Here is a 72089-nt window from a genome sequence, read left to right as displayed (position 1 = left end):
AATGGACTACACTGTATGACAGGCAAGTGGATCCCAGTGGAACCATCCACTAGTTTAAGTAGGTCTTATCCAAAGATTGGAAAAGTATTTAAGAATTTCTCTTATCAGATCCCATGACATTTCAGTGTTTAACATTAAGGTTACTCTTCCTACTTTTACTTCAGCTTCGATGTATGTGTAGGGTGACACATCTTTATAGTTAGTGTTCCTATTACTTCCATATTCATGGGGAAGTGGAATAAGAATCTTTCCTTCATAAGCCTTGCAGAAGCAAACCAAAATTATGGGCTAGTAACCTTCCTGCATAGCTTACCAAAAATAAGAAAACTGTCAAAGTGGGAAGTTTGAATGAAAGATTATGGATGAAAATCTGAACAAGGGGGAGGGAGATCTGGTAGTTTGTGGGGAGAAAAGTGATTAGGCAAGGGGGTTTCTAAGACCTAAGGAAGTAATAATTGTAATCATGGGGGATGGGGAGCACTAAACCCATAGGATTATACAGTGCCTGTAAAGGGGAGGGGGGGGATGGAAGGTATTAATATTCCATTTAGTGAACTGGAGTGCAGATACAATTCCCGAGCTCAAGAGCCCCTCGCTGGCATCAAATGAACCTACAGGAAGTAGTAATAATGTTGAAAGCATCTGTTATGGTAGGAAAAGGCATAAATTTAAAATTTCAAGGATTGTGTAGCAAGAAGGGTTGGATGCGAGGAGTTATACGAAGTATTAATGTATCAGAAGAGATGTGTAGGATAAATTTTGGAGGAGTACATGGGGGAGTTTTGAACGAAGCCAGGTACTTGGGACCTAAATGGTTGTGGATAAAAACAGAGCCAAGTAAATCTGGTGGGCCAGAGGTAAATTAAAATGTTGGGCCTTTATGTATGGAAGGGGGTTTGATAATAGTGCATTATGAAGATGTAATACAGCACATGAATGTAGATTATAATAGGTTGATGGGGGTAGTCTTCAAGATGTGCACATTTAGGAAGGGTCAGATATTTTATCAGTTTTAGGTACAAAGAAGGGTAGAGAGCAAACTTTAAATGCTACAGAAAGTAAGAGGGCAAATGTTATAAAGGGCAAAGTGTTGTAGAGTATTGGTAGTGATGTGGGCTAGTGCAAATCTAGGTAGAGATGGGGGCATTCAGTAGTGGGCTGGAGTTTGAAAAATGCAGCATTAGAAGGCAGAGCAGAAATTTGTGGCAGGAGAAAAGTAATTGGCAAAATGATTAGGTAAAGGGTGCGAGAAGACGACACTTTCACAAGCAAGTGATGAAATTATAGTGGGTGAGGTGCTAAAATTTGTTTGAAAAAAAAGTTAAGAGTAGGGAATTAATGGATTAAACTGTAGGGGCACTAGTAGATGGGGAGTCGAGGTATTGGGAATATTTAGGAACAGTGTTAATGAAGAGTAAGTAATTTGATGCACTGGCCAGGGAGGTACATATCTTGGTGTGTAAGAGGCAGCCAAGTGGGGGGGGGGGGAAGAGGTAAGAGGCATTGTAGAATGAATTTGGGTAAAGTAGCTGGATATGACTTAGGAGAGATGTTAAGGGATCTTGATACAAGTAATTAAACACTAAACCTTTGGAGACTTGCTAGTCGATGGTTCCACTATGATTGCTGCCTCCTGCTTTGACTACAGTATAGAAGCCACTTCTAATGGCCCCATCCTCTCAAGGAAGGTTCCTTGATGTTGGTGAGGGGCTCTTGATTTAGGGAATTGGATCTCTGCTCCAGTTCCCCAAATTAAGCTGGAATGCCTTCTACACCTCCCCCCCCCCGGGCACTGTATAATCCTCCGTGTTTAGCGCTTTCCCTTTGATTATAATCTTAATCATGGCCCCATGCTGTACTTCCCACAAAAATTAATGTACTTAACAGTCCATGCTGAGGGACCAATTGCCTCAAACTTTTCTTTGCACCTTTCTGCTTTGTATTTTATGAAGCCACTGGCAAATTCAATGAAAATTCTCACGTGTTGTAGAAGCGAGAATCTTCTGCTAAGATTAGCGAGAGTGGTTTGTATTTTAAAGTAATTTATATGGTAAGGTACCTAGGGATTGGCAAAATAGGTGCTATAAAGGCAAGGTGACATTAAAACATTTAGAGGAAAAGGAAAGTTTCCCGAGTCAGCCAGGTAAAGTATGGGAGAGTTAAGAGTAAGACAACAGGACTGCAGGTAAGTTGCCTGCAAAGTAGAGGATGTGTAGATGAAGTGTTAAGTTTAAGAACATAGGAGGTAGATATAGATTTAGACAAGGCAAAAGATATGGTGGATAGGGGAGCAATGTGAAAAATATTTTAAATATGGAAAAGGCACCAAGTTATTAAATGCTGTAAAGTTTGAGTATAGGAATGCTTGGGGGAGGGGGGTAGAAGAACAGATTAAGTAGGCTTTAGGCATGTGCAAGGTTTCCAATGGAGAATATACACGGGGTAAAAAATTAAGAAATTAACACTAGGGTATGAAACAATAAATTGGGCATCACATTAGAGGAAGTTGGGAAGAAAATGTGTAGAGGTATTTGAATGTTAAGTGTCAGCAGATGGGTTTATGAAGGAAAGTACAGCAGTGCTTTGAGATAGCTTGAGACCTCTGCCTCCATGGATATTGCATCACATGCACATGGGGTCAAGCAAGAGTTTTAAATGCTGCAGGAAGGAGGCAGTGGGGTTGTCTCAGGGTAACGTGTTGTGTAATTTATACGAGTGATATATAGAAAGAATTTTTTGGAATTTCTATTGTGGGAATTAGGAGGTATAAATTACTAAGTGTTTATCAAGAGTGGTTGAGGTTTTGTCAGAGGATGGAACAGTGACAAATTGAAGTAATGCAGGTACGTGTACTAGGAAGTATTTTTTTTTTTTTTTCTGAATTAGAGTGTAAGGAAAGTAATTTTGAGAAGGTACCATGATAGCTGGATTTTAGCCTTGGAGGTGGGAGGTACAGGATTTTTTTTTTTTTTTTTTTAGAATGGAGTTAGAGATGCAAGACTGAGTGAAGAGTACTTTTTAAACTTTGTGAAAGTAAAAGTCATTACTTTCCACTTTGGGCCATCATACCTGTGGGTAAACTGCCGACATGAAGGGGTAGTTGTATGCAAGTTACTGGAGTTAAATTAGGAAGTTGTATTCCATGGTAGTTAAAGTATATTGTCGAAGCAGTGAAAGGCTTGTCAAACTAATTTTTGAAATTAATTTTAGCCCGAAAAGTTAACTGTTAATACTTAAAGTGTATGGCTTGTTAATAAAATTAACTAGGGTTTGACTCCCATTAGTTTTGTAATTTAACGGAACATAGTGGTTACAGAGTAAGATTTGCCCAAAAGATAAGACAGTTTAGTGAAAGTGGTTATACGAAGTAACTTCAAAAAGAAAGTTTGTACAGGCGAATGTAAAGGTGCACCTCCATATTTTATTTATTTTAATTCGTAGAGATTGGAAGACGCAAGCCAGTGGAAGGCCTTTGTCATTGGCCTAAAAGGTTTGGGTTTTGTTTGAAGCTGCAATTTCTAATGACTGTATAAATAAGTCACTGAAATAAAGACTGAACAGGAGTATGTATTTAATGAGTATTTTAATTAAAGATTATTTTTGATTCTAGTGTGATTAGAAGACGAGAGAAATATCCAGGAGAGGCGATTTTGAAGAGTTGATCATCCTGGGCAGGTGGTGGTTGTCTGATGTCTAGGAATATCTCACTCCAGATACCAAAGGAAAGGAGTTACAATGTCTGACTGGGTTCCCACTCCAAGTCCATTTATGCATGACCAAACCAACACCACAGCTGAGGAGAAAACAAAAATTATTACAAGATAATTAAGTATTAGGCTATTAACACTGACGAAAGACAAAGGATGTTAAATTTACTTTACCATCACTGGTAACAACTTATAAAATGACAAAGAAAGGAAATATTATTGGTAAATCACCTTACCTGCTGAGAAGAGTGGAGGTCAAGTGATCACCCACACTTCAACCCACAACAGGTAAGGTCAGTACTACCAGGAGTAGAAACTAGAGTCCCAGACATGTGGAAATTGACGTTTTGGCAGCTGCCCGCTAGATGGCAGTGTTGATGGTGACACTAGAGGCTCCTAAGAGTCTCTACCTCCATACCTCCATTTCACCGACTTTTTCCTCACAAGGAAACTGGACAAGTATCCTTACCAGGAGCCAGATCAACCAGACTGTGATGGATGTGGGTCAGCAGGCAACCAGCCCGGACATGTACCATACAAGGAGTAGGAAAAATCTTGAAACGCATCATAGGTACAGTATAACAAAGGCCTTAATGCCAATGAGGGGCTCTTGGTCCAAGGAACTGGACGTACACCTCCCATTCCTCGGATCAAACCTGAACGCCTCTGATTCCTTAGGCAATATATGATCCTTATGGGTTTAATGCTAAGCTAAGAAAACCACATTTCATGTCTGCTAATTTTTTTTTTATTATTTAAGGACACAGTATACAATCTACATGTTGTTATACATAAAACTTAACAAAAAAAGGCTCAACACTGAGAATAAAGAAGCCTAACTAGGAACGACACAGAAGAACCTACACATGAACATTCCTTAACAACAAAAGCTACAAAACAAAACCTGTTACACTTATGCATATTTTGTATAAAAACTTTATATACAAAACATTAAGTATACACCAAATCATTTCTCATACAATTGTTTTGTATAGTAACATATTACGTACATAGATTCTCGAAAACTAAAACCCCCTGACAATGTTTTCGAGGAGACTAAATCGTACTCTCCACACCCCATATAACCCAAATACACATCATATGGAACTTTGCATACTCTAGAATAAATGATAAATTATAAGAAATTTTTTGTTAAGATGTGTGCCTCCTCCCATCACCCACAAGGTACACAGTATGAACAGGTGAAATATACTCTTAATCCGTGTGTATATACGTTCCTACCTCATTAACTTCCAAACAGGAAGGAATACTGAATAGGGCAATGTACAATGCCCACTCTCTTACACAGAACATCTAACATTGACAAAGTTAAATATACAGGAAATACATGAGCCTGGTGCACGCAGGCACCTCGCCCGTACTACAGTTGTTAAATAGGATAGGAATCATAACATTAGTCTCTGGGGCAACAAAAACAAACCCCGCAGCTTTTACAACACAAATAATTCTTAGCTCATTATTTCCTAAATATTTTCAGTTTGGTCCTTCTTTGAAAAGTATCGAAAGGACGCCTTGGCGAACCCACAGAAGCCCCATTTCAATAACAGAACACCCCACACTCTCACACAGACACACACCCAGACACACACCACACGCAACAACACACACATTCAACACACACACACACACAAAGGCCCTCACACAGACAGGCCTTACATCATGTTATCTCACATACACCACTGGAGCATCCACCATCACCTCTCTTCCTTACTACAATCATCTCCAAGTACTTATCACTCACCTCCGGAAACCAACCCCTTGCTGCCTTTCCCCGGCACCAACTGTAGCAGTCGTGCCACAGTCAGTCCCCGATAACTCCGGAAAAAGAGCAACCCACTGACCCCCATATAAGCTCCTATTCTTACCCACCGACCTATAAAAACTCGCCGCTAAGGCCTTGATCCTGACATTACCCCCCACCTCCCTCATTCCCCAAGAAACATACAAAAAATCAACCATTATATACCTTAACGCCCTTGCTACCTCATTAGACACTCCTCCCACATCTAAAAGTAAAGCCCTAAGGACCCCCCCTCCCCCCCCCCCAATAATCCAAAAACACCCCTCAACCACACCCTTACATTTTCCAAAAAAGGACAAAAGTACACCACATGGAAAGCATTTTCCACGTCACCACAATGCGCACATGAAGCATCACTCACATATCCCATCTGCCTCAACACCTCTTTTGATGCCAATGTCCCCATGAGGAATCTGTAAAACACTTCTCTCACCCTTGCAGGCATTCTTAGCTTTCGAAATTCCTCCCGTATTACCCTCCAATCATATGTGGGGAAGACAGCCACCCCTTGCAGCGTCTCCCGACGATACTCGACTCCCACCAGCCTCCCTATTCGCAAATGACGCACATCTCGCACTCTTAACATATACCTCAACATATCCTCACACACCTCCAGGTCCCTCCCACTCCACCAACAACGTAAGTCCCTCATCACCTCCCCCACACGCCGCCCCCAGACCCCCCCCTCACTGAGGTATCTCACCTTGACGTATATTGCCCTCACCCTGGGCCCCAATGCCAACAAACCCAATCCCCCCTGATGCACCCCAGTCATTACTACGTCACGTCCCAACCACGCCCTCCCATAACCCCATATATACCTTAATGCCCTCCTCTGGATGTCTGTTACATCACAATTTCTCAAGGGATATACTGCCGCCACTCCCCAAACCTTACTGTATACCAACGAATTCACAATCACAGCCCTTTGGTGCAACGTAACATCTCTGGCCCGAAGGCCACATAGCCTACCCACTGCCCTGTCCCTAACTGCCTCTGAATTAATCTTTCTACTGTCCTGCCTGTCCACTGTGTACCAAATCCCACAAATCTTAATCCGTTCCACGACATTCCATCCAAACCCCTGACCCAATCTCCCGCCTACCCAGGTGCCCACCTCTAACAACCTCGACTTGCTTTTGTTTACCCTCATTCCTGTTATGGCCCCAAACTTCTCGATGACTCTACCCACCCTTGAAAAATCCTCCCTTCCACTAAGTAAGATCGTCATATCATCAACGTAACCCACAACCCCCCGTCATTCCCCTCAACCCCCTCCCCACACAACTCTCGGTCTACAAGCTCATAAAATGGGTTCTGAACACAAGCAAATAATAGCTGTGAAAGCGGGCAACCCTGCCGCAAACCCCTCTCCATACGAATCCCAGAACCCAACCTACCATTCACCTGCACACGCATGATCGCCCCCGCATATAATGCATCCACCCACCCTACCACTTTGGCACCAAAACCCAGATCACACAAACTCTCACGCAAAAACACCCTGTCCACACAATCATACGCATTCTCCCAATCTACCCCTAGAACCCCCCTCCACAGCCCTCTAAGAAATCCCTTATGCGCCCATGTCCATCCCGCATACTCCGCCCTGGAATCTCAAACTGACCTCCGTGTAAAAGCGATCTGAGAACCGCCTTCATTCTATTCCCTAAAATCTTTGTGAACACCTTATAGTCTGTGCATATTAAGGAAATTGCCCGGAAAGCACTCAGCGCCCGCGCCCCATCCTTCTTTGGTACTAATACTACTATGCCTGTACGTTGTGACTCACCCATTCTCTGTCCATCTAGCATATTTTTCAAAACCCCAACTAAACAATGCCTCATGCACCCCCAATGAGCCCTATAAAAATCAATAGGCAAACCGTCAATGCCTGGCGCATTACCCGTGTGCATGCTGAAGACCGCATCTGCCACCTCAGCCTCACTAATATCAGCCTCCAACCCCACCCTATCCTTTTCTCCTATAGCATTATGAACCCCCCTACCGAAAGACGCCTGACAGGTGCCCCGCCTCCCACACACTCTCCATTTTCTCCTGAACCATTCACCTGCATAAATGCTCATACTCTCAGTGGAGATGAGGACCGCACCTTCCGGGTAATCCCCCACCCCCGCACTAGTCTCTAACTGCAATAATGTGGTCACTCTCCTATGCTCCCTAAACTTACGCAACACATACCCAGTCGGTTTATCCCCCCACAACACATCGTCCAACCCTGAACGAAAACGTATTGCATCAAAACATTCATTATGAATCTCCTCAATCCTACCTCGAATCAGTGCTATATCTTCCCCCTCTCCACCCTCTTTCCCATAACATGCCTGTAACTGTCCCTCCAAATAATTCTGCAACCCATATCTCCATCTTGCTTCCTCACGGCCCTTGACCCTATAAAAATTTGCGATCCCAGGTTTCGCCCGCAACTCCCACCATTCTACAAGCTCCATAGCCCGATCCCTAGCTCCCCAAAATCCATGCCACCACTCCGCAAACCCCCCCCCCCTTCCCCCTGAGCAGCCGCACATTCAACTTCCAATAGCCGGGGTAAATATGCACGGCACCTTCCCACGACAGATCCACTATCACTGCCCTATGGTCCGAGAAACCCACATCAAAAGTCTGCACCCTCCCGACCTCCAATCCCTGCATGACGTAAATCCTGTCTAGTCTTGCAGCATACCCCCTGCGAATGAACGTGTGCTCCACCATATAACCTCCTCCCCCTGCAACATCTACGACACCCATGTCCCTCAACACATCCCTCAGAACACTTAATATACAACCCGCCCCCCTCGGTTCAACATCCTGGCCCCAAATTACACAGTTCCAATCCCCACCAATAATCGTGATGGCAGGCAATCCCCGCAGATGGTACAATAAGTCTTCCCTCACAAAATCCGCTTTTACCCGTGTGTTGCTCGACGCCGGCACATACACTCCTATGAAACATGCCCTTCTATCACCCCATACACCATCTACCCGCACAACCCTCCCCCCTGCCTCCTCCCAGCCCGTGACACGCAAGGGGCTGGTCTCCTTTATCGCTATCGCCACCCCCCCCCCCTTTCAACTGCCAAGCACAACTAATGTACAACTTATACCCATGCAACAACAACTCACTACCAATCTTATGATTATGTTCCTGCAAGAAACACACATCCACCTGGAACCTACGTAAGAACCATACTAACCACACAGTTTTGATCTCAGCCTTGAGACCGTTCACATTTAGAGTGACACACCTGAAATTTATAAGAACGGCGGCTTCCCTCTATGCCTCTGTGGCTTGCCTACCATACCTTTTCCTGTGCGTCGACCCGACGCCTCACCAGACTTTCCCCTGGCTCCCTCCCCACCTTTTACCCTTTCACTACATAAATCAGGATCCACCAGATCCTTTTGGTCCAGCAACTCCTCATCCTTTGCCCAAGCTTTTTTGCCCGGCCTCTGCCCCGGCGTGAGTACCTCCTCGGCCTCAACCGTGCCAGCCGGCCTTTTCCTAGAACCACTACCCACACACATGTCTTCATCCGACAAATGCTCCTGATGGACCTCCACCTCCACCACTTGCTCTAAGCGAGTTCCACACAATGTTTGTACCACAGACTGCTGTTCCTCCCTCACATCAGCCTCGGCAACACTTAAGGTGGAGGTCCCCGACCCGTCCAAAAAACCTCTCAACACGTCTTCCAGTAAATCTTCCTGAGGAACATCGTTCCTTCCTGATGGAGCCCCCGACGGTCCTGTCTGCTCCCCCGAGCCTACCCAGAGTGTAACACAGGTACCGACCGTCGGTACTTCCCGATCAACCTCTTCACTCCAATGACCACTCGTCCCTGCTTCCTCCTCTCCCAACTCCGGCATCAACTCACAAGGCCGCTGCTCCACTTCCAACGTACCAGGAGCCCTGGTAGGTTGCCTTATAGGACACTGTGCTGCCATATGGTCGTAGGAGCTACATAATCGACAGGTCCTTCTCTGGCCGGCATAGTGCACAAAGACCTGCATCCTGTAACCCACTAGCATGACGTAGGATGGTATAGGCCTAGCTAACGTCATTTTGAGGGTATAAGAACCCTCAGGTCGTCCCTCGTATGGCCCATCTTTCCATACTCCCATCGTATCTGAATGAACTTTACCATAACTGTTGAAGACCTCCTGTATACTATATGCAGTCGCCTCGAAAGGGACGTTTCTCACCTTCACCCACGTATAGTACCTAGATACGTCGTGCAAGACGACGTCCACTGCCGAGTTCACAGTCACCTTCCTCTCCTGGTACTCGTCAACAAGTCTGTCGTAGACGCCGGTACGATTCAGTTTCAGGAATACTCTGGTCATCCCATTTAAGGCTACACCATATACTTCATCGTTGGGGACACCAAAGACGTCTCTGATGATGGCGGGTAGCAATGTATTCATCGTTTCTCCAGTGAGCGTGCCACGTACCAGCTGTATACAAACAGTGTTGATCCGCTGACCCACTAGATACGCCATTTTGCCTTCCAGTTGCTAAAGGTCACCACCATCAGAGTACAAAACAAATTCTGGCCACAAAATAGAGCGAAACACCGGGCCGCGGGGGCGTTGACCCCCGAAACTCTCTCCAGGTAAAACCAGAGGGCAGGTGTTTACCTGGAGTTTACCTGGAGAGAGTTCCGGGGGTCAACGCCCCCGCGGCCCGGTCTATGACCAGGCCCCCTGGTGGATCAGAGCCTGATCAACCAGGCTGTTACTGCTGGCTGCACGCAAACCAACGTACGAGCCACAGCCCGGCTGGTCAGGAACCGACTTTAGGTGCTTGTCCAGTGCCAGCTTGAAGACTGCCAGGGGTCTGTTGGTAATCCCCCTTATGTATGCTGGGAGGCAGTTGAACAGTCTCGGGCCCCTGACACTTATTGTATGGTCTCTTAATGTGCTAGTGGCACCCCTGCTTTTCATTGGGGGGATGTTCCATCGTCTGCCAAGTCTTTTGCTTTTGTAGTGAGTGATTTTCGTGTGGAAGTTCGGTACTAGTCCCTCTAGGATTTTCCAGGTGTATATAATCATGTATCTCTCCCGCCTGCGTTCCAGGGAATACAGGTTTAGGAACCTCAAGCGCTCCCAGTAATTGAGGTGTTTTATCTCCGTTATGCGCGCCGTGAAGGTTCTCTGTACATTTTCTAGGTCAGCAATTTCACCTGCCTTGAAAGGTGCTGTTAGTGTGCAGCAATATTCCAGCCTAGATAGAACAAGTGACCTGAAGATTGTCATCATGGGCTTGGCCTCCCTAGTTTTGAAGGTTCTCATTATCCATCCTGTCATTTTTCTAGCAGATGCGATTGATACAATGTTATGGTCCTTGAAGGTGAGATCCTCCGACATGATCACTCCCAGGTCTTTGACGTTGGTGTTTCGCTCTATTTTGTGGCCAGAATTTGTTTTGTACTCTGATGAAGATTTAATTTCCTCGTGTTTACCATATCTGAGTAATTGAAATTTCTCATCTTTGAACTTTATATTGTTTTCTGCAGCCTACTGAAAGATTTGGTTGATGTCCGCTTGGAGCCTTGCAGTGTCTGCAATGGAGGACACTGTCATGCAGATTCGGGTGTCATCTGCAAAGGAAGACACGGTGCTGTGGCTGACATCCTTGTCTATGTCGGATATGAGGATGAGGAACAAGATGGGAGCGAGTACTGTGCCTTGTGGAACAGAGCTTTTCACCGTAGCTGCCTCGGACTTTACTCTGTTGACTACTACTCTCTGTGTTCTGTTAGTGAGGAAATTATAGATCCATCGACCAACTTTTCCTGTTATTCCTTTAGCATGCATTTTGTGCGCTATTACGCCATGGTCACACTTGTTGAAGGCTTTTGCAAAGTCTGTATATATTACATCTGCATTCTTTTTGTCTTCTAGTGCATCTAGGACCTTGTCGTAGTGATCCAATAGTTGAGACAGACAGGAGCGACCTGTTCTAAACCCATGTTGCCCTGGGTTGTGTAACTGATGGGTTTCTAGATGGGTGGTGATCTTGCTTCTTAGGACCCTTTCAAAGATTTTTATGATATGGGATGTTAGTGCTATCGGTGTAGCTACTAGGTGTGCGTCCTCTTTCCCCGGAGGTCGAGACACGAATGACGAACTGCTAATTGGATTCCTTGATGTTGGTGAGGGGATCTTGATCTTAGGAACTGCACCTATGTTTCCCTTCCTCGGATCAAACCTGTATGCTTCCCATATTCCACAGGAACTGTATAACACCTACGAGTCTAGCGCTCCCCCATGACTGTATATACTGTTGCATATATATAATGTATGTAACAGTTACATATATGGTGGTCCGGTGGCCTGGTGGCTAAAGCTCCCGCTTCACACACGGAGGGCCCGGGTTCGATTCCCGGCGGGTGGAAACATTTCGACACGTTTCCTTACACCTGTTGTCCTGTTCACCTAGCAGCAAATAGGTACCTGGGTGTTAGTCGACTGGTATGGGTCGCATCCTGGGGGACAAGATTAAGGACCACAATGGAAATAAGTTAGACAGTCCTCGATGACGCACTGACTTTCATGGGTTATCCTGGGTGGCTAACCCTCCGGGGTTAAAAATCCGAACGAAAAATCCGAACGAAATACAATGTATATAGCAGTTACATATATATAATGTATATAACAGTTACATATATATAATTTATATAAGTTACATATATAATGTATATAACTATTTGTGTTAAGTTTAATAAACTTACCCAAATAAACTTATTAAATATATTTAAGTTTTAAAGGGAAAGAGGGCAAGAGTTGCTATGTATTAATTTTGGTTTATTAAGTGCTCTTGATCCAGGGAATCTGAAACTACTTTTCAGGCCCATATACGACAGCTGATTAATGACCATTACCCCCCCCCCCTTCCATGGAGATGCATGGCCCCTACAGGTTTAGCACCTGACAATAAATAACAATAATTACAGAAGTTGGTAACCGGGGGTTAGAGGGTGGCGCGCGCGCGCGTGCGCACACGAGGCAGAAAAACCTCAGTAGTGGAGAAAATTTTGTGGCGGTGAGACGGAAGTGTTGTTTATAGTGAATAATATACATAAATAATGTCCAGAAGACTTATAATAGTGACGTGTCTTTGTTAATGGTGTCCTGGACATTTGGAAAATGTTTTTATTATAGACCAGACAAGACTCAACCTCGATTTATTAGACTTATTATCAAGGTTCTGCAACATTCAAGGTTGTGACCTTGATCTTTTCTGCCTTAAATTTTTACTCCATGTATCAGTGTCTGGTATAATAACTTTATTTGCTACGCCTGCATAATAATACGGGTTTAGCGCTCCACCTTTATTATAATTTATTTAGTACAGGTACACATAATTATCCACCAGGATAATGATCCACCAGGATAATGATCCACCAGGATAATGATCCACTCTGTCTGACTTTTTTGGGTTATCCTAGGTTCTCTACACATATGCTGCTATGTATGATAATTCTATGTAACTGTATTGTGTATACCTGAATAAATTTACTTACTTACTTACCAGGATAATTATGCACCAGGATAATTATGCACCAGGATAATTATGCACCAGGATAATTATGCACCAGGATAATTATGCACCAGGATAATTATCCACCATGATAATTATGCACCAGGATAATTATGCACCAGGATAATTATCCACCAGGATAATTATGCACCAGGATAATTATCCACCAGGATAATTATCCACCAGGATAATTATCCACCAGGATAATTATCCACCAGGATAATTATCCACCAGGATAATTATCCACCAGGATAATTATCCACCAGGATAATTATGCACCAGGATAATTATGCACCAGGATAATTATCCACCAGGATAATTATCCACCAGGATAATTATCCACCAGGATAATTATCCACCAGGATAATTATCCACCAGGATAATTATCCACCAGGATAATTATGCACCAGGATAATTATGCACCAGGATAATTATCCACCAGGATAATTATGCACCAGGATAATTATACACCAGGATAATTATCCACCAGGATAATTATACACCAGGATAATTATCCACCAGGATAATTATGCATAAGGATAATTATGCACCAGGATAATTATCCACCAGGATAATTATGCACCAGGATAATTATGCACCAGGATAATTATCCACCAGGATAATTATCCACCAGGATAATTATCCACCAGGATAATTATGCACCAGGATAATTATGCACCAGGATAATTATGCACCAGGATAATTATGCACCAGGATAATTATCCACCAGGATAATTATGCACCAGGATAATTATCCACCAGGATAATTATCCACCAGGATAATTATGCACCAGGATAATTATCCACCAGGATAATTATGCACCAGGATAATCCAAAAAAGTCAGTGCATCATCAAGGGTCTGTTTCCATTGTAGTTCTTAGTCTCGTCCCCCAGGATGTGACCCACACCAGTCCACTAACACCCAAGATGTGACCCACACCAGTCCACTAACACCCAAGATGTGACCCACACCAGTCCACTAACACCCAGGATGTGACACACACCAGTCCACTAACACCCAGGATGTGACCCACACCAGTCCACTAACACCCAAGATGTGACCCACACCAGTCCACTAACACCCAGGATGTGACCCACACCAGTCCACTAACACCCAGGATGTGACCCACACCAGTCCACTAACACCCAGGATGTGACCCACACCAGTCCACTAACACCCAGGATGTGACCCACACCAGTCCACTAACACCCAGGATGTGACCCACACCAGTCCACTAACACCCAGGATGTGACCCACACCAGTCCACTAACACCCAGGATGTGACCCACACCAGTCCACTAACACCCAGGATGTGACCCACACCAGTCCACTAACACCCAGGATGTGACCCACACCAGTCCACTAACACCCAGGATGTGACCCACACCAGTCCACTAACACCCAGGATGTGACCCACACCAGTCCACTAACACCCAGGATGTGACCCACACCAGTCCACTAACACCCAGGATGTGACCCACACCAGTCCACTAACACCCAGGATGTGACCCACACCAGTCCACTAACACCCAGGATGTGACCCACACCAGTCCACTAACACCCAGGATGTGACCCACACCAGTCCACTAACACCCAGGATGTGACCCACACCAGTCCACTAACACCCAGGATGTGACCCACACCAGTCCACTAACACCCAGGATGTGACCCACACCAGTCCACTAACACCCAGGATGTGACCCACACCAGTCCACTAACACCCAGGATGTGACCCACACCAGTCCACTAACACCCAGGATGTGACCCACACCAGTCCACTAACACCCAGGATGCGACCCACACCAGTCCACTAACACCCAGGATGCGACCCACACCAGTCACCTAACACCCAGCATGTGACCCACACCAGTCACCTAACACCCAGCATGCAACCCACACCAGTCACCTAACACCCAGGATGCAACCCACACAATCGACTAACGCCCAGGTACCTACTTGCTTGCTGGGTGAACGGGATAACTGGTGTAAGGAAATACGTCCAGTGTTTCCAGCCATGCAGGGGATTGAACCATGAACACTGAGGCGAGTGTTGCTTGCTAGGCAATGACCCCAGTGGAAATAGATCAGCCAGACAGTTAATGCTCTCGCCTTACACACATTTTGGTTCAATCTCTGAAAACATTGTTCGTATCGCTCTTGGGCTGTGCGGACAGGCTGCGCAGTAGCTCCTAATTCCCCTGGTTTCTGCGCAGTTTACAGTGTTCCAAGATGGCGGATCGTGCCGGCAGGAGGGTTAACACTGTGTGCATCGAGCTGAGACGGGGATCATTGAGCACTGCTACGATGAATGTGCTCCTTCCAGCTATTATTAGGGATCTCTACGGCATCCCTAATGAGGAGCTGTATGGTGTTGCCCTCAATGTGTTGAGAAGAGTCTTCGTGAAGTTTACGAGGGCCAGTTTCTACAGTAGTGTGGTGGCTGAGTACCAGGAATGACGGATGTGCCTTAACTCGACGGTGGAGGTGTGTATGCATGATGTGTCTACATACTACACATGGGTTCGGGTAAGGAATGTACCGTTTGAGGCGACGAAGTTTGGAATAGAGGACGTCTTCAGCAACTGCGTTCATGAGGCTCGAGGAGGGGTATGGAGGGATGGCCCATATGAAGGCTTCCGGGAAGGTTCCTATACCTTCAAGATGACATTGAAGAGGCCTATACCTTCATATGTTCTGTTGACTGGAAACAGAACTCAGGTCTATGTGCATTACGCGGGGCAAAGGAGGACGTGCCGTCTTTGTGACTCGTACGAGCACATGGCGGAGCAATGTGTACCTAGAGCTGCCCCAGGTGTGCCAACCCTTTTGGAGGAGGACCGACAGTTGAGTACGGTGGTGACGGAGAGGAATGGAACGGCTCTCTGGAGTGAGGAGGTGGAGAAGGAGGGGGACCTGTTGGGGACGTGTGTCACACTCCCGGAGGAGGCTAGTGAGGCTCCACCAAGGCCTGTGGCGGTGGAGGAAGGGGCACCGTCGACGCAGGTGTTATTGGAGTTTGTGCTACAGGATTTCTTGGAGGACGCTTTGGCCGGAGAGGACCTGGAGGGAAGGTCCAGTGATTTGCAGCAGACGGAAGGGCTGCGTGAGAAGGTGGAAGTATTGGATGAGCGAGGCCAGGAAACAGTTGTGGTAGCTGAGGTACATCGGGAGGATGTACCTGAGGAAGAGATGATTTTGGGTGGTAGCTCTAGGAAGCGGCCTGCGGGGTCATCTGGATTGGATAAAGTATTGACACCTGGGCAGAGACCAGGTAAGAAGGCATGGGCAGATGTGGTACGGACCACTACAGGGGGGGGGGTGCACAGGAAATCGGGTGGGGAGGGGTGGGGAGTAGGATTAAGAAGAATGGTAAGGAGAGTGTGAGCAGCTTAAAAGGGAGTGTGAGCAAGCCACAGCGGCACAGAGGTAAGCCACCTTTCCTTGAACATTCAGGTGTGTGACTCTAAACGTTAATGGTCTAAAGAAATGAAGTCAAAAGGGTATGGTTGGAGTGGTTCTTGAGAAGGTATGATGTGGACGTTTGTTTCTTGCAAGAGCATAACCGTAGGTCAGGTTGTGAGTTGCAATTGAGGGGATATAAGATGTTTGTAAGTTTGGCTTTGCATTTTAAGGGAGGAGTGGCTGTTTTGGTAAAGGAGACCAGCCCATTGCGCGTCATGAGGTGGGAGGAGGGGGGAGGGTTGTTCGGGTGGATGGGTATTGGGGGGAGAGTAGGGTATGTTTTGTGGGGGTTTATATGCCTGCAATTAGTAATATGAGGGTAAAAGCAGACTTTTTTAGGGAAGTTTTGTTCTACTATCTCAGGGGTTTACCTGCTATTTCGATAGTTGGAGGAGATTGGAATTGTGTGATTAGGCATGGAGATGTGATACCTAGGGGTGTGGGGTGTGTGTTGAGTGTTTTAAGGGAGGCTTTACGGGATGTGGGGGTGGTTGATGTGGTCGGCAGGGGGAGGTATCAGGTGGACCACACCTAAGTGCAGGGGAGTTATGAAGCAAGGTTGGATAGGATTTATGTTAGGCAGGGGATAGGTGTGGAGAGGGTTAGAACTATTGACGTGGGTTTGTCTGATCACAGAGCAGTGATGGCTGACCTTAGGGTAGATGGTATTCCGCGTATATTTCCGAGTTATTGGAAATTGAATGTGCGGCTTTTACAGGAGGAGGATCTAGGTTTGTCCTTTCAGGACTGGTGGAAAGGTTTTTGGGAGGCTAGGGATGAGGATGTGAATTTGCTAGATTGGTGGGAGTTGTATGCAAAGGTGGAGATTGCAGGTTTTTTCAAGGCGCGTGGCAGGGAATGGGCACGCTGGCGGTTTGGATTGCAGAATTACTTAGAGGGGAAGTTGAATGATTGTTATGGGGGGGGGGGTAGGGAAGGTGTGAGTGGTATTATGGGGGAACTTAGAAGTCGTTTAGTGGAGATTCATAACGAACGGTTTGATGCACTCAGGGTCAGGGCAGGCTTGGAGGACGTCTTAAAAGGTGATAGGCCATCCGGGTATGTACTAAGGAAATTCAAGGACAGACAGTTGAGGACTACTGTGGCACATTTGGTGATGGGGGAGGGGGGGTTATGTGCAAGGTCAGGGTCTTTCTGATACAGACAGTATCAGTAGGTATGCAGATTATTGGTTTCAGGAGAAATGGAAGAGGAGGGAAGGGGTTGTTGGGTTGGATTCATTTGGAGTTATCGGGGCTCATGTGGGCTTGGGGCATGGGGACTGGGACATGTTGGAGGGCAGCATTAAGGAGGCAGAGGTGGAGGAGGTGGTGAATGGGTTGAGTCAGGGGAAGGCACCGGGAATAGATGGTTTATCTAATGATTTTTATAGAGCACATTGGGAGAGTCTGAGGGAGTGCCTAGTGGCAGCTCTGAATTATATGTTGAGCAGTGGTAGGATGGGGCGAACACAGAGAACTGGGGTTGTTGTCTTGGTGCCGAAGGGAAGGGAGGGGAAGGATTTGAGTGATTATCGTCCGTTGTCATTAATGTGTTCAGATTATAAAATTTTTGCAAAGATATTGGGTAACAGATTAAAGAAGGTAATTGGGGATGTCATACATAGGGGTCAGTATGGGATACCGGGACGAAGCATGAAGAATGGACACAGTGGGATAAGGGATTTTATAGAGAATTGCCCGGGAGGGGGCGTCCTTGGTTTGGATTGGGCTCAAGCTTATGACTGTGTGAAGAGGGAATTTTTATGGGTCTGTTTGGAGAAGTTGGGTTTTGGAGGGGGGGTAGTGAGATGGGTGCGTACTCTATATGAGGGGGCAGTCATGAGGGTGCAGGTTAATGGAAGGCTGGGGGAGCCGGTGCTGATGGAACAGGGATTAAGGCAGGGTTGCCCGCTCTCACAGTTGCTCTTTGCATGTGTGCAGCATCCTTTCTTTGAGGCTGTGGAGGAGGAATTGCAGGGGGTAGAGGGGGGAAGCATGGGGGGAATTGTAGGTTATGTTGACGACACAACTGTTCTAGTAATGAGTGGGGGGGGCTTTAAAAAGGGTGGGTGAGGTGATTAAGAGTTTTGGGGAGGTTTCGGGCATGGAAGTTAATCTTGCAAAGTCGAGGTTGTTGGAGGTAGGGACTTGGGTTGGCAGGAGATTGGGGGAGGAGATGGGATGGACAGTTAGTGACAGACTTAGGGTTTGTGGGATATGGTATATGGCGCAGATGCAGGAGTGCAGGAGGATCAACTCTGAACTAGTCACGAGTAGGGTTATAGGCAAGCTTAAAGGTTTGAGGGTTAGTGAAGTGGCATTACAGCAGAGGGCTTTGGTTATTAACTCGCTGGTGTATAGTAAGGTATGGGGTGTGGCAGAGGTGTTCCCTTTGAGGGTGCAGGACATTCAGGAAATACAGAGGAGGGTTTTGAGGTTTGTGTGGGGGTTTGGGAGGGCCTGGTTGTCTAAGGAGGTGGTTATGATGGAGGTGAAATGGGGGAGCCTAGGACTGTTGGCTTTGGGGCCTAGGGTGATGGCCTTATATATTAAGCAGAGGTATCTTAGGGTGGGGGGGGAGGGGGGTGTTAGGGTAGATAGGGTGATGAGGGATGCTAGAAACTGGTGGAGTGGCAGGGAATTGAGGATTTGCTGAGGTTCTTGTTGACAGTGAGACAGGTTTCAAGTCTGAGGGTTAAAACGTTGGTGGGTGTGGTGTGGGGAAGGGGTGTCTTACAGGGGGTTGCCGTGTACCCCATGTATAACTGGCAGGTGATATGGAGGGACTTCAGGCTGCTTAGGATACCAGCAAGGGTCAGGGAGTTGGTATACTGTTTCCTCATGGGGGTAGTAGCATCCAAGCATGTGTTGCATAAAATGGGGTTGGTGAGGGAGGCAACATGCTTGTTCTGTGGGGAGGAGGAAACCGCCTATCATGTGGTATATTTTTGTCCGTCTTTGGGGGGGGTGAGGGTCTGGATGGCGGGTGTTATCAGGCTGTTGGGGGGGGAGAGTTGGTCGTTTCTTAGGACCTTGTCGATGGATGTCAGTGGGGTATCACGAGAAGTGGGAAGGGCTTTGATGTAATGGCAGATTATTTGCATGTTTCTTGGGGAATGAGGCAGATTAAAGGGCAGTTGAGGATAAAAGCATTAGCAGCAAGGTTCTGTAGAACAATGTGTAGGAATAGATTAATCTATGGGGGGCGTTGGGAGTCCAGTTTCTCGGTGGGTTATAGTAACCTCTCTGTGGCGAAACTCCTCCGGGATCATGGGGGCGGGCAAGGGGCAGGTCTCCTTTAATGTATGGTGGGCGTGGTAAGGTTGTGGAGGTTGTGTTGTATGTGATGTGTGAGTGGGTAAGTGAGGGCGGCATCAATTTGTGACCTGGTTGTATTCCTTGCGGGTTAATTCATATTTTTCGGTCAGTCACCCTGATTTCAGTTTAGTTCCACATGTAAGTCGTAAATATACATTTTTTGGTGTTAGGATAATTATTACACTCACTGTCAGGGATTGGTGGCTTAGGTATCTGTTCTGGTGGTTTATATAATGTCATGGACCTTATGATGATTTACACTTTATGTGAAAATTTATAAGTACAGTGGCCCCCCGGTTAACGATATTTTTTCACTCCAGAAGTATGTTCAGGTGCCAGTACTGACTGAATTTGTTCCCATAAGGAATATTGTGAAGTAGATTAGTCCATTTCAGACCCCCAAACATACACGTACAAACGCACTTGCGTAAATACACTTACATAATTGGTCGCATTCGGAGGTGATCGTTATGCGGGGGTCCACTGTACTGTGTTAATTTTATACCCATGTTAAATTTAATTGCTGTTCAATGAAATTGGTTGTGGGCGCTGTGACCCTACATACTTGTACATTTTCACATTTGCATTGTTGTAAAATTAGTGGAATAAAATATGAAGGAAAAATATGATGATCTGAGGTAAATGGGGGGGGGGGGGTAGGTGAACTACCCAAAAATATTTATTGAATGTTTTTCATTAATGTCTATATTGGGCATGGGAATGCGAGGAGGCTTAATAAATTGATTCGGTATTTTTAATATATGTAAGTTAATGAACATGTACAACACTGATATAATTCCTGTGAATTTTAATTTTCATAAGTCTTGTGATACTATGTATCAACTTTTGTAATATGTGTATATGTAATATGTGAGTCCGTGACTATATCATTCAAATTCAAATTCAAAGTTTATTCTCTATAAGGATTACAATGCTGAGTTTACAGAATTTGGTTATTGTGTGGTTTACATGTAGTAAAATAATGATTACAGAGGGGGCCACTAGGACACCTAGCATGGCTAGGCATTTCAGGCAGACTTAGTTTAATTCTTAATTTTAAAATATTACAAATTATGAGGTAAGTTGGTATTATGGCTAAGTGACTAAATACTAGTTTGTGAGTTTAGCAATGTGGATGCTTTTGTTTTGGCACAGTACATAGTTTCAGTATTGGAGTATCACAGGATTCATTATTTTAAGATTGAGGTTAATATTTCTGTTTATGGTCAAATGGGTGGGTGAGTGTAAGTGTGAACCACCAGGTGGTATTCGTGTAGTTAGTTGATGGGGTGTATCAGGGAGATAAGATGTTTTCTTATGGTAGTTTTGAAGGTGATGAATGTGTCTGCAGTTCTAGAGTTTTCAGGTAGGGTGTTGCAGATTTTAGGGCCTTTGACATACATTGAATTTTTGTAAAGGTTTAGTCGGACACGGGGAATGTCGTAGAGAAGTTTGTGTCTGGTGTTATGCCTGTGGGTTCTGTCACAACTGTCAAGAAAGCGTTTTAGATCAAGGTTGATATTGGAGTTTAAGGTCCTGTAGATGTAGATTGCACAGTAGTAAGTGTGGATGTACTGAACAGGGAGTAAGTTTAGATCTATGAAGAGTGGGGGGGGGGGTTGCCAGGGATGGGATTTAGTGATTATTCTTACTGCAGCTTTTTGTTGGGTTATTATTGGCTTTAGGTGTGTTGCTGCAGTTGATCCCCAAGCACAAATAGCATAGGTGAGGTATGGATAAATAAGCGAGTGGCATAGTGTGAGAAGGGCATTTTGCGGCACGTAGTATCGTATCTTGGAGAGGATCCCAACCGTTTTGGATACTTTTTTGGTTATGTGTTGGATATGGGTGCTGAAGTTCAGGTTGTTGTCAAGGTATAGGCCTAGGAATTTGCCCTCATTATGTCTGGTAATTAGAGTGTTGTCGATCTTAATGTTAATTTGTGCATCTCCTGCTCTTCTACCAAACATAATATAGTAAGTTTTGTCAGTGTTAAGCGTAAGTTTATTGGCTGTCATCCAAGTCGATATTTTGATCAGCTCTTCGTTAACAATGGTGTTGAGGGTGGCAAGATTAGGGTGAGAGATGACACAAGTCGTGTCGTCAGCAAAGAGAATGGGTTTCAGGTGTTGGGATACGTTTGGAAGATCTTTGATGTATATAAGGAAGAGCAGGGGACCAAGGACACTTCCCTGGGGAACTCCAGTATCAAGTGGCCATGTTGTTGATGCTGTGTTTTTAATGGTGACATACTGATACCTATTAGTATGGTAAGATTTGAAATAAGCAAGCGCATGGCCTCTTATACCGTAATGGTCAAGTTTGTGGAGTAGGATGTCGTGGTCTACTGTGTCAAAAGCTTTTCTTAGGTCAATAAAAATTCCTAGTGGATATTCCTTATTTTTCAATGCTGTGTAAAGCAGATCTAGCATTTTTATGATTGCATCATTAGTGCTTTTATTTTTCCTGAATCCAAATTGGCAGGGATTGAGTATGTTTTGTGCCGTTATAAATGAATATAGTCTCCTGTGCACGAGTTTCTCAAAGATTTTGGATAGCAATGGTAAGTTTGATATTGGGCTGTACTTGTTTAAGTCTGTAGGGTCACCACCTTTATGTATTGGTGTACCCCTTGCCATCTTGAGTAGTTTCGGGAAGGTGCTAGTTTCTAGTGACTTGTTAAAGAGTAATGAAATAGCATGCGAAAGGACATGGGCTGCTCGCTTGTACAGTAATGGTGGGACATGAGACAGATTCCCTGAGTTATTTTTAAGTGACTTTATAATCTCGGTGACTTCCGTGGGCTCAGTTGGTGCAAGATAGAAGGAATTTGGGAAATTCCCATCTAGGTAGTCCCCGGCATGGGCATTGGTATGTGGGATTTTATTGGCAAGATTAGATCCTATGGTTGAGAAGAAGTTGTTTATCTTGTCAGTGGGATGTAGTGGTGTTTCATTAGGTTTAGTTAGGACAATATTCTTGTTTTTTTCAGTTTGTGGGTCCCTAGAGTCTGAGAGAGTGTTTTCCAGGTCTTTTTTATATCTCCTCTAGTGTCTGTGAATCTACTGGAGTAGTATAGTTGTTTGGCTTTCTTTATTACTTTGGTGAGAACTGATGAATAGTGTTTAAGAATATCTTTGTGTATTAAGCCCTGTCTATATTGCTTTTCATATTTGTGTTTCTTTTCAATGGATTTCAGAATGGTGCTGGTTAGCCATGGGCAACCAAGCCGTTTGTTTGTGATCTGATTTGTTTTTATAGGACAATGTTTGTTGTATAGTCTAAGTAATTTGTTGAGAAAAATGTCTGTCCAGTCATCAATACCATTGGCCTTGGAGAATTCTGTAGGCCAGTCAACAGTCTCTAGGTCAGCTGTGAACTTCCTTATTGAGGCCTCGTCATGGAGTCTAAATGAGACTTTGTTGTATTCAAGTGGTGGTTTACTAATGTTTGTCAGGAGAAAGGTAGGGTAATGGTCTGTAGTGCTATCTGTGATTATCCCTGATTTTAGGGGGGCTAGTATATTAGTCCATATGTGGTCTATTATGGTTGCACTTGTCTCAGTGAGCCTGGTTGGTTTTGTTATTGTTGGTATGAGAAGTGTGTTGTTCATATTGTTAATGAAATCAGTTACAGGCTGATCATCTAATAAGCCAAGGTTGATGTTGAAGTCTCCAGCTAAGAGAAGGTGGTGCTTATTCATTTGTCTGTTTGTTATTAGTGACTTTAATTTCTCACTGAAATTTGGGATGTTTGTGTGAGGTATCCGGTAAATGGCACCGATTGTTATAGGTGTCTTAAGGTTTTTTACAGTAAAATTAGCAAAAATGTATTCCCCATATTCATCACTAAAACAAGTGGTGCTAATACAAGATAATTGGTTAGAGTAATAGATTGCAATACCACCCCCAACTTGGTTTGTTCTGCAGTTGTGAATTGCTGTGTATCCTGGTAGAGGGTAGATATCTATTGTGTCCTGCTTAAGCCAGGTCTCAGTAAGAATAATGCAGGAGAAGGGTGTCTTTAGTGATTCAAGGAGTGCCAGGAGGTCATCATAGTGTTTGCTTAAGGACCTGATGTTGTAGTTAAGTACTGATAGACTTTTAGCATTGCTTTGGATAGTGCTGGCTTGTGATGCTGTGTAGTAAAGGCAGTTACTTTCCAATAGGTTTTGATTGGGTGTCAGATTATGGAGGTTTAGATCAGGGTCAACGTGATCAATCATCTTCTAGGTTTAAATTATGGTTATTTATATCCTGAGTTGCTGTATAGTGGCTTAGCGCTTCTTTTTGATTATAATAATAATATATCCTGAGTTGTGTTTTGAGTTCTAGTACTTATATCGGTAGTGGTGGGAAGTTTGGACAAGTATATAGCTAGAGTATTTTGGTCATATAGAGTATAGTCACTGTTACACATAATGAAGTTGATGTTGTCTATGTGTTGTGCTGGAATGAACTAAAGTACAACTAGGTATAAACTAGTAATATAAAAATACAAATTTAAAATAGAACAAGACTCTCACTTGCAATTGCACTAAGGTCTAATATAATGACTTTTGTGGAGTCTGTGTTTTGAGCTAGAATGAGCTATAGTACAACTAGGTTTTATCTAATAATATAAAAATACAAATATCATGTGAAATGTTCTCATGGGTGACGGCATTCATAATTATATACATGGTTTTTAGTTATAGTCATAATACTAAGTTCAATATTATGTCCTTTTTTCTAAATATTATTTGTCATGTTGGCATAATCTATGCATCTTATACTAAAGAGGAATTTTTTTTATTGTTAACAAGATAATATATTCAAGGTCTCAATTACGTTGGTTATTTGTGTTTGTGTTCACTGAACAATTGTATGATCTGGGGCTATGGGGGTGTGTGGGTGTACTGGGGTGGGTGTGGGTGTACTGGGGAGGGTGTGGGTGTACTGGGGAGGGTGTGGATGTACTGCTCAAACATATTTTATTACATGTACTTAATGTGTATATTGCTGTTAGGAAGGGGTAATTGAGCATTTTTTTAATAAGTATTGCTTGCACAGTTTTTCTTTGTTTTTGTGTAAAGGAATATTACATGTATGAGGTGTGTCCAGTGTACTGACATATTATTGTAACTTGAAATGATGTGATTGATGTCGGGTATAATATTGTGTAACTTGTTTTTCACACACGTGTTGGGGTTGTACCGAGTCATTTGAAGAGAAAATTTTCTAATGGCAGTGTAACACTTGTAGTGTTTTTGTTTATGAGGATATGATTGTTTTTTGTAGGTGAAATATCGGACACTGTATGCTTTATTTATTTATTGTAATGTGTATTCTAAATAAAATATAAAAAAAACAATCTCTGAAAAGGGTGGAAACAATGGGTGTGTTTACAGCTACTGTTCCTGTTCACCTAGCAAGGAAGTAGATACCTATTTGTTAGTCGACTGGTGTGGGTCGTGTCCTGGGAGACTTGATTGAGAACCACAATGAATATAAGACAGTCAGTAATGCACTGCCATACTTGGGTTATCTTGGGTGGCGGCTAACCTTCCAGGGTTAAAAATCCAAATAAAATCATGTCGTGTCTCTTATTGTAAGTCACTTCATCTATTTTTTTTTATCCTAGGTAATTTACACGTTTGTTTAAATATGTATGGTAATTATACCTATGTCTGTGTGTCTGCAGGGGTCAAGTCATAGCTCCTGGCCCTAGCGAGTTGTCGGACTTGCTTGCTGTTCTGTGATTCGGTCACATTATAATACTGACAACATCAGTAATTAGATACGTGCAACACTGCCTAGATGCTGGTAAAGGGTTCTTGTTCCAAGGAATTGTGTTAGCCTCCTCTTCCTTGGATCAGACATCACTGCCGCCAGTTTCCGTGGTGTTGTATGACCCTTACTGATTGAGAGATTTTCTTTGAATATAATAATGCTTTAAAATTATTGTTGAACAACAAACTATATTTTTTCATTCAATAGAAGAATTTTTTTATAATGGCCATCTCCCACTGAAGTAGGATAACTGAAAAAGAAATACTTTCACCATTACTCACACCATCAGTCTTGTCAGTGGTGTGCCACAGATGCCCCTCCAAGTTGCAATATCCCTATCCCTCCTTCAGAGTGCTGGCACGGCACTTCTCACCTCCAGGATTCACTTACCTAACTGTTATATCAGTAAAGGATCCCAGTGCTTTATAGTTATCTGTTTACAATAATGTATTATCACTGATTTCATCATTGCTTAGTTAATTTTAAGCCAGCCCGAAATGCTATGCATAGTATAAGTGGCTTTGGCATGCTGCTCTTATCTGTATTTTTTTGTACCTCTGTATGTATGCTCAAATTGTTAATAAATAAATAAAAAATAAATAAATAAATGTATGATAATCTATAACTGTGTTTGTGTATCCCTGAATTTATTTATTTATTTATTTATTAATTTGAACATGATACAGAGAAGTACAAGGAATACAATTTTTAAAGTTCAACATGCCAAAGTTCCTTGTATGCAGAACATTATGGGCAGCTTAAAATTAACTTAAGATTAACTAAGCAATGATATATTCAGTGGTACAAAAATTATTGTAAAACAGATAATTTAGTACAAATGAGTATTACAAAGACAGGTCATATGGTCATTTACTGTGTTACTGTGTAATCAGTAGAATGGAGTATTATGTTAGGTAATGAAGTTAAATAGTAACAAAGTTTGATTGGGTCACAGGTTGACATTTATGAGATACAATAATGAGATACATATATGAGATACAATTTATGAGATACAATTATTCAGTATTTATTTAGTTGTGGGTGAGTTATTCAGTATTTATTTAGTTGTGGGTGAGTAAGTGATTTTTGAGAAGAGACTTGAATTTATAAACAGACAGTGTTTCTTTTATATTCACAGGTAATGAATTCCAGATTTTAGGGCCTTTTATGTGCATTGAGTTTTTGCATAGTGTGAGATGGACATGAGGAACATCAAAGAGTGATCTGTGCCTTGTGTTATGGTCATGTGTTCTGTTGAGGTTGGTAAGATGTTTGAGGGGAGGGTTTATGTCAGAGTTAAGTGTTCTATGTATGTGGTAGGTGCAGTAATAAGTATGGATGTTTTGTATTGTGAGTAGGTTTAGTGGTTTGAATATTTGTGGAGTGTGCTGTCTGTAGTGGGAATTTGTTATCATTCTGACTGCAGCCTTTTGTTGGGCGATTAGTGGTCTGAGATGGTTTATTGTTGTTGAGCCCCATGCACAAATTCCATAGGTGAGATAGGGGTAAATAAGTGAGTGATATAGGGCCAGGAGGGCTGACTGTGGAACATAGTACCGTATGTTCAATAGTATGCCTACGGAAATTTGTTGTGTGTGTGTTTGAAATTTGAGTCTATTATCAAGGTGGATTCCTAAGAATTTTCCCTCTGTGAGTTTTGTGATAGGTGATTCATTTATCATTATGTTTAGAGAAACATTTGTATCTCTGTTACCAAACTGAATATAGTAGGTTTTGTCAATGTTTAGAGTAAGTTTGTTGGTCCTCATCCAGGTAGATATTTTCTGTAAGTCGGTATTTACAGTATTGGCTAGCATGACTAGGCTCGGGTGAGAGTAGACGTATGTAGTGTCATCTGCAAATAGTGTGGGTTTGAGTAGTTGCGATGCATTTGATAGGTCATTTATGTATATGAGAAAGAGAAGAGGGCCTAGGACACTTCCCTGTGGGACACCAACTGTAATTGACTGTGCGGAAGAGTTTCCCCCATTTGTGTACACATATTGGCTTTTGTTGCTGAGGTATGACTTTAGGTAGTTGAGGGAGTGCCCTCTTATACCATAGTGCGACAATTTTATGTGGAGCAAGTCGTGGTCAACTGTATCGAAAGCTTTGCGTAAGTCAATGAAGATCCCCAGTGGGACTTCTTTTTTCTCTATTGCTGTATAAATATGTTCTAGCATGTGGCTAATAGCATCATTAGTATTTTTATTAGGCCTGAACCCAAATTGACAGGGGTTGAGTATGTTGTGGGAGATGAGGTAGGAATAGATACGCTTATGGATTAATTTTTCAAAGATTTTAGAGAGAGGGTGTAAGTTGGATATTGGCCTATAATTATTCAAGTCTGTGTGGTCTCCTCCTTTATGGATCGGGGTGACCCTTGCTATTTTGAGAACTGTAGGAAAGGTAGAGGATTCAATGGATTTGTTAAAGAGTGTTGCAATGATTGGTGATAGCACCTGTGACACTTTTTTGTATATAATGGGTGGTAAGGTATTTAAATCTCCTGTCTTGTTTTTTAGTTTGTTGATAATAAGGGAGACTTCAGTTGGGTTAGTCGGAGCTAGGAACAGTGTGTTCGGATAGTTGCCAGTGAGGTAGTCATTGGATGGGGTATCTGAGCTTGGGATTTTATTGGCAAGGTTTTTTCCTATAGTGAAGAAGAAATCATCGAGTCTGTTTGCTGTTTCAGTAGGTGGGAATTGGGGTTCATCTGGTTTTGTTAATTCAGTTTCGCTATTTCGTGTTATCTTTTTTGTTCCTAGTATTTCTGATAGGGTTTTCCAGGTCTTTTTTATGTCACCTCGTAAGTTGGATAATCTGTTCTCATAATACAATTTTTTAGCCCTTCTTATTAGGCTGGTTGGGATTGACGAGTAACGTTTTGTTTGGTCTCTGGTTATGTGGCCCATTCTGTACTGTTTTTCATATTGGTGCTTTGTATTTATGGATTTGAGGATACTGGGTGTTAGCCAGGGACTGTTCAGTCTCTTCGCAGTCATCTGTTTAGTTTTTTTTCGGGCAGTGCTTGTTATAGAGGTATTGGGTCTTTTTTGGAAAATTATTAATTATTTTTTTTTTTTATTAACACACTGGCCGATTCCCACCAAGGCAGGGTGGCCCAAAAAAGAAAAACTTTCACTATCATTCACTCCATCACTGTCTTGCCAGAAGGGTGCTTTACACTACAGTTTTTAAACTGCAACATTAACACCCCTCCTTCAGAGTGCAGGCACTGTACTTCCCATCTCCAGGACTCAAGTCCGGCCTGCTGGTTTCCCTGAATCCCTTCATAAATGTTACTTTGCTCACACTCCAACAGCACATCAAGTATTAAAAAGCATTTGTCTCCATTCACTCCTATCAAACACGCTCACGCATACCTGCTGGAAGTCCAAGCCCCTCGCACACAAAACCTCCTTTACCCCCTCCCTCCAACCTTTCCTAGGCCAACCCCTACCCCGCCTTCCTTCCACTACGGACTGATACACTCTTGAAGTCATTCTGTTTCACTCCATTCTCTCTACATGTCTGAACCACCTCAACAACCCTTCCTCAGCCCTCTGGACAACAGTTTTGGTAATCCCGCACCTCCTCTTAACTTCCAAACTACGAATTCTCTGCATTATATTCACACCACACATTGCCCTCAGACATGACATCTGCACTGCCTCTAGCCTTCTCCTCGCTGCAACATTCATCACCCATGCTTCACACCCATATAAGAGCGTTGGTAAAACTATACTCTCATACATTCCCCTCTTTGCCTCCAAGGACAAAGTTCTTTGTCTCCACAGACTCCTAAGTGCACTGCTCACCCTTTTCCCCTCATCAATTCTATGATTCACCTCATCTTTCATAGACCCATCCACTGACACGTCCACTCCCAAATATCTGAATACATTCACCTCCTCCATACTCTCTCCCTCCAATCTGATATCCAATCTTTCATCACCTAATCTTTTTGTTATCCTCATAACCTTACTCTTTCCTGTATTCACTTTTAATTTTCTTCTTTTGCATACCCTACCAAATTCATCCACCAACCTCTGCAACTTCTCTTCAGAATCTCCCAAGAGCACAGTGTCATCAGCAAAGAGCAACTGTGACAACTCCCACTTTATGTGTGATTCTTTATCTTTTAACTCCACGCCTCTTGCCAAGACCCTCGCATTTACTTCTCCTACAACCCCATCTATAAATATATTAAACAACCACGGTGACATCACACATCCTTGTCTAAGGCCTACTTTTACTGGGAAATAATCTCCCTCTTTCCTACATACTGTAACTTGAGCCTCACTATCCTCGTAAAAGCTCTTCACTGCTTTCAGTAACCTACCTCCTACACCATACACCTGCAACATCTGCCACATTGCCGTCCTATCCACCCTGTCATACGCCTTTTCCAAATCCATAAATGCCACAAAAACCTCTTTAGCCTTATCTAAATACTGTTCACTTATATGTTTCACTGTAAACACCTGGTCCACATATTCAACTTGGGGTATTTTCAACTTAGGATGGGTTTGTCGGAACGTAACCCCATTGTAAGTCAAAGACTACCTTTACAGTAAAAATCTTTTACAATAAGACTGCAACTTAGAAACATGTTGAGAATTTTATGTATTGTATATATGATTATTGTGTATAATATCATTATTATACACAATTCAGGAGGTCCCCAATGTGTTCGTAAATTCAAGACTTACTGTTTTTACTTTTTAATTTGTTTTTAACAATTACAGCTGTAGTCTGGCAGTACAGTTATCCAAAATCTGGCAGTTGGTCCTCATCATCTCTACGGATCCTGTGCACAACATCTCTGATGCCTTTGACCAAAAGTTATGCATGGTTCCTATTCGAGTCAAGAGGGTTTGACAACCTATATCCTATGGTAAGGTTTGACAGCTATTGTATGGAGAGACTTGCCAGCAATGTCTGGTTAAAAGTCACTGTGTTCATAGCAAGGATTAATAAATCCTGAATCACTTTGAAGTATTAATGTGTACTTTTAAAATTGTATCATTATTCATTAATCTACCTCTCTTGTTTTATACATTTAAAAATGCCTGCTTAACCTGCATCTAGTTCTTAAAAAAATACTCTTTAAACATTAGGGTTACTGTATTATACAGTATGAAGGACCTCTCTCTTCCCTTCCCTCCCATTCTGACTGCATAATTTAAAAAAAAAAGGATAAATGATATCCATGGTATAAATTACTATATTGACATGGAGATGGGAAGTACATTGCCTGCACTCTGAAGGAGGGGTGTTAATGTTGCAGTTTAAAAACTGTAGTGTAAAGCACCCTTCTGGCAAGACAGTGATGGAGTGAATGATGGTGAAAGTTTTTCTTTTTCGGGCCACCCTGCCTTGGTGGGAATCGGCCAGTGTGATAATAAAAAAAAAATAATTTATACAGAAAGGGGTTATTAGCCCCTTGCTCCTGGCATTTCAGTCACCTCTTACAGCACACATGGCTTATGGAGGAAGGATAATATGTTGAATTATGCCCTAAAATGTTGATTGTATTTCAGGCTGGTTCAGGATATGGACTTGAGTGTTGGGGTTTTGACACTGCTCCGACTGGACACTCACTGCGTCTAATCTCGTTTGCTCAAGTAATTGAAAACTCAATAGGGGAGTTAATGAGAAGCAACCAGATCAGTCCCTTCATAAACCAGGTAACTTGCTTACAAAATATTCATTTTGTTTTATTTTTTTTTTTTTGTTTATTAACGCTTTCACTGTCGAGACATCCCCCCCCCCCAAACTTCTTCTCAATGTCGAAGAATTTAAAAAAAAAATTATTTTCTCCTATGAAATGGTTAAGAATCTTTTTCCAATGGTAATGAAACCAAAAGTATGAAATTTGATGGAAAACTTACGGAATTACGCTCTCGCGAAATTAGCGGTTTCGGCATTATATATGCATTGGCAATTTTGCTCACTTTGAGCCCTATTTTGGGCCAATTCCATTGTACCAGTGAACCAAACTCATGGCTATTTAGCTAGAACTACCTTTCTTCTATCGATTGAGTACAAGAAACCGCACATTTACAGATCTCATCTACCCAATAAAGTTATCGGTAAGTTGGCCAATTTCATACACAATTCGAGGAAGGCCAATTTCAAAATAGGGTCCAGAATTAACAATGCAGACATTCCTAGCGCTAAAATAACATTTTCTTTGTTTGTTCGTCACATCTCCAGGCCCCTTTTATATTATGCTTCTTTACGTTTTGTATTTTTATTCACATAAAAAATATAAGATTTACTGTTGTGCAGACTACTGCATTATTATAATAATTGTATAAATAATGTCAACCCATTTGTGACTGTGTATTAGACTGGCCAATTGGACACGTATTGAACATAGGCAAAAATTGAACATTTCTGCTACTTTGAGCTCAATTTCAAGGTACTTTTCATCGTGAGACCAATCAAAATCATCTCCATTTCTGTAATATATCTTCCATTCTATCAAATGAGACCAAGAAAAAGAGAATAGAGCTGTAAATACCATACAAAAATACATCACAAAGTCACTGTTTTAAACCAACAACACGGTCGGAGTTTTTTTTTCCTCATTGTGCACTGCGTGCTGCAGGATTTTTTTTTATATTGCGCACACTAACCACGCAGACCCATTCTTTCATATGTAGGCCTACCAGCTTTCTTCCACCAGATTTTAAGAACATAAGAAGAACATAAGAAAGAAGGAACACTGTAACAGGCCTACTGACCCATGTGGAGCAGGTCCATGTCCCCCCCCCCCCCCCCGATTAGACCAATAACCCCCCCCCCCCCCCCCCCCCCCCCCCCCGATTAACCCAATGACCCACCCAGTCTGGTCACCTCCACTCAAGGATGGAGCACTGCACCAGACCCAGCAGCACAAGCTAGTCAGGTCCAACTCACACCCACCCATACCCACTCATGTATTTATCTAACCTATTTTTAAAACTACACAATGTTTTAGCCTCAATAACTGTACTCGGGAGTTTGTTCCACTCATCCACAACTCTATTACCAAACCAGTGCTTTCCTATATCCTTCCTGAATCTGAATTTTTCCAACTTGAAACCATTGCTGCGAGTTCTGTCTTGGCTGGAAATTTTCAGCACGCTATTTACATCCCCTTTATTTATTCCTGTTTTCCATTTATACACCTCGATTATATCATCCCTAATTCTACGCCTTTCGAGAGAGTGCAGATTCAGGGCCCTCAGTCTATCCTCATAGGGAAGATTTCTGATACACGAGTTGGTGGGGAGGACTATGTATCTCTTCTCGGCAGTGTCTTCTCTGGGCGTGTTGAAGATGTTTAATGCCCGCCGTCTGCAGTCTCTGATGAAGTGACGAGGATAGTGGAGTTTAGAAAATACTTGTTCAATTATAATTCATTCTGCCTCAAGGAACTCATTGCTGCAGATTCTGAGTGCACGCAGGAAGAAGCCTATAATTACACCATGTTTAGTTTTGGTGTCATGGTGAGAGTAGAAGTGGAGAAGATCGTTTTGGTTGGTTGGTTGGTTTTCGATAGACTTTAAAATGAAGTTCATGGTCAGTTTTGCAGAGAAGAACATCAAGGAAAGGAAGAGTGTTGTCGACTTCTTCTTCAAGTGTGAACTGGATTGAGGGCTCGACCTGGTTGAGCTTGTCTTGGACTGCAACAAATTATACGTGGGTGAAACATCAAGAGTCCTCCAAACACGTATTTCAGAACACCAATACGCAAGCAGGACTGACGATACAAGGAATGCCTGTGTACAACATTGCAATTCACACAACCATTTAATTAACTACAGAAACTCAAGACTTATCGCCACAGAAGACAACACTCAATACCGAAGAATCCTGGAATCATCGCTTATCTCTATAACCAACAATTTCAACTAGAACAAGGGCTTCTATAACATAGCTGAACCACTTGCAAAGAAACTTCTTCATCGCTATCCCACATAAGAACATAGAACACTGCAGAAGGTCTACTCACAACTTGTCCAATACCCCTGCCAAGCTACCCAAGACTCCATAAGCCCACCCAGTAGATCATCAGATCCAGCATTCTTCACCTGACCTCAACTTTCTGAACCTGACTATAAATACTCCCGTACCTTCCACCCCAGGTAGATCTATGTATGACTTGAAAAAGCCCACTGTGTGGGCGAAACGTTGCCAATAAAGGATCACATTAAACTGCATATGTGTTTGTTTCCAGTGTGTCGGTATTTTATACCATTTATTTTCAACATGTGATCATCTTTGTCATCCTCCTCTGTACGTTTTCCAGAGCATTTATATCCATTCTGTAATACGGTGACCAGAACTGAGCAGCATAGTCTAAATGAGGCCTAACCAAGGATATATAGAGTTGAAGAACAACCTGAGGACTTCTATTATTTATACTTGTAGATATGAAGCCAAGAGTTCTGTTAGTTTTATTGCGAACACTAATGCACTGTTGTCTTGGTTTTAGATTACTGCTAACCAGAACTCCTAAATCCTTTTTGCAATCAGTAGTATTAAGATCTGCATTGTTTAGTTTATATGTGGCATGGTTATTTACCTGTCCAACATTTAGAACTTTGCATTTGTCAATATTAAACTGCATCTGCCACTTCTCCAACCATTGCATCAGTCTATTCAAATCATTCTGGAGTGCTCTAGTGTCCTCATTAGAATGAATTGGACGGGCTGTTTTGGTGTCATCAGCAAATTTGCTTACATCGCTATTTATTCCCTCATCTATGTTGTTTACGTAAATTGCGAACAACAACGGGCCCAACACTGACCCCTGAGGAAAACCGCTTGTGACGTGCCCCCATTCTGATTTCTCCTCATTTATGCAAACTCTCTGCTGCCTATTTGTCAGCCATGCCTCTACCCAGGAAAAAATTTCTCCTCCTATTCTGTGTGCCTTAAGTTTCCTCAATAGCCTCTGGTGTGGAACTCTATTGAAAGCCTTATTGAAGTCTATATACACAATGTCATATTCATTACCATGATCTACCTCCTCAAACACCTTAGTGAAAAAAGTTAGTAAATATTACAGGACCGACACTGGCTCTCAAACCGTAATATTACGAGACCGACACTGAAAGGGTTAAACCAAAAACATTGTCGGAGTTTTTTTTTCCCATGCACTGTGTGCTGCAGGTTTTTTTTATACTGTGCATACTGACCACTCACACCCATACTCTCATATGTAAGCCTACCAGCATTCTACTGCAAGATTGGAAGCCGCTAGAATTTTGGCGTGACATTTCAGGACTGACAGTAAAAGGGATAACACCTCAGCTGCTTCCCACCATGGCAGGGTGACCCAAAAAAAAGGAAACACTTTCATCATCATTCACTCCATCACAGTCTCTCCAGAGGCATGCCTACTCTGCATTTATAAAACTGCAACTTATGAACACCTCCTCCAGTGCAGGCACTGTACTTCCTGCCTCCAGAAGTCCAGTCTGTCAGTTTCCCTGAATCCCTTCATAAATGTTACCTTGCTCTAGGCCTTTTGTGTTGCAAGCAACACATCATAAGGAGCTTGCAATGGTGCAGAAAAAGAGTAGGAAATCAAAGCAGGTTCATTCAGGGGAATGACTTTCTTGTTCTCTTTGAACTCAGTGGCTGTCTTCCACCCAAGTAGGGACACCCAAAGATGAAAACACATTCACCATCTTTCCAGAAGTGTGCTGAAGGAAGGGCTCTTGATCTGAGGAATTAGAGCTACTCCTGCCTTGCTTTAATTAAAACTAATAGTCTGGTGCTGTCTAGCCAATGTTTAATCCATTGTTTCTCTTAGATTCCTGGAGGTGATGATGAGAGTCCCTGCACTCTGAAGGAGGGTTGGGGGATGTTATAGCATGGTGGGCAATCTGATTGTAATGTCAGCACACTTCTGGAGAGACAGCTATTGAAAGAGTGATGGTGAAAATATTTTCTTTGGATCACCCCACCTTGGTAGTATACACTTAAGGTCATCTGTTGGTGTGACCTTTGTAACAGTTGGAGTCTATGTCCCAGACAGTCTTATTATTTATTAATAATGCAGCAATACAGTAAGTCCTCCACTTATAAACATGTTGAGAATCTTTTGTATTTTGTATAATATCATTATTATATATTATACACAATACAGGAGGTCCCCAATATGTTTGTAAGTCAAGGACTTACTGTAATAACATGGGGAAGGTGAGAAGAATTCTTCCTCCATAAGCTGTGTGTGTTATCAGAGGCAACTAAGATGCTGGGAGCATTTTAGTTGCCCTTCTACATAAGTATAAAAAGAAAACCTTTTTGTTTTTCTTTTTAGGTCACCCTGCCTTGGTGGGAGATGGCCAGTGCAGTAAGAAAAAATGGTTTCTGGATATTGTAAGACTTCCTGACATGGGTAAAAGCTCATGGGTAGAGTGCTCCAAGAAAGCTCCCTCATTAATGCAGATCTTCAGCATTTTACTAATGTCTCTGAAGCAAATATTTGCTGTTTACACATGCATAACAGTGAAGATTGATAAATGAGACACAATTGCAATATTTAGGTATCTTTATTCTTGAAACGTTTCACCAGCCAGTGGCTTCTTCAGTCCAGTACAGAGAAAAGTGGAAGCTGAGGAGTTTGAGGGGTAATCAGTCCCTCATCCTGGAGTCAGTGTGTCCAGTCCATATATTCACAGAGATATGGGTTTCTTAAGGTAGTAGGTTGGTAGACAGCAACCACCCAGGGAGGTACTACCGTCCTGCCAAGTGAGTGTAAAACGAAAGCCTGTAATTGTTTTACATGATGGTAGGATTTCTTGTGTCTTTTTTCTGTCTCATAAACATGCAAGATTTCAGGTACGTCTTGCTACTTCTACTTACACTTAGGTCACACTACACATACATGTACAAGCATATATATACACACCCCTCTGGATTTTCTTCTATTTTCTTTCTAGTTCTTGTTCTTGTTTATTTCCTCTTATCTCCATGGGGAAGTGGAACAGAATTCTTCCTCCGTAAGCCATGCGTGTTGTAAGAGGCGACTAAAATGCCGGGGGCAAGGGGCTAGTAACCCCTTCTCCTGTATAAATTAGTAAATTTGAAAAGAGAAACTTTTATTTTTCTTTTTGGGCCACCCTGCCTTGGTGGGATGCGACCGGTTTGTTGAAAGAAAGAAGAAGAAATATAAATTTAACCTCACTCTACTTTGGTGAAAAAGAGTCAAGTACCTACTAGGATATTGCTGAGAAGGGAGGAGGAGGAAATGTTATTGTTTGGAAGGAGAGTCCCCTTCTCTTTTCTGTCTCTTATCCCTATTTGGTCCTGGTTAAAGCTCATCAGGTTTGACTTTTACTAAAAATCTGTCCAAAGAACTTTGCTTTTGCCTTCTCAGGATGTGAAGGTTAGTGCACAGTGTTCACTCATTTTGACCTATACAAATTCTAGCACACAAGTTGTATTCCAAACAAACATCGTACACCAAGCAAAAATTTTCACATCCTAACAGGACGTATACTAAATTGGACTTATTCCAAAGTGGACATATGCTGAGGTACCACTGTACAGGCACTGTACTTGCCACTTCCAGGACTCGAGTCCTGCTAACCACTTAGTCAGAACTCGCCTGCCTGTTGTGATTTGTTTCCACTTGCATTACAATTTTGTACCTCGTGACTAATTCGTGTTATTTGCAGTTCATGCGACATCCACTACTCCGAGGGCGTGCAGTCACTCAACTGGGCCAAAGTTATGAAGACGATCATTGATGACCCTGACGGCTTTTTTGACCAGGTAAATAAGATTTTTTTTTTCCAGACTGCAATTTTTTGTGGGGAATGATTCTTGCTTTAACTTCAGTCTTCTTTGTCTTCGTCATCTTTTTCCTCTGTCTCCTCCTCCTCTGTCTCCTCACCCCCCCCCCCCCCCCATATTTTGTATTAATAAATTAACCATCTCCATGGGGAAGTGGAACAGAATTCTTCCTCCATAAGCCATGCATGTCGTAAGAGGCGACTAAATGCCGGGAGCAAGGGGCTAGTAACCGCTTCTCCTGTATATAATACTAAATTTGAAAGGAGAAACTTTCATTTTTCCTTTTGGGCCACCCCGCCTCGGTGGTATACAGCCGATTTGTTGAAAGAAAAAAAATGAAGCATGTGTTGACACCCAAAAATTCACTAAATATTCTAATGGTTTGTATTTAGTTTAAATTTTGAATGTTTGTTGTTATTATACTATCTTGTATAGTTGTATGATATACTAATAAACAATATACTACTTTCAGATGATTAGGGTGTATACACTGTTGTATGTTTCTCAGTGTATGTACACTGAGAGGTGTATATCTCAGTGTATGTACACTGAAAGGTGTATACCTCATTGTATGTATACTGAGAGGTGTATATATTAGTATATGTACACTGAGAGGTGTATATATTAGTGTATGTACACTGAGAGGTGTATACAATATCTCATTGTATGTACACTGAAAGGTGTATATATATTAGTGTATGTACACTGAGAGGTGTATATATCAGTATATGTACGCTTATAGTTTACATTAATCACTATTTTAGTTATTAAAGTATTCTTGACTGATGACCCTGGTGTAGTAGATAGACTTTAAACCCCATTAACCAACCAACCAGTCTTAATGACCCTCATGTAGTAGACATTAAATCCCATTAGACCAACTGACCAGTCCTAATGGCTCTGGTGTAGTAGATAGGCTTTAACCCCATTAACCAACCGACCAATCTTAATAACCCTTATGTAGTAGACATTAAACCCTATTAACCCACCGACCAATCTTAATGATCCTCGTGTAGTAGACATTAAATCCCATTAACCAACCGACCAATCCTAATGACTCTCCTGTAATAGACTTTAAACCCTATTAGCTAACCAACCAGTCCTAATGGCTGGTGTAGTAGATAAGAGGCAACTAAAATGCCAGGAGTGAGGAGCTAGTAACATCTGCTGTATAAATTACTAAATGCTAGCAGCAAGATAGTAGTAATGCCTTCTACTGTATAAATTACTAAATGAAGAAAAGGAGAAAAAATTGTTTTTTGAGTCACTCTGCCTCGGTGGGAGACGGCCGTTTTTAAAAAACATTTTTTTTTTTTAGGAAGGACGGTCATTCCTGGACCCCGACTCAGATGCGGAAAATGAACAGGAGGAGACCGAAAATTTGGAGGACGACGGAGCGTATGCCCCCACAGACGAGGAGCTGGGGTCTGAGGAAGAGAGCGAGGACTACTCCGAAGGACACTCAGAAGCATCTGATTCAGAATATAGCGAAGGTAAATTGTCATGGAGATTTTGTTGAAGACACATGCGATGACAGGTGTGTCTTGCTACCGTAAGTACTTAACCTGCAAACACGTTGAGAATCTTCTGTATTGTGTATATCATTTATTATATCATTATTGTGCATAATATCATCATTACACACAAATCAGAAGGTCCCCAATGTGTTTGTAAGTTGAGTATTTAATGTACAGGCAGTCTTTGACTTACTATGGGTTTACATTCCAACGAACCCATTGTAAGTTGAAAATATCCTGAGTTGAATATGATATGCTGGTGAAATTGTTTCTTTTTAGGGTCAACCTTCCTCAGTGTTAAAAAAATGCTAAATAAGTAAATAAATAACTACTCTCACTGAATGCCAGACTGTCTTCAGATAAAGATAGCCATGTGATACACATCTAATATCTCATCATGTAAGTTTACCTGGAGAGGGTTTTGGGGGTCAACTTCCCCTCAGCTCGGTCTGAGACTAGGCCTTGTGGTGGATCAGGGTCTGATGGACCAGGCTGTTACTGCTGGCTGCACGCAAGCTGACATACGAGCCACAGCCCGGCTGGTCAGGTACTGACTTTAAGTGCCTCTCCAGTGCCTTCCTGAAGACAGTCAGGGGTCTATTGGTAATCCCCCTTATGTATCCTGGGAGGCAGTTGAACAGTCTTGGGCCTCAGACACTCAATGTGTTGTCTCTCACTGTACTTGTAGCAACCCTGGTTTTTATTGGAGGAATGTTGCATTTCCTGCTGAGTCTTTTACTTTCATAGGGAGTGATTTTTGTGTGCAAGTTTGGTACTAGTCTCTAGGATTTTCCAAGTGTATATTATCATGTATCTCTTTCTCCAGGGAGTACAAATCAAGGGCCTTCAACCATTCCCAGTAATTCAGGTCCCTTATCATACTTGTGTGTACCATGAAAGTTCTTTGTACACTCTCCAGATTAGCAGTTTTGCCTGCCTTGAAGGGGCAGTTAGTGTACAGCAGTATTCCAACCTAGGGGGAACAAGCAATTTGAAGAGAATCATTATGAGCTTGCCATTCCTAGTTTTGAAAGTTCTCATTATCATTATCCATCCTTTCATTTTCCTAGCAAATGCAGTAGATACATTGTTGTGGTGTTTGAAGGCGAGATCCTCTGACATTACCACTCTCAGGTCCTTCACATTACTTTTTCACTCAATTGTATGATTAGAATTTATCGTATACCCTGATACAGTTTTAATTTCCTCAAGTTTTCCATATCTGAGTAGTTGAAATTTTTCTTCATTGAACTTGATATTGTTTTGAGTGGCCCATTTGAAGATTTGGTTGATGTTCGCTTGGACTCTTGCGGTGTCTTCAATGGAGGTCACTGTCATGGCAGTCCAGGTGTCATTCGCAAAGGAAGACACAGAGCTATGGCTTACATCTCTGTCTGTCAGATATGAGGATGAGGAACAGAATGGGAGCAAGTACTGTGCCTTGTGTAGCAGAGCTTTTCACCGTAGCTGCCTCAGACTTTTCTCTGTATACTATTACTCTTTGTGTTGTGTTTGTCAGGAAGCTATAGATCCATATACCAACTTTTCCTGTTATTCCTTTATCATGCATTATGTGCGCTATTACACCATGGTCATACTTGTCAAAAGCTTTTGCAAAGTCTGTGTATACTACATCTGTATTTTGTTTATCCTTTACAGCATCCAAGACCTTATCATAGTGGTCCAGTAGGTGGGACAGGTAGGAGCAACCAGCTCTAAACCTGTGTTGTTCTGGGTTGTGTAATTGATGGGAATCTAGGTGGTTGGCTATCTTGCTTCTTGGAACCCTTTCAAAGATTTATATGATATGGGATGTTAGTGCTATTGGGCTGTAGTTTTTTGCAATTGCTTTACTGCCACCTTTGTAGAGTAGGGCTATGTCTATTGTTTTTAGTGAGTGTGGGATGACCCCTGTGTTCATGCTCCCTCTGCATAGAATGCTGAAGGCATGCGACAGGGGCTTCTTGCAGTTCTTGATGAACACAGAGTTCCATGAGTCTGGGTGTGGGACAGACTGTGTGGGCATGTCATTTATTGCCTTTTTAAAATCTTGTGGCGTTTGGATAATATCCGAGATTTTTGAGATGACCATATTTTGGGTTTCGTTCATAGAGAATTCATTTGGATTGTCGACTCTTAGTCTGGGCAGCGGCTCACTGAACACTGAGTCATATTGGGACTTTAGTATCTCACTCATTTCTTGGTTGTCACCTGTGTGTGTCTTATCTCACCTAAGCAGCGGCCCAATACTGGATGTTATTTTTTCCTTAGATTTGGCATAATAGAAGTATTTTTTTTTTTTTAATTTCCTTTATGGCTTTTAGTTCTTCCTGCGATTCTAGTCTCCTGTAAGATTCCTTCAGCTTAAGTTTGATATTTTCAATTTTGTTGACTAGTGCCTCCCTTCGTATTTCACATATACAGTGGACCTTGGCATAAAGCTATTAATCCGTTCCTGAGAGTTCAATGTTAGGCGAAATTATCGTTAGGCGAATTAATTTTCCCCATAAGAAATAATGGGAATCAAATTAATCCGTGCAAGACACCCAAAAGTATGAAAAAATTTTTTTTTTTACCACATGAAATATTAATTTTAATACACACAAACTGAAGAAGACATGCACATTTACATGACACTTACCTTTATTGAAGATCTGGTGATGATTGATGGGATGGAAGGAGGGGAGAGTGTTGGTGGTCTTAGTGTTTAGAAGGGGAATCCCCCTTCCATTAGGACTTGAGGTGTCAAGTCCTTTTCTGGGGTTACTTCCCTTCTTCTTTTAATGCCACTAGGACCAGCTTGAGAGTCACTGGACTTGTGTCGCACAACATATCTGTCCATAGAGGTCTGTACCTCTCGTTCTTTTATGACATTCCTAAAGTGTTTCACAACATTGTCAGTGCAATAGTCACCAGCATGGCATGCAATAACTGTGTGAGGTTGATTTTCATCCATAAAGGTTTGCACTTTAAGCCACATTGCACATATTTCCTTAATCTTTGAAGTAGGCAACGTCTTCAATTTCTCTCTCCCCTCCTCCGAAGCAGTTTCCTCAGGTGTGGCCTCTTGCTGTTGAAGATGATGTAGCAGCTCATCAGTGGTTAGTTGTTCATTGTCCTCCTCCACCAACTCTTCCACATCCTCCCCACTAACCTCCAACCCGAAGGACTTCCCCAATGCCACAATTGATTCCTCAACTGGCATATGCTTCTCAGGGTTAGCTCCAAATCCCTCAAAATCCCTTTTGTCTACACATTCTGGCCACAGTTTCTTCCAAGCAGAGTTCCAGGTCCTCTTAGTCACTCCCTCCCAAGCCTTACCTATAAGGTTTACACAATTGAGGATATTAAAGTGATCTCTCCAAAAGTCTCTTAGTCAATTGAATTTCTGAGGTCACTACAAAGCACCTTTCAAACAGAGCTTTTGTGTACAGTTTTTTGAAGTTTGCAATGACCTGCTGGTCCATGGGCTGCAGGAGAGGCGTGGTATTAGGAGGCAAAAACTTGACCTTAATGAAGCTCATGTCCCTTAATGAAGCTCATGTCCCCACAAAGTCGCTCTGCCAAGTCTGTAGGATGACCAGGGGCATTGTCTAACACCAGGAGGCACTTAAGGTCTAATTTATTTTCAAATAGGTAATTTTTCAGTGGGGGCAAATGCTTGGTGTAACCAGTCATAGAAAAAGTCTCTAGTGACCCATGCCTTACTGTTTGCCCTCCACAGCACACCCAAATTAGCCTTGAGGATATTCTTTTGCCTGAATGCTCTGGGAGTTTGAGTGATACACCAATAAAGGCTTCACTTTGCAATCACCACTAGCATTGGCACACATTAACAGAGTAAGCCTGTCTTTCATAGGTTTATGTCCTGGGAGTGGCTTTTTCCCCCTGAGTAATGTAGGTCCTGCTTGGCATTTTCTTCCAAAACAGGCCTGTTTTATTGCAATTAAGCAAACAATAGTGAATAAGAAAATTACATAAGGTGACTTATGCTTATTAGTAAAATCACATAATGAGGTAGTTGATTAATTACTAAGAGATTGTACTATGAAATTTGAACAATAATGGAGCAAAACATACACTACACTATGTGGGCTTTTAGGTTGGACATTGTTCAGTCATTCTCTGTAAGATTAGTATCCCTGAGAAATCGTGATAGATCATTCTCGTTTGTGATTGTGTACAGTTGACCTACATTTGTTTTCCTAACTAGAATTTTCCCATCCAGTGTGAAGCATTGGTGTATTGTGTCATTATTCTCCCGCTTAAGTTTTCTGACTCTGTACAGGAGGTTCTGACGTTTTTTGGTAAGACACTCGTTTATGTATACATGTTTGTTTACTTTAATAGATGCAATTATAAAATCTTTTTTCCTGTCATGTGAGTGGAATCTAAGCATAACACTTTTTCTACCATGGGATCCTAGTAACCTGGCTTCTTTTATTTCTGACTCTGGTATTGTAACTTTTGTTTGGTCCTTTATGATCTGCAGAGTAATTTCTTTACTGTTTGTTTGGTTCATATCACTGGGAAAAAGTGGACTGTTAACTATTACTGCGTCCGTCCGATAGTTTATCTTGTTCAGTTTTATGTTCTTGGAGAGCAAAGTAGTCACTGAACTGGTTATCTAAGTTGTTCTTCCATTCTTTTACTGCTTCTTCAACCTTTGTATTAAGAGATATTATTTGTTGGGTATGGCTATCTATGACTGTTTGGATGGTCTTGTCACAGTTAGTCGTTCCTGGTGTTGTTAACTTTTGTTCAAGACTGAGGATTTTGTTCTCGAGTTGTGTCATCCTGGTGTCTTGTTCTGTTAGCGTCTCTCGAAGATTCATATTTTCAATAACTAAGGTGGATATGAATGACTTTAGGGTATCTGGATCGTTCATCATACCTGAGAGACTACTTGGTAGGTTGAATCCGGGGAAGAGAGGGGAGGATGGGCTGGTGGCAGCCATGTTTGTTGTTATTGTTGTGGTGTTGCCGTGAGCAGTGGCGAGAGGGGTGGTAGCTGGGCCGGCATTGTCTTGGGTACACTTGTTGAATAGTTGATTTTTTGGTGTTTTTTTGGTGGCCTTGGTGCTGTTTCCTCTGATATTGTGCCTCATAATACTACATGAATTGTTGTAGTTAAGAGGAAGCTGTAGTTATACAAAGCTTAGGGTTACGTTGTTCGGCTGGCAGTGGGGTGTTGCTTTGGGTTTGAGGGTAGTCTTCCTTTGATCTTTATTATTTTCGATTTGTAGGTTTCACTGTTGGTAATCTTTGGTCATTATGGGTGCTACGTTGGGTAGTGCAGTTTTGCTTGTAACTAGGTCATCGTAGGAGCATTGGTGGCTGTGATAGTTTGAGAAAAGTACGGAGCTTGGAGGTCGCTGCTGTTTCTGCCGCTGACACTCTTACAATGGGTTCTTTGGAACATAACCCCATTGTAAGTCAAGGAGCACTTTCCTGTGCCTTTAACAGTGATGTTTCTACTGTTGCTGTTATTCTAAACTTTTGACCATGTTGGTGCTTGAAAATAAAGACTGGGTGAGTGTTTTTATTGCAAGAATTGTTTAACATGATAAATAATCTATCTCTGCAAGTACATGTACGTATAGCAAATCCTTGACTTAGAAACACGTCAAGAATCTCGTGTATTGTCTAAAATATTCATAATGGAGGAAGTCTTCAACTTAAGAACACGTTAGGGACTTTCTTTATTGTGTATAATAATAATAATAATAATAATAATATACACAATATAGCTAGCCGTCCACTTTTTTGAGTTCCACTTTGACGAGCTTCGAATATTCGCGAATGCCCAGCCACTCAATCATAACATGTATATACAGCGGTCCCTCGCTTTTCGTAGTTGTCGGCAATCATGGATTTCGGAAATCATAGGGGTATTTTTGTATAAACATGGATTTGCTTTTCATAGGTTGACTCGCGAGTAGTACAGTGGACCCCCGCATAACGATGGCATCACATAGCGATTTTTCCGCATACCGCTTACTTTTATCGCAAAATTTTTGCCGCGCATACCGATTAAAAACCCGCTCACCGATTTTCGTCCGAGACGCGTCCAATGTGCCCTCAGCCAGCCTCACATGTGCCGCCCGTCCCATTGTTTACCAGCCAGCCTCCGCGGTAACATCCAAGCATACACTCGGAATATTTCGTATTATTACAGTGTTTTCGGTGCTGTTTCTGGAAAATAAGTGACCATGGGCCCCAAGAAAGCTTCTAGTGCCAACCCTGTGGTAAAAAGGGTGAGAATTAGTATGGAAATTAAGAAAGATTTTGAAGGGTTTGGGGCTAACCCTGAGAAGCCTATGCCAGTTGTGGAATCCATTGTGCCTACTTCAAAGATTAAGGAAATGTGTGCACAGTGGGTTGAACTGCAAACCTTTATGGATGAAAATCACCCTGACACAGCTGTTGCAAGCCGTGCTGGTGACTATTTCAATGACAATGTTGTGGCCCATTTTAGACAAATCGTAAAGGAACGGGAGGTACAGAGCTCTATGGACAGATTTGTTGTGCGACAGAGGTCCAGTGACTCTCAAGCTGGTCCTAGTGGCATTAAAAGAAGAAGGGAAGTAACCCCGGAAAAGGACTTGCTACCTCAAGTCGTAATGGAAGGGGATTCCCCTTCTAAACAGTAAGAAGATAATGCTCTCCCCTCCTCCCATCCCATCAATCATCACCAGATCTTCAATAAAAGTAAGTGTCATGTAAGTGTGCATGCCTTTTTCAGTTTGTGTGTATTAAAATTAATATTTCATGTGGTAAAAAAATTTTTTTTTCATACTTTTGGGTGTCTTGCACGGATTAATTTTATTTCCATTATTTCTTATGGGGAAAATTCATTCACATAACGATTATTTCGCATAACAATTACCTCTCTTGCACGGATTAAAATCGTTAACCGGGGGTCCACTGTAGTTCGTCCGGGACGCGTACCCACGGCGACATCCAGTCTGGCATTGTTTACCAGTGAGCGAAGGCCTCCTCACGTGCTCCAGCAAAATATTTCATAATATTCCATTTATTTTAGTGCTTGCAAGTACTAAATAAGCTACCATGGCTCCAAAGAAAGCTCCTAGTGCCAATCCTGTGGTAAAAAAGGTAAGAAATACGATTGAATTTAAGAAAAACATGATTGAACAATATGAAAGTGGTACAAGTACGGGCGAACTGGCCAGGATGTATAAGAAACCCTATACAACCATATGTTCTATAGTGGTCAAGAAAAAGGAAATCAAGGATGTTGTTGTTTCAAAGTGGGTAAGTATGCTGACAAAAATGAGATCACCAGTACTGGAAGAGGTTGACAAGTTATTATTGGTGTGGATAAATGAGAAACAATTAGCAGGAGATACTCTTATGACTTTGATTATTTGTGAAAAGGCCAGGCAGTTCCACAATGATTAGGTAAAGAAATTGCCTGAAAATATTGGTGATGTGAGTGAATTTAAGGCCAGCAAAGGTTGGTTTGAGAGATTTAAGAACCGTACTGACATACACAGTGTGGTAAGGCATGGTGAGGCTGGCAGTTTGGACCACAAGGCGGCTGAAGAATATGTGCATGAATTCCAGGAGTACATAGAGGCTGAAGGACTGAAACCTGAACAAGTGTTCAATTGTGACGAAACAGGCCTCTTTTGGAAGAAAATGCCAAAGAGGACCTTCATTACACAAGAGGAAAAGTCAATGCCAGGACACAAGCCTATGAAAGACCGGCTGACGCTAGTGTTCTCTGCTAATGCTAGTTGGGATTTCAAAGTGAAGCCATTACTAGTGTACCATTCTGAAAATCCCAGAGTGTTCAGGAAAAACAATGTTATGAAGAGTAAATTGTGTGTATTTTGGAAATCTAATAATAAGGCATGGGTCACCAGGGAAATTTTCGTCGAGTGGTTCAATGAAGTGTTTGGCCCTAGTGTGAAGAATTACCTCCTGGAAAAGAAATTGGATCTCAAGTGCCTGCTAGTAATGGACAATGCACCTGCTCATCCTCCAAACTTGGATGACCTAATTTTTGAGGAGTTTGGGTTCATCACAATAAAGTTCTTGGCCCCGAATACCACTCCTCTCTTCCTGCCCATGGACCAGCAGGTTATTTCAAACTTTAAAAAACTCTAGACCAAGGCAATGTTTCAGAGGTGTTTGACTGTGACCACAGACACTCACTTGACCCTAAGGGAATTTTGGAGAGATCACTTGAGCATCCTCCACTGCATAACCCTTATAGGTATGGCTTGGGAGGGAGTGACTACCAGGACTTTGAACTCTGCCTGGAGAAAATAATGGGTAGTTTGTGTCGACAAGAGGTATTTTGAAGGGTTTGGGACTGATCCTGATGAGCCTACATCTGTTGTAAAATCAATTGTGGCACTGGGGAGTTCCATGGGGTTGGATGTGAGTTTGGAGGATGTGGAAGAATTGGTGGAAGACCACAATGAAGAGCTCACCACTGAGGAGCTGCAAGAGCTTCAGCAGGAACAGCAACAGATCGCAGCTCAGAATCTTGCTGCAGAGGAGGAGGAAGAGAGATGAAAGATGGTGCCTTCTTCAGAAATTTTAGATTTTTGCTATGTGGGGTAAGATGGAAAGCTTTATGGAGAAACATCACCCTGAGAAGGTTGTTGCAAGCCATGTTGACAGCATGTACAGTGACAAAGTCTACCCATTTTAGGGAAGTTTTAAAGAGACGCCAGAAACAGCTCTCTGGACAATTATTTTACGAAACAGGACTCGAGTGAATCTCAAGGTGGCCCAAGTGGCATTAAGAAACAGAGAAGAGAAGCAACCCCCAGAAAAGCAATTTGTACCTGAGGTGTTCCTGGAAAGGGATTCCCCTTGCAAACTATAAACAATCGACTCTCTCTCCTCCTGCAGTCTCCCATACACTAAGAGGAATCTCCAATAAAGGTAAGTGTTATGCTGTTAATCTTTCATTCATCATTTCCCATTGTATTGTTTATGTACTACATGTATATTTCATGTAAAAATTTTTTTTGTTTTAATAATTGTGGGTGTCAGGAACGGATTAATTGTATTTACATTACTTCTTATGGGGAAAAATGATTCGCAAATCGTAGATTTCGTTAATAGTAGCAGCTCCAGGAATGGATTAACTACGAAAAACGAGGGACCACTGTACAATAATTTATGAAATTTTCATGTGTTTTATGATATTTTGTGGTTCAATAGATTAAGGAGCAATATTGTTAAGTGAAGTAAATGCTATTATTAATATTCCCTGCAATATATTTGCACATCAAAACATTTGTGAGTGCTTCAGTATTATTATATTTTTTTTTTTAACAAGTCGGTCGTCTCCCACCGAGGCAGGGTTACCCAAAAAAGAAAGAAAATCCCTAAAAAGAAAATACTTTCATCATCATTCAACACTTTCACCACACTCCCACATTATCACTGCTTTTGCAGAGGTGCTTAGAATACAACAGTTTAGAAGCATATATGTATAAAGATACACAACATACCCCTCCAAACTGCCAATATCCCAAACCCCTCCTTTAAAGTGCAGGCATTGTACTTCCCATTTCCAGGACTCAAGTCTGACTATATGAAAATAACCGGTTTCCCTGAATCCCTTCACTAAATATTACCCTGCTCACACTGCAACAGATTGTCAGGTCCCAAGTATCATTCGTCTCCATTCACTCCTATCTAACACGCTCATTCACGTTTGCTGGAAGTCCAAGCCCCTTGCCCACAAAACCTCCTTTACCCCCTCTTTCCAACCCTTTCGAGGACGACCCCTACCCCTCTTTCCTTCCCCTATAGATTTATATGCTTTCCATGTCATTCTACTTTGATCCATTGTCTCTAAATGACCAAACCACCTCAACAACCCCTCTTCTGCCCTCTGACTAATACTTTTATTAACTCCACACCTTCTCCTAATTTCCACACTCTGAATTTTCTGCATAATAGTTACACCACACATTGCCCTTAGACAGGACATCTCCACTGCCTCCAACTGTCTCCTTGCTGCTGCATTTACCACCCAAGCTTCACACCCATATAAGAGTGTTGGTACTACTATACTTTCATACATTCCCTTCTTTGCCTCCATAGATAATGTTTTTTGACTCCACATATACCTCAATGCACCACTCACCTTTTTTCCCTCATCAATTTTATGATTAACCTCATCCTTCATAAATCCATCCGCTGACACGTCAACTCCCAAGTATCTGAAAACATTCATTTCTTCCATACTCTTCCTCCACAATTTGATATCCAATTTTTCTTTATGTAAATCATTTGATACCCTCATCACCTTACTCTTTTCTATGTTCACTTTCAACTTTCTACCTTTACACACATTCTCAAATTCATCCACTAAGCTTTGCAATTTTTCTTTAGAATCTCCCATAAGCACAGTATCATCAGCAAAAAGTAACTGTGTCAATTCCCATTTTGAATTTGATTCCTCATAATTTAATCCCACCCCTCTCTCGAACACCCTAGCATTTACTTCTTTTACAACCCCATCTATAAATATATTAAGCAACCATGGTGACATTACACATCCCTGTCTAAGACCTACTTTTACCGGGAATTATTTTCCCTCTCTTCTACACACCCTAAGCTGAGCCTCACTATCCTCATAAATGCTCTTTACAGCATTTAGTAACTTACCACCTATTGCATAAACTTACAATATCTGCCATATTGCTCCTCTGTCCAATCTATCATATATATGCCTTTTCTAAATGCATAAATGCAATAAAAACTTCCCTACCTTTATCTAAATACTGTTCACATATATGCTTCAATGTAAACACTTGATCTACACATCCCCTACCCACTCTGAAGCCTCCTTGCTCATCCGCAATTTTACATTCTGTCTTACCTGTAATTCTTTCAATTATAACCCTACTGTACACTTTTCCTGGTATACTCAGTAAACTTATTCCTCTATAATTTATACAATCTCTTTTGTCCCCTTTCCCTCTATATAAAGGGACTATACATGCTCTCTGCCAATCCCTAGGTACCTTACCCTCTTTCATACATTTATTAAACAAAAGTACCAACCACTCCAACACTATATCCCCCCCTGCTTTTAACATTTCTGTCATGATCCCATCAGTTCCAGCTGCTTTACCCCCTTTTATTCTACGCAATGCCTCGCGTACCTCCACCACACTTACATTCTGCTCTTCTTCACTCGTAAAAGATGGTATACCTCCCTGGCCAGTGCATGAAATTAATGCCTCCCTTTCTTCCTCAACATTTAAAAGTTCCTCAAAATATTCTCGCCATCTACCTAATACCTCCCTCTCCCCATCTACTAACTCCCCTACTCTGTTTTTAATGGACAAATCCATACTTTCCCTAGGCTTTCTTAACTTGTTTAACTCGCTCCAAAAATTTTTTCTTATTTTCATTAAAATTTCTTGACAGTGCCTCTACCACTCTTTCATCTGCTCTCCTTTTGCACTCTCTCAACACTCTCTTCACCTTTCTTTTACTCTCCATATACTCTGCTCTTCTTATAACACTTGTGCTTTGTAAAAATGTCTCGTAAGCTACCTTTTTCTCTTTTATCACACTCTTTACTTCATCATTCCACCAATCACTCGTCTTTTCTCCTGCCCCCACCCTCCTATAACCACAAACTTGTGCCCCACATTCTAATACTGCATTTTTAAAATTATTCCAACCCTCTTCAACCCCACCACTACTCATTTTTGCACTAGCCCACCTTTCTGCCAATAGTCGCTTATATCTTGCCTGAACTTCCTCCTCCCTTAGTTTATACACTTTCACCTCCCTCTTATTTGTTGTTGCCACCTTCCTCTTTTCCCATCTACCTCTTACTCTAACTGTAACTACAACTAAATAATGATTTGATATATCAGTTGCCCCTTTATAAACATGTACATCCTGGAGCCTACACATCAACCTTTTATCCACCAATACATAATCTAACAAACTACTTTCATTACGTGCTACATTATACCTTGTATATTTATTTATCCTGTTTTTCATAAAATATGTATTACTTATTAGCAAATTTCTTTCTACACATAGCTCAATTAAAGGCTCCACATTTACATTTAAGTGAATAATATTTAGATAAGGCTAAAGAGGTCTTTGTGGCATTTATGGATTTGGAAAAGGCATATGACAGGGTGGATAGGGGGGCAATGTGGCAGATGTTGCAGGTGTATGGTGTAAGAGGTAGGTTACTGAAAGCAGTGAAGAGTTTTTACGAGGATAGTGAGGCTCAAGTTAGAGTATGTAAGAAAGAGGGAAATTATTTCCCAGTAAAAGTAGGCCTTAGACAAGGATGTGTGATGTCACCGTGGTTGTTTAATATATTTATAGATGGGGTTGTAAGAAAAGTAAATGCGAGGGACTTGGCAAGAGGCGTGGAGTTAAAAGATAAAGAATCACACAGAAAGTGGGAGTTGTCACAGTTGCTCTTTGCTGATGACACTGTGTTCTTGGGAGATTCTGAAGAGAAGTTGCAGAGATTGGTGGATGAATTTGGTAGGGTGTGCAAAAGAAGAAAATTGAAAGTGAATACAGGAAAGAGTAAGGTTATGAGGATAAAAAGATTAGGTGATGAAAGATTAGATATCAGATTGGAGGGAGAGAGTATGGAGGAGGTGAATGTATTCAGATATTTGGGAGTGGACATGTCAGCGGATGGGTCTATGAAAGATGAGGTGAATCATAGAATTGATGAGGGGAAAAGGGTGAGTGGTGCACTTAGGAGTCTGTGGAGACAAAGAACTTTGTCCTTGGAGGCAAAGAGGGGAATGTATGAGAGTATAGTTTAGCAACGCTCTTATACGGGTGTGAAGCATGGGTGATGAATGTTGCAGCGAGGAGAAGGCTGGAGGCAGTGGAGATGTCATGTCTGAGGGCAATGTGTGGTGTGAATATAATGCAGAGAATTCGTAGTTTGGAAGTTAGGAGGAGGTGCTGGATTACCAAAACTGTTGTCCAGAGGGCTGAGGAAGGGTTGTTGATGTGGTTTGGATATGTAGAGAGAATGGAGCGAAACAGAGTGCCTTGAAGAGTGTATCAGTCTGTAGTGGAAGGAAGGCGGGGTAGGGGTCAGCCTAGGAAAGGTTGGATGTAGGGGGTAAAGGAGGTTTTGTGTGCGAGGGGCTTAGACTTTCATCAGGGATGCGTGAGTGTGTTTGATAGGAGTGAATTGAGGCAAATGGTTGTTAATACTTGATGTGCTGTTGGAGTGTGAGCAAAGTAACATTTATGAAGGGATTCAGGGAAACTGGCAGGCTGGGCGGACTTGAGTCCTGGAGATGGGAAGTACAGTGCTTGCACTCTGAAGGAGGGGTGTTAATGTTGCAGTTTAAAAAGTGTAGTGTAAAGCACCTTTCTGGCAAGACAGTGATGGAGTGAATGATGGTGAAAGTTTTTCTTTTTCGGGCCACTGTGCCTTGGTGGGAATTGGCCAGTGTGATAAAAAAAAAAAAAAAAAAAATGTCATTTTCTTTGTCATAAGAACAGTTTTCTTAATTGTAAGATAATTTTCTTATCGAACAATGGCAAGCGTATAGTAGGCCAACGCTGAATTATATAACTTTTCACTGTATGTAGTGACTATATATTTTAACTGTATATAGAAATTTTATATATTTTCACTTTATGTAGAGTTTGTTTATATTTTTAAAGTATATACTAGAACTTGTATATACTAGAACTTGTATATATCTTCACTGTATATAGAAGTTTTATATCTTCTCACTGTGCATAGAACTTATATATGTTTTCATTCATTTCACCATTTGTTTCAGGTGGTGCCATATTCCACGTTGATCATCAGTGGTATATATGGGGCAGTGAACTCACCCAAACTTGTAACCATCCCTGATGCCAAGGTCCTCCTGCAGCCTATATACACTCTGGCTCCTTACCAGTTTAAGTTTTTTTATATTTACTCAAGGATATTTACAGGGTTGGGTTAAAAGTTGCTATCTTTATTTACAAGAGCTGTTACTTAAGTTCAACTTATTTGAAAACCTTTTTATTTTATGAACACAATGGATTTTGATTTTTTTTTGGTTATCATGGTGGGTATTTTACAAATATGTATTGTAATTATAATTAAGTGTACTTGTAGCTTACTTACAAACAAAATGAAATTGGAGGCATATGTGGGCTAGAAATTTTATTTGGTCATCTGACTTTATTTCGGTTATGTTATGTTATACGGACATGTTCCATTTTAGAATCATGTTATGAATAAATGATCTCAGATGAAGTGATGTTCTGAGGTAGGGTACATTGAGAGTATGGTTACTTGTTTCTTCCTGCCTTGTGGTGTAGAAGCTCACTTTTTGTTGCTTTTAGAGTGGAGGTATTTTGACACTATTGGCCTTGTCTACAACAGTAAGGCAACCCACATCCCTACAGTGTTGAAGGCTCTGTTGAAATGATGGATCTGTCCAGGCTGGGTTCAGACAAGAGATAAGTTGTCTTGCTCTGTTCATTATTGTGTCAAGAAATCACAGATGAGACATGGGGCAGGCAATCCAAGAAGGTGGAGTATACTGAAGGTGTAAGCAGTCTTACTTGATACAGAGTCTTGCGGCTTGTACTGTTTAGAGTCAAATTTTAGCGCAAGGATATGAACCTCATTCCAGGGTACCAATACACTCCCATTCATTCTTACCATTGCTCAAGCATTACTATCATGGTGCCTAGAGACCATCATCTTTATTTTCTTAGAAGGAAATGCAACCTGCCATCATTTTTCTTAGGCTAATATAGCTGTAAGCTGGTGATTGATATAATATAGAACGGCCAGCATTTCCTTTCCTAGATAAGTGAATGTTAGAGTACAGTCATCTCCATATGCATGAGCTTGTAGAATGAGCTGAAGGTTATTGAAATAAACTTTCCATAACAATAGCATAAGCACAATTCCATGTGATACACTGGTACTAGTAGTGTGTGTTGTTGACTCTGTTCCACTTAGAACTACACTTAGAGATATAGCTTAGAGGTAATCAGTGAGAAAGCATAGTGTAGATGTAGCTGTTAACTTGTAGTTTTGCCAAGAGTCCCTGGTGCCATACTTGGTGGAAATGTAGCAATGTCCAGTGCTACTACACATCTGAGTGTGGATTCATGTAGCGACTAGTGCCACTTGGTGGAGAAGTTTAACAAGAGATCAGCAGAAGAGTAACCTTTTCTTAAGGCATATTGATGATCACAAAGAAGTGACTGATATTTGAAAAACTCATCCTTATTAGTTGTGAGGTTATTATCTAAGGAATCTTGCCAGTGATTGATGAGAATGACACAAGTCTCTCATTGTTGATTTCCATTCTACTCTTACTTTTGTGAACAGGAAAAGAACATTTACTTATTTCCACAGAGAAGGCCATTTACACTACTAGGCACTGCTGATAGTTGTGAGTTAGAGGTGGTCGTAGGTGGTCTTGACATTTACTCAACAATCTTGGACTCACAGCATTTTTATTCCTCTCTGTCTGACTGTACTCACCTATTTATATTTCTCAGTTCCTTACATATGGACTTATATTTTGAATATAATAATAGTAATAATAATAATAATAATGCAGAAAGTAAAATTGAGACTTATTTACTTTAGTGTCCACTGATAGACATACTGTATTCTGTAAATAAATAATCATATACAAAAAACCACATAGTAATTATTATTATGATAATGAAGATGATATTTCTTATTACAGAGAGATTCACCATCACTGCCACACAAGATGCTGGCCATGTGTTATGTCTCAGCAGATCCTGGAGGATGTAGATAGTTTATGACAAAGTGTACCACCATTGAGATGCCCTTGTGTGTCTACGATGCCAACCAGAATAAAGATACTAACAGGTACACAAGTAAAGATAGTGAGATAAATAATGAGAAGCAGAGTTAGTTGTTTTTTTTTTATTTAACTATTTTATAACATGTAAATCATACATTGTGATTAATATTGTGGAATCTTGTTACAGCTTCAAGGGCCCCAGGGTAGTTGTGTGCAGCATAGACAATATGCCCACACAGCTGCCCAGGGAAGGCATGGATTTATTCGGGTCTCTGGTGGTGCCTCATATGTACGACATGTTGAAGTCTGATACTTCCAAGCCCTTCGAGGAGCAGTCAGTCATTCACCCACGAAGTGCATGGGGTTAGTTTTTTGATGTTGTCTTGTGAAGTTCATGGGATTAGTCTCTTGATGTTCAATTATTAAATTCATATAAGTCTGAGTGACCTTACCTTGAGTTTACGTGGAGAGGGTTTCGGGGGTCGAGACCCTTTGTGGTCTGGTCTAAGACCAGGCCTCATGGTGGATCAGGGTCTGATCAACCAGACTTACTTGTGGCCACACGCAAGCTAATGTATGAACCACAACCCGGTTGGTCAGGTACTGATTTTATGTGCCTGTCCAGTGCCTTCTTGAAGAGAGCCAGGGGTCTTTTGGTAATCCTCATTTTGTATTCATAAGAACATAAGAACGAAGGAACACTGCAGAAGGCCTACTGGCCCATGCAAGGCAGGTCCAAGTCCCTACCGGCTTAAGCCAATGCACCCAACCTAGTCAGGTCAGGTCACATTGACTTAAGGGAGGAACACGGCAACCGACCTGTTAGCACAAGCTATCAGGTCCAACTCACACCCACCCACATCTACTCATGTATTTATCCAACCTATTTTTAAAGCTACACAACGTTCTGGCCTCTATAACGGTACTTGGGAGTTTGTTCCACTCATCCACAACTCTATTACCAAACCAGTACTTTCCTATATCCCTCCTGAATCTGAATTTTTCCAACTTAAAACCATTGCTGCGAGTCCTGTCTAGGCTAGATATTTTCAGCACACTATTTACATCCCCTTTATTTATTCCTGTCTTCCACTTATAAACCTCAATCATATCCCCCCTAATTCTACGTCTTTCTAGAGAGTGCAGTTTCAGGGCCCTTAGTCTATCCTCATAGGGAAGGTTTCTGATACATGGGATCATCTTTGTCATCCTCCTTTGTACATTTTCCAGAGAATTTATATCCATTCTGTAATACGGTGACCAAAACTGTGCAGCATAATCTAAATGAGGCCTAACCAAGGATGTATAGAGTTGAAGAACAACCTGAGGACTCCTATTATTTATGCTTCTTGATATGAAGCCAAGGATTCTATTAGCTTTATTGCGAACACTTATGCACTGTTGTCTTGGTTTCAGATTACTGCTAACCAGAACTCCTAAATCTTTTTCGCAATCCGTAATATTAAGATGTACATTATTTAGTTTATATGTGGCATGGTTATTGTCCTGTCCAACATTTAGAACTTTGCATTTGTCTATATTAAACTGCATCTGCCACTTCTCCGACCACTGCATCAGTCTATTCAAATCTTCCTGGAGTGCTCGAATGTCCTCGTCAGAATGAATTCGACGGCCTATTTTGGTGTCATCGGCAAACTTGCCGATGTCGCTCTTTATGCCCTCATCTATGTCGTTTATGTAGATTGTGAACAGCAGGGGGCCCAACACTGACCCCTGTGGAACACCGCTCGTGACGCTTCCCCACTCTGATTTCTCCCCATTTATGCAAACTCTCTGCTGCCTATTTGTCAACCATGCCTCTATCCAGGAAAAAATTTCTCCTCCTATTCCATGTGCTTTAATTTTCCTCAATAGTCTCTGATGTGGGACCCTGTCAAAAGCCTTACTGAAGTCCATATACACAATATCATATTCATTACCATGATCTACCTCCTCAAATACCTTAGTAAAAAAAGTTAATAAATTCGTAAGGCAGGAACGCCCCTTTGTAAAACCATGCTGAGATTCGTTGATTAATCTATGCTTTTCAAGGTGGCTACGAACTGCCTCGGCAATTATTGATTCCATAAATTTTCCCACTATGGAGGTTAGGCTTATTGGTCTATAGTTCGAAGCTAAGGACCTGTCACCTGTTTTGAAAATAGGTATCACATTTGCCATTTTCCACTTATCTGGCACCATGCCAGTTTGTAGTGATATGTTGAAAAGATTAGCCAAAGGTGTGCTAAGCTCCTCTTTACATTCCTTTAGAACCCTTGCATACAGTTCATCAGGGCCTGGGGATTTGTTAGGTTTTAATTTATCTATTTGCCTAAGGACCATGTCACTTGTGACCCTAATAGTGCACAGTTTATTATTGTCCTGTTCTACATAATTTATCATTACTGGAATATCGCTGGTATCCTCCTGTGTAAAAACTGAGAGGAAGTATGTGTTAAAAATTCTACACATTTCCTTATCACTGTCAGTGAGGTGACCCGAGGAACTTTTGAGTGGGCCTATCTTGTCCCTGATCTTACTTCTGTATACCTGAAAGAATCCTTTTGGGTTAGTCTTCGATTCTCTTGCAACTTTAACCTCATAATCTCTATTTGCTTTTCTAATTCCCTTTTTTATTTCTCTCTTTAACTGAATATATCGATTTCTTAATTGCCCCTCTCCTCTTTTGATTTGCCTATATATGCCTCTCTTTTGACCAATCAGATATTTTAATCTATTGTTCATCCATTTAGGATCATTTTTGTTTGATCTGATTTCCCTATTTGGAACATAATTTGACTGAGCAGCTAGAACTATGCCCTGGAAAGCATCATATCGGCAACCATCACCACCTACCTGACCCCTAGTCAGGTCATTCCAGTTCAGCCCACCTAAGTAATTTTTCAGTCCTATGAAATCAGCCAAGCGAAAGTCAGGGACGGAGACTTGATTGCCATTATTAGGGGAATTCCATGATATGTTAAAACTGAGTGATTTGTGATCACTCCCCCCAAGCTCATTATTAACCTCAAGATTATTAATTAGTGTTTCCCTACTGGCAAGAACCAAGTCAAGGAGGTTATTTCCCCTAGTTGGCTCTGTCACAAACTGTTTTAAAAAACAATCCTGGATCGTATCAAGAAAGTCACCCGACTCTAAATTTCCTGTCAAATTGCTCCAGTCAATCTGTCTATAGTTGAAATCTCCCATTAGCACAACATTTTCGTATGTAGATGCCTTACGAATTTCGTCCCATAGAAGTTTACTGCACTCCCTATCAAGATTTGGGGCCCTGTAAATCACACCCAAAATTAGTTTTTCTCGGCCCTCGAGAAGCTGTAACCAAACAGATTCAGTGGCTGACGCTTCTAATTTAATATCTTGTCTAACACAACAATTTAAATTGTCTCTGACATACATCGCTACTCCACCACCTTTCCTGTTGACCCTGTCAGTGTGGAATAATTTATAGCCTTGTATGTGACATTCAGAGGGCATCTGTCTATCTTTCAGATTGAGCCAGGTCTCTGTTATAGTAATAATATCTATGTTTCCTGCACTTGCAATTAATCTTAGCTCATCTATCTTATTTCTAACACTCCTGCTATTAGTATAGTAAACCTTAAGGGAGCCAGTCCCTTGCTGCCCTCTGCTGTCCCCCTTTGTTTGCTGACCTGTTGTATTGTCTTTATTTATAACTTCATGCTGAATGCCTTTTATACATTTACTGTTTCCAACCCTAGTGTTGCAACCTGCTTGTTTCCCACACACACCCATACCTCTATCTTCCATCAGTTTAAAATCATAGGCATTTCACCAATGGCCTTCTCAATCGAGTCTGCAAGTGCTACCACCCCTGCCCCAGAGAGATGAACCCCATCCCTTGCATACATATCATGTTTGCCATAAAAGTTGTTCCAGTTGTCAATGAATGGGATTGCAAGTTCCTTGCAGTATCTGTCTAGCCAGCAATTTACACCAATTGCCCTAGACAACCATTCATTTGCTACTCCCCTTCTAGGCAAGATGCTACATATGATTGGGATCCCTCCCTTAGACTTAATGAAATCTATAGCTGACCTGTACTTATCTAGCAGCTCTTCTCTCCTACCCTTCCCAATATCATTTCCACCAGCACTGAGACAGATAATGGGCTTGTTCCCATTACCTGACATGATATTATCCAGTCTGTTGACAATGTCCCCAACACCAGCTCCAGGGAAGCACACTCTATCTCTCATCTTCTTATTCCTATTACAAAAAGCACGATCAACATATCTTACCTGAGAGTCACCAACCACAAGAATGCGCTTACCTTCATTAGCAGGGGCAGTAGTAGCCTTACCTTCACTGGCCACTGAAGTACATTCATCCTGGAGAACAGAGAAGCGATTTCCTACCTTCAGATCTGCACTCTTAACTTTCCTTACTCTGATGCGCCTCCCATTACTGTGAACAACTCGCCACTTGTAGCAGGTGCTGGGCTGCACCTCACTGCTGGTAGCCGTTGCTACCACCCCACCTACAGCCTCCTCACAGTGAGAGACAGACTGCACCTCACTGCTAGAAGCCTCATTCCCCACATCTCCAACCACCTCACACTCTCTCCCAGGCCCATTGAGGTGGACCTTCAGCCTCCTAATCTCCTCCTGGAGAAGCAAGACCTCCTCCTTCAACTCTCCAACCTCAGCTTTTAAAACACTGTAGAAGCAAGCCATGCTTTGTAACCGTCCACGCTAATCCCCAAGCAGCTCAGGGTCTGTGACCTCACGTGACGACTGACCACTGAACACTGACGACTGAGGAGGCAATTGAACAGTGTTTTTCCCCTGACACTGTGTGCAGGTTTTGTACCAATCCCTCCAGGACCTTCCAAGTTTATATTATCATGTATGTTTCTCACCTTCATTCGAGGGAATACAGACCAAGAACCTTCAACTGTTGACAATAGTTTAGATACCTTATATCACTTATGTGTGCTGTGAAAGTTGTTTGTACAGTTTGTAGGTCAGCAATGTCGCCAGCCTTGAAGGGGGGCCATTGGTGTACATCAGTATTCCAGGTTAGAGAGAATCATCATGGGTTTGATGTCCCTAGTTTTGAAGGTTGTCATTATCCATCCTATTAATTTCCTATCAGATTCAGTAGATACATTTTTGTGGTCTTTGAAGTTGAGATCCTCTGCCATTATCACTCCCAGGTCCTTCACATTACTATTTTACTCTATTTTATGGTTAGAATGTGCTTCTATGTATGATAATGTATGTAGCTATGTGTATCTGCAACTGAATAAACTTTGTTATGAGAAAAGTTGTAGACAAGAGTAAAGCAGCAGCAGATTACACTGCAGTATGGAGTTTGTGGAGACAAAGGACACTTTGAATGGAAGCAAAGAAGAAAATGTGTGAGAGTATAGTGGTACCAATTCTCTTATATGGGTGTGAAGCATGGGTTGTAAATGTTGTAACAAGGAGGAGACTGGGAGACAGACAGTGGAAATGTTGTTGTTATTATTATTGTCATGTCTGAGAGAAATGTGAGGAGTGAATATTATGCTAAGAGTTTGTTGGTTGGAGATTAGAAGGTGTGGGTTGTTAAAAGTGCAGTGGAACCTGTACTCGGGAGTGCATCCACGTGCGATGTTTTGCAGATACAAACATGCCCTCGGTCGATTTTTGGCTTCCAGACGCGAGCCGGACTCGAGGGAGGTTAATTGACACTGGTAAGGGGGCTCTCGCTCTCGACGTAGGATCTCGATCATTTGTCGGAGTACGTTATTGAAACTCGGCAACGAGCGATGAAAAGATGCTCCTTAACGTACATCAAGAATGAAAGAAATTTGACCATAAATAAGAGTTTTCAGCCATTAGTCTTGCCTTTTAGCAGTCTATTTTGATATTTTTATGATTATGTTCACGTTTTATTTAGTTTCCTTTGATAGAATGGGAAGATTTACTACAAAAATAAAGTTGATTTTAATTGGTTTCACCATTAAAAGTACTTTGAAATAGAGTTGAAAATTGCACACATGTTTATTTTTTTTTAGTGACATCAGGGTTAGGCATGATGAGGTAGGAGTAACAGACAACATGAAGCAGCAGTGGCAAAGTGTAACATTCAGAGTATAGCAATTATAAAATAATTTTTCTGACTGATTGTTTGTTTTGGGTTATCCTAGGTTCTGTACACATGTAGTCAGGAGCAGGAATGGTCGCTGTGGTGGCCCTATAAATCCAACAACAGTTTCTGCTGTCACCACCAGTATGTACAAACCTAATGACATGTATTTTATTCATTTTGATATATATATCATGTTTCTATGTTATTAATTATGTCATATTTCATGAAATGTGATAGATAAATGAATTGTAGAGGTGATATTAGGGAAATTATTAAAGTATTTTTTCGTGCCTGGAATTCCCTTGGAATGAATTAATTTAAATTCAATTAATGTAAAAGAGGAAAATTGACTTTACAAACGAGCAAATCCATCTACCCGTAAGGTCACGAAACTGATTAAAGTCCCGAGTAGAGGTTCCAGTGTAGCGTTATACAGAGGAAGGAAGAGGGGTCGTCGAGGTGTTTTGAACGACGAGAGAGGAGGGAACCAATTGGGATAGCGACGAGGATGTATAAAATCTGTAGTGGAGAGAAGGTAGGGTAGGGGGTCCTAGTAGGAAAGGAGGAGGAGGAGGAGATTATGAGAAGGGATTAGACACAGAATGTTAGATAGGAGTGAGTGGAGACAAGTTATTTTGATGATGTGAAATAAGTTGGAGAGTGAGGAAGGTAACAAACATAGAAAGTGACTTTGGGAAACTGGTTATGTGGAATTTATTCTGGAGTCGGGATATATATAGTATGTTATGCTGCGAAGGAGGAGGATTGGGGATATTGAAGTTTTGAATTGTAGTATTGATGTGTGGTTCTTGTAAGATAGTGATGGAGTGAGTGATATTGAAAGTATTTATTTGTTTTTTAGGTTTGTAGGCACTGCAACTCTAAGAGAAATGATTGATGTGTAATGAAACTAGTTTTAGCACATTATAATTGATATAAACATGATTTTTGCAGAAGTGCACCTTTAGCACTCACTACAAGAGGTTTAAATCAAGGAATAAATTGTTAGAGTGAAATTGTAAGGAGCAGCACCTACTATGAGGCAGTTGAAAAATCAAGTTGACACAGGCAACGGCCCCGACTGGGAATCTTCTAGCAGTCATTGATGTTGTAGCGAAAGGACATTAAGTGAGCACCTTAATATATTTTGTTATATATTATTTTGTACAGATGATAAAGTTTATATAGTTTTGAGGGGAAAAAATTGACAAATTTATACTTTGAATATTTCACGAGTAAATTTATAAAATGGACAATGTCTTTCTGTACTTAGGAAATTAATGAATAGAAAAAGAAATAATAGACAAATATTTAAACACTTTATTATATAGAAATTTAAAATATAAAAAACACTTAAATATGAAATATTAAGCCTATATTAAAGAAAATGAAAAATATAAATAAGTTAATTCAATATTAATATTATATATAGGGATGTCTGGTGTTGATGACGCTATGTTGTTGAAATTTTAGCCGTTGTTGATGATGGGGGGGGGGGGTTGCAGGTGTTGGTTACGACCCACTAGCTAATCTTTACAGTAGATAGGGTCTTGAGTATAATATCCCGATGACAAGAAAGCAGTTCTTTACTGCTACAATGCTGTGGGGTTTCGTCCTATAATTTCTCATATAGGTGCACATGTAATTAGATCCAAAATGGGGAAGTCTCTAGACGTTAAAATCCTTCTCCATCCGTTCTTTTTGTTGATTGACCTGGTGACGCTCACTTTCATCCAAGCTGAAAAGATAGACAGGTTACTCACTACTTAAATAATCACTCCATGGCAAGTACAATACTCAAAAGATGTGATGATTACTGCAACAATCAATCTAGAGGAAGAAGTTTTCAACCAATAAATCCAATAGAATAAGGCAGGCATGTACTTATAATATAGTGTTGGGAGCTGCGAGTTGAGTGATTTTACTGTTTAACCAGAGATCCACATGTCACTTTTTAGGGGGGGGGGGGGAAGAGGGAGGGGAAGGGATAGTGGGAACTAGACTGACTATACCTTAAGAAGCAGATGGCAATGAAACTATTATTGCTACGTGTATGTTATTGAACTTTTCTCTCACACTGACTCACTCACTGTGTTTGTGTTTCTGTTGGACTCGGTAGTATATAGTTTTTAAAGATGGAGCTGAAGATGGTGTAGTTTTTATTTGTAATTTATGGAATTAAGACAAATTTTATTCATTGTAAATGAAAATAGAGAATAATTTAATATTTTTTCATTTTCAGTATAAAGTTGGCAAAGATTGGAGACAAGAGTTGTATACCCAATGCAGTGTCATCTTCTGAAGACGTACAAGAGTGTTATGGAAAGATTGACAATGGTTTCTGAAAGTCGTGAGATGTGTTTATAATGTTTAAATGACATTTGTGATTAATTTTAAGTTTTATCAAATTGAACATTACTCTAAAGAATATCCATTTGTACATGTATATGTAGAAATGGATGTTCTATTTTTGTAAATAATGTCATGAAAGTAAGTCATTGTGGTGCAAATCAAAATGTATGTTTGAAGATGGCAATATCTGCCGTCTTAAAATGTCAGGTATTTATTTATAATTTTGTGCATTACACAACTTGCTGTATCCACTTGTATAAGTTGTGTGTATACTTGTTTCCATCTCTTTCGTTGTGGAGCCATTATCTATGCTGAATGTTTCTTTTCTTGTTTTGTCTTTACTGCCAATGACTGTTACTTGGGGGGGGTGGGGGTCTCAGTATGGATTCCTGTGTCGTTCAATTTGAGGCTTTTCTTACTTGTTACTCTGTCCATGTTTTAAAAACAAGTACTTGAACCCATTTTGATTCTTGTACTCATACTCTTCTCTCTCTTACATTTGATGTGTTAGTTGCTGTTACTACACTTCAGTAGAATTTGTGCGGTCTGTTCTCTTGGAATTAGATGGCAGTGATCATTTTTGAATCAGTTTTACTTATCCTTCATATTAATTAAGCATCTCTCTTTTAGGACATGTTGGTAGTTGAATGGAGCAAATTGGGAATTGATTTGAGGTTTCTTGTGTGTCCTTCATTGAATTTCTTGTATGTCTCGTCCTCAGTTTGAACTGTGTGTAGGGTTGTCATTGTATAAATACCCCAAACCTAAGCATTGTCAGAAGTGTGTACCTGGGTAGTGTGTTGTGCTTGTGTAGTCAGAAAATCAGTGCGAGGCAGGGGGAGGCAGCATTAGTACGTTAGAAGTGCTGAGAGAATTTTTAAGTTTAAGAAGGGGTGTGTTCGCTGGCTGTCATTTATGATGATAAAATGCACTTTGTGGTTAGATTGTGTCTACAAGTACTATTTTTGTTTCGTCATTGAATGGAGTCTAGAAAGAAGTTGGCAAATTGAGTGGCAAATAGTGTAGCAAACTCTCTTGATGTTTCCATTCAAATTTGCAATTTATGTGGTCTGTATTTCTCAGGGGCTCCTCCATGTATGTTGTCATTTATTTCTTGAAAGAGTTTAGCACCCTTGTATTTTTATTTTGTCAAAGAAGTGTTATAATGTGCCTTTTACACTCGAAGTAGAGGTGATAATACTCCAAGGTTACCGAAAATTGAAAGCTGTGCCCAATGACATTTGATGTTTTCAATATTTACATTTAATGTCCTTTACAATGTGTTTACATGTCTTGAATGTTATTTGGTGATAAGAGTTGTTGTTGTTTCCTGGTCGTGGAAATATGGTGGTGGCATCCTATATAGTCTTAGTATGTTGTAAATAACCACTGCCATATATTTTTTCACTTTGAGAAGGCATATATGACACAAATTGGAGGTTTGATATTTTTAGTAAAAGTCACTCTAGTCTTCCAAGACAATGTCCTTTTTGTTTTAATGATTTGGTCTAGTCTTCCTTCAAAGATTTGGTCATTACTATATTTGATGATTATTGCCTGTAGGTGCTGACTGTCAACTCGTTACATATTGTCCAGTAGGCGGTTGAACATGTTTGTAATTGATAAATTAGACACATGTGCAACTCTTGGTTATTTTTATTGAGGAAATGTTTTGCCACACAGTGTCTCCATACATAGGAGAAATCCTATGTATGGAGACACTGTGTGGCAAAACATTTCCTCAATAAAAATAACCAAGAGTTGCACATGTGTCTAATTTATCAACATGTTGGTTCTTTGAACCATTCATCTACAAACATGTTTGTAATTGGGCCCACTATATATGGATATAAATTTTCCAGCAACAAATTTCTTTCAATAGATTCTCTGTCATGTCTGATCATTCTTTAATACCCCTTCCCTTGTCACTTCTTCCAAGATTTGGACTCAGCCGTTCACCTCTATTTCCTTGTGGTCTACAGGTAATTTTTTGCCACACGACATGACTGCTTGAGTGTTTGTAATCCTCTTGTGAATGTCTCCTGTATGCTTACTTGCTGGAAGCAGGTGTCCGGGTGGTTGTTGTGGGGCTTGGCAAGCTTAAGGGCACTAAAATCTAACCACAACAAGCAAAGGCAGCCTGCAGTTTAGCTAGGGCCCCCAGCATGTCTATATAAATTGTGCACTGCTGCTGGCATACCAGTGTTTCATAGTGGCTTGAGAAAAATAAATTTGACGAGAATTCCTGTTCTAACATTTTAAGTGGGGGGACATTTTAAGACTTGAAAAGCCTTGATAACTCTTTATTGGCACTGTATAATCTCAGTTACATTTAGGCCAATCTCCTTAGCTAGTGTCTTTGTAAAACCTTTGAAAGAATGATGCTTAACAGACTGTACTACAGAATCAGACACCAACTTTCCCCCTACCTCTATGGGTTCATGAAAGGTAAAAGTGTGCAGAACTGTATTTCCACCTTTCTCACTGCACACACCTCTACTAGTTTTACCACTTTTCTTGATTTAAAATCTGCATTTGATATTGCGAACAGAACCGTTATACAACATGAACTAGCCAAAATGAATATTGGTGGTAGCTTACTCTGCTGGATAATAGGATACCTGTCAAACAGAGTATCCTCTGTCCTTTACCAAGGCTTCAGAAGTGATTCTAAAGAAATGTCTTTAGGTACACCGCAGGGAGGAGTTCTTAGTCCCATGCTATTTAATATTCTGATTAATGCTCTCCTAAATGCTCTACCTGCCTCACCTAAACATATAGCTATAAGCTATGCTGATGATATCATGATCCATACAACAGGGCATAAGAAGATGAATACCATTCTTAATGAAGTTCAAGCAATTTGTAATCGACTAGGCCTCATAATATCTTCCTCTAAAACAAAGATATTAACAAGCAAACGAAATCCCCCACCCATCTACTTGCAGGGTGAAATCATTAGCTACGTTAAAACTTACAGATATCTTGGTGTAGATGTACCCTTTAACAAATCCACAATACCACAACTAAACAAGAAATGTAAAGCTAGGCTAAATGCTCTCAAAGCTGTTGCTGGCTACAATCCCAACTATGGTGCTAATGTGAGAATCGTGAGAATGATGTACATAGCCTATGTTAGGTCCTTAATTGATTATGCTGCTCCCATGTTGATATTTATTAGCTAGAGAAAGTTCTCTCCGACCCTTGGAGTTAATGCAAAATGAAGCTCTCAGGATTATTCTTGGCTGTCCCAGATGTACAAAAGTTCTTAACATGAGGAAGGAGCTTGGTATTTCTAGTATCAGTGATAGGATTGTTGAAATTAACACTGTACTCGGTATTAGAATGTTGAGAAACGAACCAGACACTGTCACAGTGAATCTTACCAAGTGTCTAGAGGTAAATGGATTGTGAAAACGTGCAATTGCATTAAGTTTTATAACCTGCATGAACTGTATCACTGTAGGCAACAAGAGCATTTCACCCCTCCATGGAAGATGTGTTCATTTAATATCACATACCTACAAGTCCCTCCCAAGAAGCTCATTGCTAGTAATACCTTCCTTAAATCTCTTGTTAGAGCAACTGCTCAAGAAGAAATTTCTCACCTAGCTGGTAGTAACAAGTTATCACAAGTTATATACACTGATGGATCTAAACAGGAGTCTTCTGGCAGGGCTGCATCTGCTCTTGTTGCCACCTCCCTAGTTAAGAACCATAATAAATTTGTTGAGCTAGGCATAAGAATTGTTTGCAATCCTAATGGCGCTAAAGCTAACTATGACACTGAGCGTGACTCTATCATCATTACTGATTCTATGTCATCATTCAAGGCATTAAATGTGTAAACAATTGCTATGGATCCCATCACACATTGGTAATATTACTCCTTCATGATAAAGTTGTTAGCCAAGGAAAAGAGTTATATTTCTTAGGTAGTGTCATGTTATGTTCTGAATCATTTCAAGTCATTATTAACATTGGTATCAGTATGTCAATGCTTTGTAATCTTAAACTAATAAAAAAGTCCTAAGCTAAAAAATACCAACTGAATTATTTCATAAATGTTAAAAATAATAACCTAACTTTTAGTGTTTGTTTTAATGAAATAAGGGAGACAATATAAAAAGCACTACAAATTAAGTAATGTTTAAATAAAGTTAAATAAGGTAGGAAATTCTAAAATAAATTTATAAAAATACAATTTGAAGTGGAATTTCCAAACTGCACTAGAATATTGACAAGATCAAAATCATAAAACAATACTAGATTTAAATTGATCAAATTAACTGTCAATTTAAAGTATAAAAAGAATAATGGTAAATATAAAATGTCTTGGTTTTTATTATATACATGGTACAAAGGATAATAAAAGGTTGGTATAAAACTTGACAATTTTGAATAGAAGCATTGGTGTATTTGTCATTCTCCTGCTTAAAGTTTTCTGACTATACTGAAGGTTCTGATGTTTTTGGCAAAGACTCGTTTATATACCTCTTTATTTGTTGAGTATGGCTATCTGACTGTTTACATGTCTTGTCAATTAGTCATTCCTAATTGTGGAGACAGAAATAAATAATGAAAGTGATTGATTGTTATAGGAATGTAGAACAAGCCTGAGTACATCTATAAAACACACTATGATAACATGAACATAGATAAGTATGTTTATGGAGCAACGTGCAATATGAATAGACTGACTTATGTTGTAATGATCAGGCTTAGTTACAAGTACTTCTAGCACTTTGGGAGAGACACAGATGATGAACAAACTAAATGTAAATTATGTCATCAGGCATATATGGTCACTCTCTCCAACACTATGTGCTTAATTGGCCACTTATTGAGACAGACAGACAGACAATATAATGAAAACAAGATACCAGATATACTAAGCAAATTTCCTAAATTTCATTGTAACAGACAAATGAACTATAGATATGTAGATATAAATCCATATGTATTCCTGTTAACCCTTTGGGGCCTAGTTCCTAGGCATTTTGTGTATCCATATGCTATCGCGCTACCGTCCACAGGATGAATATGGGGTTGAACAATAAACTAGCCACTTCGGTGGCAAAATCTATAATCTGGTCTCTGTCTTTTCCATTCTCGCTGGTAGACCCACCTTTCATTCAAACTATTGTCATTGACTTTTGGACAAATTGACTTCACAAATTCTGCCATCTCTACCTCCCCTCAACCCATATTATCGACCTGCACCACTATTCACCCCTTGTGGCTTAGCAATTCATTATATCTTAATTACAATCAATCAATCATACTTCTATTATTTACTTTCTCTAAGTGCTTCAAAAATATAATTTCCCTGTTATAAGTAAAATGTCATTTCTAATTTCTCATCTTTTGCTCCAATTTGTTTTATTACTACAAATCCACTCGCTTTCTCTAGTACAAACTTCAAATTTACCATTCCTAATACTGCACCTAATCTCTAATTTCCATTTTCAGACAAACATAATATTTGTCAGTTTCATTCATAATAATTTGACAGTTTTTATTCAACTTTGTTAATCTTTTCATTACATAACCAATTTCATTTCATCAGTACTAATTTTACTTCCTTTTCATTATTCTATTGACATGATTAAATCTACTTTTATTATAACATTTGTCCTATTCTATTCAGTTAGTTACTTTGTACTATTTTCAAATCAATCATTCCTAAAAACTATTCCTTCAAATTCATTACATTTCTATTTAAATATCTAAAAATAATTATAAATTATTTTTCAATATCTTTCTTTCCAGACTTCTTTGCATTTCAATAATGTTACTCTATTTTTCTTAAAATTTATTCATAAATTTCATGGTTCTTTATTTGGAACTTTAACATAAAACAACTTTAATAAATCTAATTCAAATTTATTGTCTCAATTTCCTCTACAAATAAATACTTTAAACAAACATTTTACTTTGTCGCATTTTCACAATTTTAATTCACAAATATTAAATTTTTTAATTAGGAACAAAAAAACATATAAACTGACTTTTTATTAAAACATTTGATTACATCAAATAACTAACTAACTAACTAACTAACTACAAAATAACATTCCTAATATAAGGTTCCTTGATATTACTCATGCCCTCTTCATTTACTGATTTGAACCTATACTCAAATTCCCATAATTAAGCATGACTGACTTCCTGCTTGTCACATCTACCCCCTTCCCATAACCTCTATAATCCTAACACTACCACTTCCCCTTCATTGTAATAACCAAACCCTATAAACCACCACTCATTATTTATTGGTATCATGTTTCACAAACAATGTTACTAACCATTTCACAACGACAAAAAACATCCAGAGTACATGAATACCCGGTATTTCCAAAACGCAAGTCTCAACGTAATGCCTCAAACACCACAAACATATATAAACTCCCACATTATATATACACTTGCAGTCATATTAATAATGAAAAGTCTGGGATGCAACCTTCATCATTAACTACGTTTGTAGGCATTACTCTCAACTTGGTCTGGACACCACCAGTATCTTCGCTCTTTCAGTAATCAAAGTCATTATGGCTTTTACAATGCTCATTCCACAATTCACCATAACCTATGATGCCTCACTTGCAGTCACTAATTAATTATCCTAAGGTATTAAAATAATTCATTAACTCCCTCTAACATGATCTACATCACACTGACCAACGCCATTACTGCTGCTGCTGCTGCTGCTCCTGCCGCTGCCGCCGCCGCCGCCACGACGACGACACTTCCAATAACCTATCAAAATAAATATTTACACATTACATTCATAAAAATTTAAACATACATTTCGACATATTTTAAAAATATTTAAAAAAATAAAATTTTTTTATTATACAAGGCAATTCTTCGATTTTACATAACATACTCAAACTTTGATCAATAATGGATCTATTTATTAAATTGCACTATTAACCCTTAAATGGTCCAAACATATATAAAAGTTTTTCTCAACATCTCAAAGTATGTAAAAATATTGTACATCTTTTTGGTTTTACATTAGAAAACTTAAAATATTTTACAAAAAGGGCATCTACTTTTGTAGCACTACAAATTTAAATATTTCTTTGGACCGTTTAAGGGTTCAAAAATCACTTCAAATTAAATACTCATTACTTTATTAACCTCTCACAAACTATCAACTTTTTCTTATCAATAACTAATTATATTACATAATACTCAATTCAACTTAATCCACACCTATTACCTGCAGAGAGTTTCGGGGGTCAACGCCCCCGCGGCCCGGTCTGTGACCAGGCCTCCTGGTGGATCAGCGCCTGATCAACCAGGCTGTTGCTGCTGGCTGCACGCAAACCAACGTACGAGCCACAGCCCGGCTGATCAGGAACTGACTTTAGTTGCTTGTCCAGTGCCAGCTTGAAGACTGCCAGGGGTCTGTTGGTAATCCCCCTTATGTGTGCTGGGAGGCAGTTGAACAGTCTCGGGCCCCTGACACTTATTGTATGGTCTCTTAACGTGCTAGTGACACCCCTGCTTTTCATTGGGGGGATGGTGCATCGTCTGCCAAGTCTTTTGCTTTCGTAGTGAGTGATTTTCGTGTGCAAGTTTGGTACTAGTCCCTCTAGGATTTTCCAGGTGTATATAATCATGTATCTCTCCCTCCTGCGTTCCAGGGAATACAGGTTTACAAACCTCAAGCGCTCCCAGTAATTGAGGTGTTTTATCTCCGTTATGCGCGCCGTGAAAGTTCTCTGTACATTTTCGAGGTCGGCAATTTCACCTGCCTTGAAAGGTGCTGTTAGAGTGCAGCAATATTCCAGCCTAGATAGAACAAGTGACCTGAAGAGTGTCATCATGGGCTTGGCCTCCCTAGTTTTGAAGGTTCTCATTATCCATCCTGTCATTTTTCTAGCAGATGCGATTGATACAATGTTATGGTCCTTGAAGGTGAGATCCTCCGACATAATCACTCCTAGGTCTTTGACGTTGGTGTTTCGCTCTATTTTGTGGCCAGAATTTGTTTTGTACTCTGATGAAGATTTAATTTCCTCATGTTTACCATATCTGAGTAATTGAAATTTCTCATCGTTGAACTTCATATTGTTTTCTGCAGCCCACTGAAAGATTTGGTTGATGTCCGCCTGGAGCCTTTCAGTGTCTGCAATGGAAGACACTGTCATGCAGATTCGGGTGTCATCTGCAAAGGAAGACACGGTGCTGTGGCTGACATCCTTGTCTATGTCGGATATGAGGATGAGGAACAAGATGGGAGCTAGTACTGTGCCTTGTGGGACAGAGCTTTTCACCGTAGCTGCCTCGGACTTTACTCTGTTGACGACTACTCTCTGTGTTCTGTTAGTGAGGAAATTATAGATCCATCGACCGACTTTTCCTGTTATTCCTTTAGCGCGCATTTTGTGCGCTATTACGCCATGGTCACACTTGTCGAAGGCTTTTGCAAAGTCTGTATATATTACATCTGCATTCTTTTTGTCTTCTAGTGCATTTAGGACCTTGTCGTAGTGATCCAGTAGTTGAGACAGACAGGAGCGACCTGTTCTAAACCCATGTTGCCCTGGGTTGTGTAACTGATGGGTTTCTAGATGGGTGGTGATCTTGCTTCTTAGGACCCTTTCAAAGATTTTTATGATATGGGATGTTAGTGCTATTGGTCTGTAGTTCTTTGCTGTTGCTTTACTGCCCCCTTTGTGGAGTGGGGCTATGTCTATACATTCAATTACCATATAACATCTATACTTAAATTTCATTTTAAGCCTGCCCATAATGTTATGCATAAAAGGACCTTTGGTATCTTACAAACTCATTTTCTTTGTATATCTATCAACTAAACTT

At 40.9% G+C, this 72089-nt stretch overlaps 1 protein-coding gene and 1 long non-coding RNA gene across 12 annotated transcripts; one reads left to right on the top strand and one right to left on the bottom strand.

Moving 5' to 3' along the window:
- Nucleotides 1–3407: 3407 nt before the first annotated feature.
- LOC128697259 (uncharacterized) lies at nt 3408–4432 on the bottom strand. Its single transcript, XR_008408281.2, has 2 exons — nt 3944–4432; nt 3408–3793 (listed from the first exon to the last, which is right to left on the bottom strand). It is a non-coding gene; the product is annotated as an uncharacterized lncRNA (long non-coding RNA).
- An 8076-nt stretch (nt 4433–12508) lies between these two features.
- LOC128697263 (FACT complex subunit spt16-like) lies at nt 12509–64946 on the top strand. 11 transcript variants are annotated; one of them, XM_070104142.1, is made up of 10 exons: nt 30151–30548; nt 31195–31341; nt 37336–37432; nt 38772–38946; nt 52770–52853; nt 54696–54844; nt 54967–55142; nt 60958–61040; nt 61854–62027; nt 63142–64946. In XM_070104142.1, the coding sequence occupies exons 3-6, from the start codon at nt 37407–37409 to the stop codon at nt 54768–54770; spliced, it is 360 nt and encodes a 119-aa protein (XP_069960243.1). In that variant the 5' UTR covers nt 30151–30548; nt 31195–31341; nt 37336–37406; the 3' UTR covers nt 54771–54844; nt 54967–55142; nt 60958–61040; nt 61854–62027; nt 63142–64946. The 11 variants fall into 11 exon arrangements, with proteins under 11 accessions (XP_069960236.1, XP_069960233.1, XP_069960243.1 ...); XM_070104135.1 differs by lacking the exon at nt 31195–31341 and adding an exon at nt 12509–12595 and having other exon boundaries at nt 30400–30548; nt 52770–54844; XM_070104132.1 differs by lacking the exon at nt 31195–31341 and adding an exon at nt 12602–12774 and having other exon boundaries at nt 30400–30548; nt 52770–54844.
- Nucleotides 64947–72089: the final 7143 nt, after the last annotated feature.

This window comes from Cherax quadricarinatus, chromosome 89 (assembly GCF_038502225.1).
Source record: "Cherax quadricarinatus isolate ZL_2023a chromosome 89, ASM3850222v1, whole genome shotgun sequence".
Lineage (NCBI taxonomy): Eukaryota > Metazoa > Arthropoda > Malacostraca > Decapoda > Parastacidae > Cherax > Cherax quadricarinatus.
This window is presented reverse-complemented; position numbering and strand designations above follow the sequence as displayed.

Excerpts from the sequence above, each read along its gene's own strand:
- LOC128697263 (XM_070104135.1), top strand. The coding sequence starts at position 30,499 with ATGCATGGTTCCTATTCGAGTCAAGAGGGTTTGACAACCTATATCCTA. Across the intron at positions 30,549-37,335 it reads TTGACAACCTATATCCTATG|TTCATGCGACATCCACTACT; the intron begins GTAAGGTTTGAC and ends TGTTATTTGCAG. Across the intron at positions 37,433-38,771 it reads CTGACGGCTTTTTTGACCAG|GAAGGACGGTCATTCCTGGA; the intron begins GTAAATAAGATT and ends TTTTTTTTTTAG.